The following is a 72089-nucleotide window of genomic DNA, read 5'->3' as shown; positions in this document are numbered from 1 at the left end:
TTGTGATCTGAACATGGTGTTATTCTGAAGATATGTATTTCCCCAATAGCATAAAGGTGTATGCTATTTGTAATCAAGTATTCACAGGAGGAAGCAGTGGTACAATTGCAATTTCAAAATTTAGGTGCAGTTCTGATGGTACACAACATTGGTCCCTTTCCGAAAGTCGCACGAGTTTAACACGTTAAATGAGTTATGGTAACTGGTCGTCCCATAAGTGCTCTCATGTGTTTCGTGAGGTTTGTTAAGCTCTCCGAAAACTCACATTCCGTGAGTTTCGTGCTAGAATGAGATTCATCAGGAAAAGAACAGAAAAGTCTTTTTATTTACTACAGAGCGAGGTTCATCCTTGGGCTGCTCTACCAACCTAACTCTGGCTGGTTTGTTCGGTGAGAATCGTGTGCTGCTTGAAGACAACGTGCGTGCATGATGGCTTTATACTGCACTGTGCTCCTCTGTGCTTAGCACCATGCCATGAAGGCATATAGGGGGTGTTGGGGTAACGCCCTACACTTTCTTGATCCGGTCGTTTATACTACACTAGTACGGAAAATGTATTATAATATTAACAGAGCAATATGAATAAACATGAACAAGATGGGTGTGCCTCAACTCTTTAGAGCATCCCATAAGTCTGTAAAATAACTGGTTTCACCAGACTCAAGAGTCTAATTATCTTCGTTGAATTTGTTCGTTCATTAAGACTTTCGGAACGCACCCATAGATTTAAGGAAAAATATATGACATTAGAATTGTTTAGACATCATATTTACTAATTATTTCTCCTGTAGTCTACAGAAGCATAAAAACAAATTTGTTTGTAACAACTGTACACTACAAGAGAAATAATTCTACAATGCAAGCAATATGTACTTGCAAGGAAAAGCATATTTACTGTTATTATTTGTAACTGTTATTTTGTTTACAGGATATAGTTTATTGTTAAAGCATTAGTGAATTTTAACTGTTTTCGGGAACTATTTTTCTGGGTGGATTAGATCATAGGTCTGTTTGGCAAGGTGGGGGGTGGCTGTATCCTCAGTCTTTGTGCTTGTAACCTTGCCTAGCAATTAGCAAATCATCCTTGTTATATTCCTTACTGTGCAAAGTCACGTCTTAGGGTAGGGTTAAAGAAAACTAAAATATATCAGTTGGATTTTATTGAATGATACCAGTCAATACTTTGATCATTTGCGAAGACTCTGCAGTGACACCTTCGCGGAGTCTAATTATACTGGAAGTTATTCAAAATTCGAAGTTGCCATTGATTTTGCACCAATATTTTGTGCAAAAACTGTATTTTGTAATTACATAATAGGCATTTTAATTTTCTGATGTAATTTTTTAACTGGTAAATTTGTTAACTGGTAAATTGATGTTTATAATTGGAGAGTAATCAATATTTTTGATCAACTTGTAATTTTTGCAATATTTAAGCATCAATATCGGTGGGAATCTCAGACCTATAATTAACAGTACTTATTATTGCGTAGTCATTCATTTTTCATCTTCATTAGTGGTTTAAAAGGAAAGGATTCATGGTTCTGCATCCCACTTTTGCGTAAAATTAGAAAATCTTGTTTTATTATTGACTCAAAATCCAGGATTATCTAAGTTTGAGAGATTGGGTTTAACTAATGAAATATGAATTGATTGTACTTAATTCTGTCTTACTAAGGCTTCTGTAATGTAAGAAATTAATAGGTATTATAGTATTAGCAGTGTATAAAGTGAAACTTTGATTTTTCTTAATTAACAACTATATACTTATATACTCTAGCATGAATACTGGGGTATGGTTTACAGGACTTTAATTGTTTAATACAGTTTAAGAGCACGGTTTTAAACTTATTAATTGTTAATTTATTCTTTCTGTAATTTTGAAATGGAGATGTGCTTTTCCTTCGGTTTTCTAATCTACTCTTCCGACATAAATAATTGTAAAGTAACTACTAAAAAGTATATTTTGTATCAATGAATTTCATTAAGTAAAAATTCTTCTTTATTAAAAAAAAATCATCTGATTATTTTGAATGTTGGTTCTATAATATTGAAACTAAAGTCAGGTGAATTTTTTAATGCAAAAATCAGGTTCTTTCACTTGTATCTTTTTCCATCCCCATGTAGCGACGTGTTCGCTGGGACCTTATGATATAGTGCCAGATGCAGAGTTATACAGCCACCACGAGAAAAATAGCTTTTCCCCAGATCGAAGAACGTGAAGTAAGAAACATATTTTCAATGTTCAGTGACTGCTTCAAGCTAAAAAAAAAAAAAAAGCAAAATTTTAAAAATTAGATCTAGAAAAAAAATCTAACACTGCAGGCAAAAGTCTGTTTTGCAACTAAATGTGATATGAAATTGCTTTACGCTAACTGTGGTGGCGTTGACTAGCATAGCTGCACTTTAGCTGGTAGTGTACTTACACATTAACAAAGCATGGGGAGAATGTATTGTTGACCTACAAGAAATGTTAACATCTACAGAAGGGTGTTGTAAAGGTGTTTTTTTTTCCTGGTGGTGTTCTCATGGACATTTTGGGAATTAATAAAATCAGTGCATAAGGAATATTGGTGTAACTAAGAAGAGCCCACAGATTATTATTTTGAAAAATACATTCAACAAAATATTTAATTTGACTTTTGTAACTTCAATTTTAATTAAGCATAGGACATGAATATAAAATGGCTACAGCACAATGTAAATATAGAAATGGATGTATTTATTAGCTATTAAACTGATTTCTTAAGAGAATTTTCAGATAATGAGACTTTCATTTCATCAAAGTGTGGTACAGGTAGTTGAAAGCCACATAAATAAGACACCATGCATATGTAGCTGGCCTGCACTGGCATTTTCTATTATTGTTCACAACTATCCCACATTATGATGTAATACTGTGCCCAGTTTGTCTAGTAGAAAACTGAAATTTAAATCTTGTTAGGTCCATAATTTTACATCCAAGTTTCATTTATTTCCCACTGTGTGGCAGATGTTTTTGGTCTATGTTAATAGGCTGAGAGTACTTTGTTTCTTTATTCATGTCTTTGCTTCATTACTTTTGTCAGGGCCTCCGCGATGGTGCAGTTGTAGCGTTGTCGCCTTGTAATCAAGGGGTCCCGGGTTCGATACCTGGTGGAGGCACACAGTGGTTCGGATCCCACCTTAAACTGTATGTCCAGTCCCGATTAGCCTTACTGTCCATAAAGTGGACTTAAAACAACAAATCAACCAAATCATTACTTGTGTCATCTTTTTTTGCTTAGAGTCCACATGTGCCAATTAAAAAAAAGAAAGGGGGGAGATAGACATAAACAATATTTTATGTATGTTACTGTAAAAATATAATATCTACTCCTTGTGGGAAATTTTAGGCAGGCAAAGGGGCCTGTCCCGCACTTAAGTCAGTGCCTATATTTTAATTGATCATTTAATCATCATTCATCCTCATCGTGACCAATGTAAAGTAGATAAATTGGTAAACTAAATACAATTTGTAGAAAAGTTGATAAACAAAATACAATTCAACTTAAGTTTAGCAGTTTAATCTTTTTCTTTCCAGTATTATTTTACATGTTAGTGTAAGCAAAATGCCTTTCTGTTTCCAAACTGAGATCTCACTGTGACGCACTAACTGTGCAAGTTAAATATGTTTCAAGCATTTCAATTATAAACCATAATTGAGGAATGCTAACTATAAATTGTGGAGCATAATGGATAATGCACCAATATTATGTGTGTACATAATACATTTCAATTCCATTACATATCTTCGGTCACCATTTTCATTAATATCCCTTATTCCAATGGATAAATCCTATGTAGGGAATGTAAAACAACACATGTGTAAGAAATGAACAGACATTTAATTTTCCTCATTTTGCATGCTGTATTTTGAATTCAGTTTTAATATTTTTGAGCAAATAATGTGCATGCTGAAAATTTACTATATAAATTAGGTACTTTGGTTGCATTATGTCTACTTTTCTGTGATAGCATGCTGTAAATACTTTTTTTTCAATGAAAATGCTTTCTTAGCATTCATGTACTCCAGGAACAGAAAAAGATAGTCAATGTTCAAATTTTGGTGTAAAAATTTCATGCAGTATTTAACAAAATGTGACAGCATTGGTCTATATACGTATAATCAATGTACTATTTTTATTTTACCTTCAATTTTTCATCCAAATATTACGAGAGGAGGCTGATAAGTATTGAGCCTTACCCAGAAAAAATTGAGCTAGGAAACTGTAACTGCCACACTCTTCTACATATTCCCCCAGGAAGTCAGTTCACTTGCGACATCTGTCCTGCAGCTTCTTAAGTCCCTGCAAATAAAATTCTTCCGACTGCTGGTGTTACCATTCATTTGCAGCATTAGTTGCCTCCTGAATACTCCCAAATCGTTGTCCCTTAAGGTTTTTTCAGATGGGAGAACAGATGATAGTCAGGTGGAGCCAGGTCAGGTGAATAGGGTGGATGGGGCAACACTTGAAAGCTTAAGGAGGTCAGTATCGCCATTGTTTCACCTGTAGTGTGTGACGAGGCATTGTCATGCAACAACATGCTCTTCTGCATTGAACTTTTCTGGAAGTACTGCCATTTTCACTTTGGACCAGAAAGACAAAGTAAAGTTAAATTCATAGAAAGTCTATTTTTGCACCATTACATATAGAAGAATTGACCAGTACACCCTGCAAATTTCAGCCTCCTAGCTATTTTTTTTTCTGGGTAAGCCTCAATACTTACCAGCCTCCACTCGTATATAACTGAATACACAAACATGTAAAGATCAACAAAAACTGCATCTGATTATAACAAATGAAATCTTTTTCTGATTTTCTATGTGGCTACAGTCAATGGTAGAATTTTCATCCAATAACTTTGTCGGACATTTCTGTTAATACATAACTTGTCAAAAATATGTATGTGTACATTCAATGTTTTTAGTATGGATAAATTCTAGTAACCATATTACCTAAGCTAATAGATGTATTGCATAAAATTTACATTTCTGCATGTGATAGAGAGGAATGAAAAAGTTAACCACTGACTATATATTTTGAGTGAATCAAGGGGACACTGCAATTGCATCTGGAATATGTGCAATGGTACTTTAAAGATTTCTTCTGTTGTTTTTAATCATAACTTGTTTCAAATTCTTTTCAAGTTTTAGAATTTTCAGGAAAATCATGTAGAAAATGCAAAAAACTACTTTTTTTAATTAAAATTTTAAGTATTACATATTTTCTATTCATGTTCAGGCACATTTAGAATCAAATTCCTTTTGATGTTTGTTTTCTTTTTATCCATAACTCTTTCATCTGATGCACTTATAATCAGTGCAACTTTCTTTACCAGTGTTCATGATATATTTTTATTGTAATACGTGTAAATGAAGTATAATTGTTCATGATTGTCCTGTCTCCAGTTCATTGCTCATCTATGACTTACATTTAACTATGTACGATACATAAATCAGGGTTCTTAAAGGACCAGGAATTTTAAATAAATTGAATTCCGGTCTGAGAGAAAATCAGCTGGAGTAAATAAGTTCTGGATCATAAAGAACCTTTTTATCTGTAAAGTATTTCAGTTCAGTCCAGGAACCTTTTTTCAAGAACAATTTAAATATGGTTCAGGAACCTTTAACAACCCTGACATAATAAATGAGCAATGTAAACATTTATGAAAGCCCCAATTTATTTAATAGTTTTGGCCACCTTTCTCAAAAGTACATTTATTAGCAAACTTCATCTTGGAGCGCACAGCATACGTGAATGTGCTTCTTGTGTGTAAATTACAATTGTCAACTTCGTTCATTATCAATTTACATTTCAGACACCATTTTTTACTAATAATTGTCTTTTTGTGTAGTTTCAGGGTTCAGTGACTCCACGATGCCTCCGCAGAGCAGATTCTGGGATGCCGCATGATGATGTAACTCCCCGATCAGAATCTGTTAGTACAGAGAGCTCGGGATCACCACCAGACCACAGCAACAACAGCGAGACATCCAGTGGTGTGCATTCTAACTCCAGCTCAGAAAACCAACACAATTTGCAACAGCAGCAGCATCAGCAAGATCAACAGTTGACGGTCATAAATGAGCAACTACAAGATCACCAGCAAGCATCACGCCGCTCAACAAGTGTCGATGACCTTACGTTGACCATAGACCAAAATCCCCGTGTTCAGCCACAGTGGAAAAGTTTCTCCCTTCAGAGGAATGTGCAACCTCCTACTTCTGAATCGTTTGCAGATGGTACAAACGGGAATCCTAACGTAGTTGTAGTGACTAATGGGGTGTACGGGTATATGTCCCACCCACAGTATCACCACGTCCCGTCCGCTGCCAGCACGACCGAAGCTGCTTGCTTATACAACCAAGCAGAAGACACTGTAGTAATTCGTAGAAAACAGTCTAGACCCAAAACGACTGACCTGACGCCAGCCGAACCATTCGAACGTTCAACAAACATGAGGATGACTTCTTTCACCGACCAACCGGATTTCTCTACGATACGATCTCAAGCAGGATCGTCTTCGTCGTCAATGTTTTCATCACCAGCCGTTACTGGTATGCATACGATGCCCTGTGTGGGATCGTCGCACACCTCATCACATTCAGGCTTGCTTGCTGGTAGCTGTCATTCGTTCCCCAGGCAGCACTCGACAATACCAACTCATCACAATGGCGTGCGACTGTTCGGAGGACCCCCTTTCAAAAGGTATCCGATGCATAGCAACAATAGTGCACCGAGACCCATTCCGGGTCCTTGTGTTGGAGGAGAAGCAAATCCATGTTGCGGACTAGGTGGTCACCACACTTTCCCACATACGGCGGGTGTAAAATACAATCTAATACAACATCAGCAACATCTTCAAGATAGAGACTCTGCAAACTTCTCCATGGCTTCCAGTGGGGAGTCCGATAATTACCTGACACACACGTAAGGCAGGGGGTAGTGAATTCAATGGTGAATGTAACACACGCGTATATATATATCAGTGGATTATTATAAGACTGATTGTGTTTATGACTTTGTATAAAAACTAAAGATTTTTTATTTGTTTATACTAAAATATTTATGCTGTGACTGATAAGTTGAAATTAATTTTTAAAGACGTTCATAATTGGCTTCATGTAAAAAGTGTAGTTACCAGTATAAAAAAATGTACAAAGAGACTTACATGCACATATGTGTTTGAAATACATGTGTATGTTGTCATATAGATGTTGCAAGCATAGGAGTTAAGGAGTCAATAGTACAATTTAGTCTTGAGCGAGAACATTATTGAAACCATGTGATCAAACATGGAGAGCGCAGTGGCAGTTGTTGCTTTTTTGTTGTGACTGAATGTGAGCCCTTTGAATGGATGATGTGCGTTTGTGTAACAAGCCATTTAGTGGTTTAACATGCCACTTTGTAAATACACCATTTCACTCTTGCTTGTGAAGTTTGTAATTAAGATTCTATAAAGTAATTTCACTCTAATCTCTGTGTGGACAATTCTCTATCACAACTACAATATACATCCTGTCAATGCAGCCACTTTGTATTGTTTATATGTCTACCTATTCTAAATTGTCTTTTACGCACAATTTCTTCTCCTGCTTCTTTAATTGGAAGAGGTAAAGGAGGAAGAAATTGTATATTGTTACAATTTTCAGAGATGTTTGGCAATTTTTTTTTTAAAGTGAAAATGCATTTTGTATAGTCAATATTCATATTCCAGGTATGGTACATGTTAAATTACCAGTATATGCATCAAACTTGACTCTGTGTACGTGAGGCAGTATGGAATGAACTTTTATCAATTTCTGGTGTAATTGTCATGAGCAAATAAGCTTATACTCAATTTTTCTAGTCAAAAAAGATAATTAGTCTATTATTTTAATCAGAAAAATCACTGTGTACTGAGTTTTGAAATTGGGGAATGTGTTAATACTTATATTATTTGTAGATGCATTTTATTGTCCAAAGGTGCCAGTAAGAGAAAATGTCATTGTTTGTGCATGAACAATCATTCATTGTATCTAATGCATACTGACCCATAATTTATGCGTTTGTTCTGCAATTTCCTGTACTAATGAAATTCCACCAAAAATTGTTACTACAGACATAGTTTTTAAAGATGTACAATAATAGTTTCAACTACTTAAATTAATAAGTCACATAATTCTACATTGTAGGTGGCATTATTAACATTAAAACTAATTAACATGGTACTTGTAATATAATTGTATCTTATAATACAGGGTGTCCCACATAAAACAAGTACACATGTAATGAACATATGGTGCATGCCAGTTTTATGTTGGACACCCTATATAAGTTTTAACTACTGCAAATTGGCAAGGTATTATATAAAAAGTTTTTCAAAAGTGAACTACAGCCAGAGTGGCATTTGAAGGGGGCTGGGGGCAGGGAACTTAATATGACTTATGTAATATCTCAATGCTTCAAGAGAGGTTACTGGATTTTCTGGAAATTTTATAACAGGTGCATCATAAACATTAAAACTTTCCCAAGTGCATTTTTTGAAAGATTTGTGTATCATACAACTGAACAAGTTTAACGGTTCTTTGGAAAATGCATTTTGTTTTATATCCATAAGAAATTTATACTCGGAAGTAAACTTTATACTTAGGGAAGCAATGCATTTACTTTTTATATATATATTTACTACATAAGGAAAACCAAACATTTTGATTTTCTAGTTTGTCAAACAAATGTTCCACCTGTATTTGTATGAAAACTTTCAAGGGTTAATTTTGAATGTTAATAATTCTTTTTACAAAAAATCAAAGATTTTGAAAGAAAGACCTGATGAGATCATGAAAAAATCTGTTGTTCAAAACTTATTTTTTAATAGCTGTAACAAATAAATGTAAAAGACATTACATGGTTCGTGTATTTATGTGAAAAGAAATAATTGTACTTTTTGAGATTTAAGTTTCTTCTTAATAATGCAAAGATTAAAAATAAGAAACATAAAAATTTGCAAATACTTCTTTTTCTCAGTGACTGACAATATATGAAGAGCTTGCCTGTGAGTAATTTATAACTATTAAGAGGCACAAACATTAGTGTACCAAAAAAGACTGGCTTAACCATACAGGAATAAGGTAGAATATTTCCTTATGTAGTTAATTCACGTTTAGATAAATTATTTGTAACAAATTTGCTAACAGTTTAATTCAAGGTTCGATTTGAGACAATATTAACCGTAAAATACTATTAGTAATCTTAGGAATCTACCTCTTCAATGTGGGCGAGTGTGTGTGCAAATCATATCATTTGCATTGTACACTTTTACTATTTCATATCAAGTTTTATATACATGTTCAAGATCAATGATCCAAAGAATTATGATCTGAACTTTGGTTTGATTCTTCAAGTGAGACCATTTACTTCAGCCTGTCTTTATGTGTGGTTATTATTCATTGCAATCATTTTTCCCCTCAAATTTGGGAAACTGAATAGATGTAAGTTTCAAGATGCAACAGGTTTGGAACAGATTTCAAAATTCCCTTTTTTTTTAAAAAAAAAGGGGGGAATGTAACTTTCACTACATTGTAATTACAGTAGAACTCTGATTTAAAATTTTCTTGCATTATCAGTGGCGTATTCTGAATATTTGACTTTGTTTACCACAATAATTCTTATTTATTGTATATATATTATACACCCCATCTAGATGAAATAGATAATATAAATAAAACTCCCAAGTAAAACAAAATCAGAAGTCCGACAACTTCAAATTTTCCAGCAATTTCTATATTTTTTCCTAAAATTTCACTTTTTACTTAAAACTGGACCTGGATTCCCCTTTCCCAAGGTTTTCCCTTCTAGAAGCTTGTGGAAAAATATAATGAAAGGGTTTGAGAATACATCAAGTGTATCTTGATGGTCCGAACATAGAAAAATGTACGTTCCTCAATTTTACATTTTCCTGCATTTTAATTTCTTTCACTTTGATCCCCTGAAAAATACTTAAAAATGCCCAATGTGAAAACAGTAGATGCAGTCATCGTGCCTTGCACTTATAAGAGAGAGAGAGTCTATTAATACACGAAGTTCAGATGTAAAATGTTCTTGACACATGACACTAAGTAAACATGAGTTACGTAACATACAGTTAGCAATGTTAGAATGGCATTAAAAAAAGGTAGAAAAATCAATCTTGTTCTGTTAAAAAAATGGTGTTAATATCATAGAATCATAAATCCAAAAAATTATTACAATAGACTTTCTTTTCATATTGACCAGCAAATATGTTCTAAATGTGTTCCTGAATATGGTTGTCAGTCATTTAGGATGCCTACCAGTGCCTGTCTAAATGGAAGACTGCCTTACTAGTGATAGATGAGTACTGTATATTTTGTTAATGAAAATTTTTCATCATTTCTGTACTTGTGAGTTGCATTGATTAGCACATTTCTTCCTTAGAAACTTTTTTCTAATCAGCATCTAATCCAGTGGATAATAATGTCGAGATAATCAGTGTTGGTAAGCAGATTATGGTATATTACATATGTGGGATGGATACTACATATTGTACAATTTAGATTTTTCTTGTTCAACTTGTGGCATTAGATTTAATTGAAAATCCAACTTGAGAAAACCAGTTGGGATATTTCTGAAGGGCACTTCTTTCTAAAATAATGAAAATAATAAGAAATTCAAACAAACATAAGTTTCTTACTTTCGGAACAGGCCTGAAAATGCAGTGTTTTCCCCAGAAGACTGTGATTCCCCATTTTTTCCCCACAAATACATATTATGTTGCATTTTATATACATTTTCTCACATTTATGAATGTTTTTCTGTAACCATTTTTTGAAAGTAAAAGAGAAAATAAACATTGTAATCAAAGTAACTACAAACACATTTCCAACACATAATGTAGAAATAATTAATGAAAAACAACCTAAAAGCTTCTTGGGATTGAAATAGTGTAAAGAATTTGCACAATGTGTGCAATAATGCTATTCTCAAGTGTGTAACCAAAATCGCAAAGTAATTCTACAAGAGTAGAAGTAAAAACCTGCAATGAAGAACTAGCAACATCTAGAGAGAGGTGGTTTAACAACACACATGCACAAGATACGTGGTGTGATAGTCATCATTAGGGCTCGGAAGTTGAGGAAAAATATTTTTTTTTTCCTAGTGTCCGAAGACGAGGCCCAACATAATATATGTTCATTTTGGGTCACTGTAGGCCAGAAAAAGGTGGGTTTAATTGTCCTCTTTTGTCTTTTTTGGCATTTTTTTTAGCCTTTTCGTATGTCTTAACATTTTTTTTTTTTTTTGCAACTTCACCTTCTTTTGACTACGTTTTTACTGCCCATTCTCAATTCGAATCATCATCACTTCATCACCTCTTAAACATCCTTTCTAGAGTAAAGAAATTTTAAAAAAAATGAAATAAATAAATATATTTGAACCATCCCTGAAACGAGAGAAAAACATTTTTGGACGACTCAAGCAGGTACGGTACAAGGTCCTTTAACCGTAACTTGTGTGGAAGGTCACACTGTAAGTGGCAACTTTCTCTTGTTTTGTAACTTTCAGCAGGGCCTGCAAAGATCCCAAGTCAGATAAGGAGGTGCTGCGCAGAGGTAGGGGGCGGGGAAGTTATATAATGTCTGAAGAAGATGCATTTCATTCATACAGTTTTTTCGCACTGTGTTTTCCATACCACCAGAATTTTGTATTTTTTTATTCATTAAATATTTAATTAACTGAAGTTATTAATTAATTTGGATCACATTTATACATCCTTTTTTCAGTTTTTATGTCCTTTTTTGATATTTTTAGGTCTTTTTATAGTTCTTCAACTTCCGAGCCCTAGTCGTCATTCATTCACGATTGACGTGTATAGAGAACAATGAGCTCTGCCCATGTGTGTTAATAAATTTTGTAACTATAATCTGAACTGAACAAAATGTACAAGTGTAAATAAAATATATTTGTGCACAACCTAATCAGTGTTTATTATGCTACTTCACTGCCAACTAAGGATTATACCATGATGCTTATCAACACTGTACAGTGACATTATTTGTAACACACTTAAACCCATATTAAAAATATAGTTTGTAGTCATTAGAGCTAATGGCTTAGTGACATTTTTACTGAAAATGGGGGAAGGGATATGCAGGTATACAATGTGATAAAAATGGGAACCAAGGAAAAGATATCACTATCTTCCCCCCTCACTTTTTAAAGCAGGTAGGCTTTAAACTATGAAAGAATAATAATTGACGTATTTTTGTATTTTTTCACAATGCAGTTGTGCATCAGACAATTCAAATGTGTTTATGGTTAGATAGCTTTGTTTGTTCTAATGCTTTATTTAATAAAAAAGGGATGCATTTTTTATTCTACAAAAAAAATGCAGAGAACTTCAGGCACTAAATTAAATGATGATTTAGAAATGCACAGAATCAAGTAGTGAACAGTTTTCACGTTGTCGGTAGATAGAATTTTCTCACGTATATACTGCCAAATACATGTAAAAAGAAAGCTGTGTGTGTGGTTGTGTGTATGTGTGCGCAAATGTATGATTACACTGTAATTAAACTTGGAAGTTCAAACTTGCCCATTGTACATTACTGTTGTAAATTTAACAAATCTCTCTTTCTCTGCATAAAATCTCATAACATGTGAAATATTCCTACATCTGCCATGTTTTAATTGTATGTATCAATGTTGATGGAGCTTTTGATCAGATTTTTAATAAACATTTCAGCAATGGCCAAGATTATATTCTTATTATATGAAAATAAATAAAAAAAACTTTATAACCTGGTAGCTTAGGACATTCATCGTGTGAGAACCAGATGGACGTAACTCTCTCTTATCAAATTTACGGAACAGGAAATAATGTATTCTTAGGAAAATGTTTAGTAAAGAAAAAGTCCTCAAATTGGAGATGTGTGACTTGTCTGCTCCTCTAATGGAAATGTGATTCCAACTAGAGCTCTTCAGAGGAAATATGTTAAACAAAACTGAAAGCTGCATTTTTGGAGTTATGTTCCTCTGGTTCTTGTATTCATGCTTTACATAAGGATTGTTGAACTCAAGGTTATTAAAAGTATAGAGGTTGGGTAGATGGATTGTTTTCTACATGACTACATAATGACTGTAGGTGAATGTATCCAGCCTGGGCCTGTATCCATGGTAATGCTTCAAGTTTGTCTTGTGCGATGACTTGTAGCGGCAAAATGAACGTATCACTTCAATGATAAGATATTTGAAGCGACTGAATGTCTAGATTAGGATGTGTACTATAGACTGTGGAAAAGCTAATGTGTAAGTCACTACTCGCTAGAGTCATCAAACAGTTCAACGGTAACTGTTAAGTTACAAGACTATGGACAAGTAACAGGCTTTTGCGGTTAGTCCGTGTCTGACATAAAACTTAGTGATTTACTGAACTTCACAAAATTCAAAAAGCAACATAATTCAGTAGGGTTAATATACTGTACAACCAGAAGAATATTGCGATTGTTAAAGGTATTTTTTGTTCTAAAATTATTTTAATATTCCTTATCAGTAGTCTGACCTCAGCAGAGGTCTCATCAGATTACTTGCTACTACCACCAAGATTCCTTATCAGTAGACAATCCAGGTAATGGTAAAAATCAAAATGCAATACTGGATTCAAGTTGTTTTTCAGTATAAAGCATAAGTTTTAAGAATATCAGCCAGTGTTTCATTAATTCCTAACAACAATAATTTACTTCTAACTTACATAGACATGCATCGAAATTGTCAGGTAAAATAGATGTATGTGTATTGAAAATATGATCATGCTGTAATCTAAACTTGGACAAAATTTCGAATTCAAGATTAGTAATTAATATATTGAGGATTATTATATTTTTTGTTGTATCAAGTCCACTTTATGCACATTATAAGCTAATCGGGACTGGATCTGCAGTTGAAAGTTGGATCACCACTAAGCTCCTCCACCGGCTATTAATTCACAGAGTAGATGCAACTTTAAATATAATTTAATAAATATAAATTTTCCTCTCTCTTTGTTACTCTTCCATGTAGAGCATTAATGAAAATAAAACAAATAGGTTACCTTGTCTACAGATTTTCCTTCTTATATTTCCATACACCTTAAATCTAAATGCTACCTTGAGGTACACATTTTTTATATAGTTCATTAACTACATCACAATAATGAAAAGGAATTTGCTGCTTTTGATAGATATATTCTAAAATGGGATAATATAATATCCATTGTTTATATTGAGTAAAAAAGGAACAAAATTATCCACAATATATTTGTGAAATAGGTTATTAACATTTAATGAGGTCTTAAAACTTCATTGTTGGATATTATCAGAGATGGCATGGCGCGATGGGTGGGCGAGGGCGGGCAAGGGCCCACCCAAACAAATTTAGGATATAAGTGTTTAGGAAAATGTGAATGATTCAATAAGAAAAGGGATATTCTTGTCATTACTCCGTGCAAATTTTTTAATGAATATTGTCGATACTACAAAGGCTTGTAAATTATCCTGTAAGAAGTTTCGCTGTTTTTGAATTTGTTGGGAAATCGGTAGAATATTTGTTGATAAATAATACATGTCAAATGTATCTCATAGTATTTAAAACTTGAAACATGATCTAGTTAAACTTCTGTAGCAACAAGTAGTATAATATCTGGCTACAGCCAAACTGCACGTTTTCCAAGGTAGTGAGTACAAAATCATATAAGATAAAACAAATATCTTAAAACAACCAAACATTTCAATAAAAACACCTTATTTGAGTTACTTTCATATGACATGGTATTCTAACGTTTGCGTAATGGATGTCGTATTTCGCTAGTGTGATAAGGGAGCCAAATTCATATAATCATTGCCGGTGGGGGGGGGGGGTTATGTGTAATGTACATATTTCTTGACGAATTGGGGGGGGGAGAAAGTGCCTTGCCCCGTAAATAGATAATTGTCAGCAAGTGAAACTTTTTCCAAGAGGTTTAAAGTCTTATGAACAAGAGAAGAATTACTACATAGCTACCATGATCAATCAAATTTGATTAATATCTTGGTCTAAATTACTTTCCACAATATAGTATGTAAAAGTATTTGTTATTCAAAGAGCTACGAGTATTTCTATTGAATCCTATTGAGCCTATCTTGTTCCTGCCCAGATGAAGATTTACTTCAGTAAGTGAGCCAGACCCGTAGCCAGGCTGGGGTCAGGGGAGGGGGGGGGGGCTGAGCCCTTCCCTGGCAGGGCTGCCAGCCCCCTTGACATTAGGTAAAACTATTTTGTATTCTAATTTGTTTGAGGTGAAGAGTGTAAATGTAGACAGACAGCATATATTATTTTGTTCACAACTTCGTTCATTCTCATTCATCTTGTTTATGAGCAGAAGTCAAAGCAGCGGCAAGTGTTTAGAAGATTGTTGGAGACCTTAGAAAGTTCTTTCATAGGGAGCCGCCTTGATCTGTACCTTCCCTGCTCCTGTTGCAGCCTCTCGTATGACAGAAATCTGCAACTTTGACGTCATCATCCACATTCCTTCCACATCTGCGTCAAATGTCAACAGATCCAAAGTTTTGGGAACGAAGAAGACTTTTATTGTTTCAGCTGGGTACAGTAGTGCATATGATTGAAGTGAATATTGTACATTTTAACTTGTATGATATAAATATCTGTATCATCAAAAATAGTCTGGAGTGTGTATTAAGGGATGGTGTCAGTAGCAGTCGTTAGAACTTCGAGAGATGTTTTAGAAGATATAAAAAAAACTGTAGCATTTGTATATTTCAAAATTTTATGTTTGAAATTAACTTAATGACAGGGACGTCGTTAGGGGGGCCCGAGGGGGCACTGGCCCACGCAAATGTCCACGTGGACCCGCAAATGTGTCTGTACTTTACTGGAAATTTTAATTTGATGGCAAATATTGCAAAATTGTTCTTCAGTAAAACGCCAAAGCTCATTTTTCTACTGCTTGCCTGTCCCGTTAAAGGAATTCGGAGGTCTTTTGAAAATACTTTTTCTCCCTGCCAGGTCAAAATTCGGGCAGATTGACTGGTAAGCGGTAACAGCTGTCCCTCGGGATCGACGTTACTCCTTCTGGAGTTCTTTGGAAACAATTTTCATTCCTGTCTCAGATTACGGAGACAGTCATAGTGTGGTGTGTCCGTGTGTGTGATAGAAGTTGCAAGATAAAACTTCAGGGGGAGAGGGATTGCCGCTAACACATGGCTATAATTAAGAATAAGCTACCCCTCATTTATGGAAGATAACGAGGTATGTACTAAATTATTAATACGAGGGTCACTATTTATATTTTGAGCCTTGGCAACACTGATTGAAGTTAGGCGCGATTTGACGTTTGCACGAAATCGTCTGGTATTATTGACCATAACGTACTTCAAATGTTTTGTCAATAGCTTCATTTGTGTTATGTTGCCTTGGAGATTGCGCGACAACAATAAAATGGAATTAACTCGTGAACATTTTCGTGCGATGATTTTTTACGATTTTCGACGTGGATTATCAAGACAAGAGTGCATCGATCAACTTACTTCCACATTTGGCGATGAAGCCCCATCCTTTGCCACTGTGAAACGCTGGTATAACGAATTTAATCGTGGCCGCCATTCACTCACTGATGAGATTCGCGAAGGTCGTCCAAAATCAGTTGTTGTTCAAGAAAACATTGATGCTGTGCAAAACCTAATACTGCAAGATCGTCATGTGACATACTGTGAGATTAAGGCAACCATAGGCATTAGTTCCACCAGCATATATAAAATATTACATGATCATTTAGCTGTGAGAAAGGTATGTTCTCGTTGGATCCCACACAATTTGACAAAAACTCCAAAAGACGCTCTTGTCAATTGGTGCAAACAAATGCTCAATAAATACAATCGTGGTGCTTCAAAAGACGTATATAAGATTGTAACGGGTGACGAATCATGGATATATGCATATGAGCCGGAACGTAAACAGCAGTCGAATAAATTGCGTGGACAAAGATTTTCGTCGGCGGAAGACGCCGTTGATGCGTTCAAAAACGATATTATGGAGGTATCTCAAGAAGATTGGAAAAACTGCTTTGACAAATGGTTCGAACGAATGCAAAAGTGTATTGACCATACAGGAGAATACAGTAGAGCGTCGATTATCCGAACGTCGGTCAACCGAACGACCGCTTAACCGAACTGTGTACTCGCTCGCACCTGTTACTCTCCCACCCTACCGTCCATCATCCCCCTCACTCCCAAACCAAGTTTCCCACAGTAGTCGCCGCACTGAGCCACCGCTGGCGGAACATTGCTTTAATAAACTGTACCACATACTATATATTCCTACTAAAGTTGCCTTTGTACGTTACGTACTTTGTAATACTTAAAGAGATGCCTGTTTTTATGAATAAATTTACTGTACAGTACTTCTTTTTGGCAAATAAACATGTACAGTTCGATTATCCGAACAAACCAGTTTTCCGAACACCCATGTCCCCCAATTACTTCGGATAATCGACGCTCTACTGTACTTCGAAAAACAATAAAGCAGTTTTCAATGTCAAATTCCTGTTTTTTCATTGTTAGGCTCAAAATATAAATAGTGACCCTCGTAATGATCTGCACGTTTTAGATACATTAGCTTTTCAAATTCTAAAGCTCTTTCTGTTATCATTTGTATAATTACTCAAGGAAGAGTGGTTAGCACATCGTGCTATGAAGCCAGGGGTCCTGCGTTCGAATCCTGGCCTGAGCATGGATGTTTGTGACTGTCCATTCATCAATTTCATCATATCATCACTCATCCTCATCTTCGCAAATTAGCCAAAAGTGGCACAAAAAGCGAAGTAAAATAAAGTAAACATTCAATCCTTACTCATAGAAGCGGAAATCTTCTTCCCATGGGGTAATGTACTCAACTTGTGCAATTTGGAGATAACGTTTTCTAATTCCATTTCTGGGTTGGTTATTTTTCGTTGATTTTTGTTAATCGCGTTGGTGAGGATGAATGATAAACTGAAGAAATGGTGATGGGACAAGCATAGTACACCCATGCCTGACCAGAGTTAGAGCCTGGGGCATCTGGTTTCTTAGCGTATTACACTTACACGTTGGAAGCGGAATTTTGTAAAAACTGTAAAAGTGGGCTGAAGGAAAGTAGCATTGCTGGGTGCATAAAAAGCCACGTTCGGCTAATGCATAAAAGTAAAATTAGCCAATAACTGTGCGAAATTTGTTATATCCAGTGCCATCAAATATTTAGTTCTCCACTCACAAACAAGATTATCTTTTAAGAAATTATACCGTAAACGTATTTAAAATTTGTTATCCAGCGTCATCATTCTTGAAGTTCACAACCAGTTGGGAAACAGACAGGGACCTTCCCTAAGGATAGTGGGTAACACGATCACCTCGAAAAAAAAAAGGTGCTAGGTTCGATTCTGATATAAACTATATACATACATGAGATGCCCAGCTAAGGATTTATTGGAGTTATATTCCCATATTAAAGATCCATCACCGCATTTGGAACCCTAGCATACAAGTGCCAGGGTGAAAGAAAGAGAAAGGGAAGTCTGTAGTTCTGATGTTTCAGTTATCTTGGCGCAAGTACACACCGCTCAAGGCTTATGTCGGCATCTATGTTACATTATGAAAACTGAAATAACAAACAAGACAACATCCATTTCTATAAAATTCCTCTCAAAACCAACGTGGTTATTAATATTGCGTAATGATTATTTTTTGTTACACACACACGTGCGCTTGCGGTATCCCAGTAAACCACCAATATTATTTATAATAGGGAATGGTGTTTACGGAGGGCGCTCAAGTATCAACCTTTCTTCCACGTAGTATAGGCTACCGTGGACTACATTGCTGCAGATTAATGACGCTCCGGTATGTGGACTCGCAGCCAGTGTAATCCTATGACGGGTTCTGTTTTGTCTTGCCAATGTTCCTTCGTGATTGTCCTTTCATCTTATCATTCGTCCTCACAATAAAGCAAAAGCAGTAAATATATGCACAATTTCCAAGTTCTTCCCTGCAATATGTTCAAATTCACATTTCTTCTTCTTATTATTTTCTTTGAATAAAGCATTTTCCATATCATCAATTTCATCTAGCTACTATTCATCATATTCGTTGCGATTAATCGAATATAAATAAAGTGACGCAAATATAAGAAAAATACAATAAAATACCAAAACAATCAAGTCAACACTTGTACCATCAAGTGCATACGTGTATTTTCAACATGTTGGGTGCCTATTTGCCTGTCGTTTTAAAAGTTTTTAGCGTCTATAAATCTACACCCCTGCTCATTACTCTAAGAAACAACAGCACTACGTGCTTTGTAGTACTGAAGTATGAGATACTCGAAAGGCCGTCACAGAAACCCTCCCGCGGATGAAAACACAAGAGGGTGGAGATGAAGAGCCCAGAGGACCTTCTGGCTTCTGGCAGTGGCTCTGTATCCCATTCTCTTTGGCCGACAGTCTGTCCGTTTCTTTTCCCTAAATGCACATATGCGGGGCGGCACACCCTCAAAGTTGTCTCTGTCAGCTTGAACACAATAGAATCACGAATGTACTCTTTCCAGTAATAGTTTATGATGAGAAATCAGTAGAAACTTTGTTTTACAAATAACATAAATATGCCGCTGTTCGGTGTCGGTCTGTCAGTGAATTTGGACTGATTACCTAAGAAAGAACAAAGTGGCAAATGCAAACCCCCATTAAAATGCTTCCGCCCAAAGAATGGACTTGGAAATTCTATTTTTGTATTTTCTGTCGAAAGTTAGGGAGGGTCACGTGAACCGCTGAACCAATCGGCTTTGATCAGTTGCCTTCATGAGGTGAAATTCTCGTGGTATTCTGCGTTGCCAAGTGTATGCCTGACAGCTATAACCCTCTGCCCACAAATGTACTAAATGTGCCGGTATCATTGTATGAAGTCTTGCCTAATTTTGATTGGCTAGCATGCTCAGAGCCATGAGGAAGAATCAAGCCTGCTCAGTCGGGAAGCATCCGTTAAGGGGGGAAGAGTGGAGTGACTGTTACTGTACACGTGAATGGTGAGTGTGGCTATCCGATGGGGGATGTAAGTAAATTGGGGTTCCTTCTAATTATTTAGGTAGATATTTATTTATTTGTTCAATATTAGGTTTGTTATTTTTAATTGATAATTAGATTATTATTAGTTTCAGTATCCAGGAACCTAATCTATAATTCTCGGTCGTATGGCCGCGGGCACTACTCACGTATTGTCCCCCAATTATTAATCAATTAAGTTGTAGGATATAAATTTATTTGAATTTGCTATAAAAGGAAAGGGAAATATTAATTAGTTGTCTATTAGAATTCTATATTGTGGCATTGTTAAAAATAAAATTGAAAAGATCTAAGTTCTGGTTTTGAATTCGTAACTAATTTCCTAGAATAATGGACGCTGATAACAGCTTGCTTTCACTGTCCCTCTGTATGGTAGATCCTGCTTTATGCAGTTGAGGTTGAGCGTGTCGAATATGAGTAAATGGGCCTTTTTTACAGCTTAGTTACACAGCTAAAGTTCGGGGTTATTGTATGGTGTGTTTGTGCTTTCTTTTTGTATCTGTGATTTTTATACTGAATTATAATGGATGAGCCTAACGCGAATACACCGGCGAAATCGGAAGAAAAAAAGTTGTCGGGCTTGGTATTCCTCTGCGTGGCCAGACTCGTGAATTAGTATGTGCAGTGCGAGATTATTTTGAAAAAGAAAGAGATAATAATGGCCCTTTGCTTCCGTTTAAAAAAGTGATTGGGAGAACAGCAACGACTCTGGGAATTATCAGAACGTCCGTGATGTCCATCGGGAAGGAAAAGTCCCGCTTAATGGAGACAGACGCATCATAACATGCTATAGTACAATCAACGGCAAATGAATTAGGGGAAAAAATATTTTCTCGGCGAAAAATGAGTTGGCAATGCTGCGAACACCGAGGCAATCTTGATAAGACGCTTGAGGAGCGTCGAGCAAACTTCCCTGAAAAGCAGAACTCAACCCCAGTATCGAAGGTCATGTTTCACGTGGATTGGCAACGTTCGGGAGCATGCTGTCTGTCTACACAATTCTCCCCTGTTTGAAGATGAACCTTCTGCTCGCATTTTATTTTTCAAATGTAGTTCTGACGTTGTAGTCATTTTACAATTATTTGTATTTGTTCTTATTTTTCTTTGCTTTTATGTCACCTTTACAATTAATAGAAACTATGAAGATGGATGATAATGAGATTAAATTGATGAAGAGACACTTAAAAAAGGGATTATCAGACCAGGACCCGAACCCGGAACCTAAAGCGGATAAGGTGGGGAGACCGTCAATATCTCCCGGCCATGAACTGGAGTATAAAATTTGTAATTGCTCAGGAGTATGTTTTGTTCTGTTCATGACTAATACCTGCCTTCGTTCGGTGGGGACAAGCCACGTATTGTTTGAGAGGAGGGACACATCTCGTTCATATACTAGATACAATCATGGACTATACTTGAAATGTGACGTGCTAAACAATACTTTCGGAAATCAGTTGGACATAGCAATTTTGATATACAAGTTGCATTTTCTTTACTTATTCATTATGCCTCATAGATAATCTCGCAACAACGCAAAATGTTTTAATTGACTCGAATTGACTAATATATACTGGACCTACATATTTTAAATGCAAAATCTAGGTGACGAAAATATGCCTCAACCCGAAATGAAAATGCAATATTCATTCAATACACTAAAAAAAGCTAACCAAGCAGACTTTTAACAACACTACCCACGTAACGTTTCCATCCTCTAGCAGGGTTTTTGTTGGAGTAAGATTCACATGGCGTAATAGGATTATCATTCACTACAAAGCAATAGCTATAAACATGAGATAAACCTGAAATGAGGGGTTAGAATTCACCATAAGAGAAGTGCAGCAGGTAAAACGAAATTAATATGTAAGGAAGAGGTGTCTAAGTGTAAGTTTCTATGTGAAAATTGACTGAGTGGTAGCACTAGGCGCTTTTACGTCAGGGATCCTAGGTTCGAATACCGGTCTGGGCATTGGTGTTGTTTCTGAATGTTCTATTTATTTTATATTCACTCATCTTCGTCGTCGCGATTGCCCAAAAGTGGAAGAAAAGCGACGCTAAATAAAAATAGAAAACATATGTGAAAATTAGAAGGTTAATTAAGAGCTGATAGGTAAAATATACTCCATGAGCGATGTTCGGTAGAAGTTCTGTTAAGATGTCAAACCTGTAAGAAGTAAATAGCGAAGTTGTGTGAAGGATTGAAGATAAGCTTCGATGGTCCCCTGGATTGTCTCGAGCTGAACCAGTAAATAGGCGATGTTTGATCCCCAAGGCCATACTGCAAAACGAATGCCAAAAGAGGTTCGTGTGTGGATTTGGTCAGCATGAAATTGTTGGGTGATGATAAGTGAATGGTATTTTTTCTGTTTTCGTTATTTTGCGTTGCTTTTCTACCTCTGAATCTTGAATGACGAATAAATTAATTTGGTGAACTGACAAACACAAAAAAGCCAACCCCGTGGCTAATTGGTTAGCGCACGCGCTTCGAAGTAAGGTGAGGATGTGTCATTGTCTGCATCCCACTTCCATCTATCACATTTTCAACCTTCATCATTGCGATTATCCGAGAGTGGTATAACAGTGACCTGAAATAACAAAAATATCACCCTCGGTGTCTATTTCAAAGTTTGAAGTATTGCTGTTTCTGCATTCAATAGCGGCTCTAGATTGTGACAGTGATATGAAATGCTTCTGATTTTATGAGAAATAGTAAAACGAGAAGAGCGATAGATATTCCTCTATTTTCAATTTTCTCTGAAACTATTTTCCCCGACTGTGGTGATAATGAATTCTATGTAGTATGAGAAATATACTTTAAATTAATTTATACTAATTTATGCATATGCAACTGATTAAGAGAGCCTCCACGATGGCGCAAGGAAACTGTCGCCGCATTGTAATCAAGGAGTTCTCGGTTCGATGCCCGGTGGAGGCACATAGTGATTCGGCTAGTTTAAACTGTAGATCTCGTCCCGTTTTGCCTATTTGTGCATAAAACTCGGACTCAGAATAATTAAGGACTTTTCGAAATATTCTGTCTGTATCGGAATGACAACTTTCTTCAGAACGAAAATGAATTCGTAAAGCAAGAATAAGCACAGCAGCTCTAATTACACACTGCCATTAAACACGCTACTATTCGTAAATTCAGAATTATTATTTTAGGGTTCAAATTCTGGCATCTGAAAGAGGGACACTTGGCCCCAAAAGTTTCAGGTTTGTTAACATTTACTAGTTAATGATATTTTTGTTAAGCTCCTGGGACCTGAGGAACAAAAATATAGATCTTTTAAAATTATTTCTCAAATTAAATGTAGAAATTATGCAGCACACTATTCCAGGGACTCTATAGCTTATTCATGGGATGGAAAAATTGTCATTTCCACCCCCCTCGCCAAGCTGTATATTCGATTGACTTAGATTCGAGTGTTAATATTGGTTATGATTATTGGTAAGGTGACAAGGGATTACATCATTCATTGAAACTTACGTAACTATGCTATTGGTTATACAGTATAAACAATAATAATGACAATTATCGTGCCTAGCACTCTGATTACTCTACTGGGAAGATAATTTACACCTGTACGTTTTCCGAAACAAATACACATTTCACTTCGTATGACAAAAATCGGCGATGAAATTTCGTAAGTAGAAATTCAGTAGCATTAGTTTACCTTAACTTTAACCAAGATATGAAAAATTCCGTTCTTGAATTGTTTGATCGTAATGTCGTGACCATCCCTGATATTTTCCTTGCATATCAACGATATTTTTTTGAAAATAGGGTTAGCAACCCTTAATTGAAGACCAAGTGAATGACTTGCGATGTGGTAGTCTGAAACCTGGCCAGGACGAGCAATCGTTCATTGGAGCTAAGAAGTCAAGCTGCCATACACGTCTGAAGCTAGTCGTGGCCGTATAATTGGCATGTTCGAATGTGGCCGCACAATTTCCGAAATCGCAATAGCCATTGGAAGGAATGAAAATGTTGTTCGTCATTGGATAGAGCTTTCTCAACATGAAGGAGAAGAGGGCCTGAAAACAAGAAGGAAAACAGGGCGCCGCAGAGTGACATCGGGAGAGCAAGATGCTGCTATTGTGGAACACATTGCAAATCATCCATTTTCTCCATCCAGTATTGTTGCCAGACAATTACAACTGCAGTGTTCAAGTGATACAATACGAAGGCGTCTACAAGCTGCGGGGATACGGCACAGAACACCAGCGAAGGAAGTGCAACTCACAGCGCAACACGTAAATGCTCGTCTTGGGTTTGCTTTACAATATCTACCCATGACAAATGACTTTTGGGAAACAGTAATTTGGACTGACGAGAAAGTGCTTTGTTCGGATGAAGATGGCCAAATTAATTTGTGGCAACCGGACAGCATTCGTTATGATTCAAGATATGTTCGTAACAATCGAAGAAGTGGAAGAATTTCAGTGGCATTTTGGGCGTCCATCAGTGCAGCTGGTGCAGGAGATATCGAAGAAATATCCACGAGGATGGATTCCGAAGAATATATTAAAGTGCTTGAAGAACATATGCTACCGACAGTTGCGTTATTTATCCTTGGGAGGAAATGCCCATCATCAACTTCGTTCATGATAATTGCAGTATCCATACGTCCAGAAGAACGAAGCAATGGCTTGCACATCACCCTGACATTCAGCCAATCGAATGGCCAGCAAAATCACCAGACCTCAATCCAATTGAAAACGTATGGTTCATTATGGTGAGAGAATGGGAACCTGGCTATGAAAGAACAAGAGAACAATTACGTGTCCATGTGTATGACGCATGGAAAACTATACAGAACAGGCCACGTATTTGTCATAGACTTGTTGAATCTATGCCCAGAAGATTTAGATTACGTAAGGTAATCGACAACAATGGCTGGTGGACTCATTACTGCACACACGTCAACATTATTTGAAACATTGAAAATCAAGTTTATTTTTTGTTTGTTTGAATGAGTGTGTCCTTTCTTTCTTTCTGTTTCCCTACAGATAATATATTTATTTTCCTTGAAACATTTTGAACTCTGATTTTTACAAGGCGGCATTAATTTAGCATGTGACACAATGGTTTCAAAATATGGCATTTCAGTTTGGAACAGGCAAACTAAAGTCAAGTTTGCAAAAGCAAATACATTTTTTTCGCCCTTGTAACTCATTGTTTCTTCCAATTATCGAATGCTTTCTTTCCTTTTCGTTGCTCTAGGTCACTCAGTCGCCATTTTTGTTTGTGAGCATATACTAAGTTAGATTGAAGCTTATCCTCTTTCCTTTCATCATACAACTTGACTATGGGCTTCAGGTTTGACATCTTAATAGAATTTCTATCAAACAAAAATCATCAACTTGAAATATATTTCACTTGCTAGCTCCTACTTTCCAAAATTTGGTATGTTTGGTTTTCTGATGATACACGTGATATCGTAAAATTTGAATATGATAGATTTGTATTTTATACCTATGGAGATTACTTACTTACTTTTGTATCTCAGATCTCTTGTAATTACCTACAAATTATGCGAAAAAATTCACTAATGATCCCCTCCCCCCGACCTGTTTTGAAGGATTGATCCAGCATCCACCTTACAGAAATTTCCATCTCGATCACTGCATATCAAGTGAGTGTGGGTCTTCGTGAATCTTCCCTGTAATGCAGATCCATAATTTGCTCCAGAGCATGTGAAGATAACTTAAAGCAATACTTGTGTATATAATTTTAATTTTGAACTATTTACTCATCTATTTACTTCTTTCATTGTGGGAGGGAGACTGGCAGCCGGGAGATAGGCCAAGGCCCTTCCAGGGCTGTAGAGCCACGTTTTTTTTATTTACTTCTTTCGGTCTGGGGTTCCATACCCGGTGGAAGCACATAGTGGTTCGGATCTCACTTTACAACGTATAAGTCCCGATTAGCTTTTCTATGGAAAACGTGGATTGAAAAACTTACTGAGTCAAAATTTGTGACAGTTAGTTACTGATCGCAAGTTGCATTGTTGCAGAATATGCGGATACTAGACGTGTTGAAAGCAGAGGTGTTCATTTGGAATCAAACTCCCTCACCCTCCGAGATCACAGTAGCCCTCACCCTCCACCGCCCTCACCCTCACAAGTCTTCCGGAGGGTGAGGGTGAGGTCTGCCCTCACGAGGGTGAACACATCTGGTTAAAGAATCACGACGATGAGGATGAGTCATGATATGATAAAAGCACACAAAAAACAATGCCTAGGCCAGTATTTTTTTTTAAAAAAAGGAATACACCTATTCGGTAGTATCCCCCGTCATTCACACATTTCTTAAACTTTCACACATGTCACTTTTTACTCTAATTGTTTCTCGGATATGAACGAGATGTGCCTCCCCAAATGCTTCGTCAAACAAAAAACGGATTCTCCCCTACGAACACATTTTGGATCTTATAGCACTCATAAATTAAGTGTCCAGAAACAGATATTAGGTATAAGTAGTATGAAATACTCCTTAGCAATTACAAATAATTATAAGCTAACTCGTGGCCGAGAGTTAGAACGATGTGACTAAACTTCCCCGCTCTTGCTTCCGAGTTCGAGGCCTGGTCTCAGCATGCAGTGTTTCCTAATCAATTTAATGTAATTATCATCCATCCTCATAGTTGCGACAAATTATAAAAGTGTCATGGTAAAAACACAGCAAAATAAGAAAAAAATATTGTAACATTACTGCAATGTCAGAACTACGTTGGCAAAAGAAAGTAAACACCAGATCATTTTCAAACAGGCATTCGGGGAGAACTGTGTAGAGGTAGACAGACAACATGCTCCCGAAAGTTTTCAATCGACAAGGCCTTCGGTACTGAAGTTGTGCGTTGAGAAAACTTTGCTTGAGGCTCCTCAAGCGTCTTATCACAAATGCCTCGGTGTTCGCAGCATTGCCAACTCATTTTTCGTCGAGAAAATCTTTTTTCTCCTAATTCATTTGCTGTTCATTGTACCACTGGAGTAAGCAGGATTTTATTTCGGATGGCTGGAATTGTAAATGTGGATGTAACAAAGCTGCATTTTTTTCCGTGGGGTGGAATAAGTAATAAAACATTTCATAATTATTAGAGTTGAACGGATATCCACACCCATGCTGATTCTCTTACCTATCTCACCGATACCCTTGTTTGAAAATGACGCGTATTAATTAAAAGCTGGGTTTTTTTAGCCGCCTCGTGACTGAGTGGTTAGCACATCGAATTCCGGTCTGAGCATAGGTGTTTGTTGAGTGTCCATTCATCAATTTCATCATACCACCACTCATCCTAATCTTCGCAATTAGCCAAAAGTGGCAGAAAAGCGAAGTAAAATAAATCAAATCAATCAATCAAGCAAACCCCCATTACTGGCCTCCCCGATGGCGCAGTGGTTGCGTCGCCGATTGTAATCAAGGGTTCCGGGTTTCGGATCCCAGCGGATGCACACAGTGGTTCGGATCCCAGTCCAGTCTCGATTAACCTTCCTGTGCATAAAGTGGGCTTAAAACGCCAACTCAATCAAGCAAACCCTAATTAAAATTAACCACGATTATTATTTTTTCTGAGTACAATTTTAACCCCCTAGAGTGTATTATCCACTTTTACAATTCTACCCCCTCCCGCCAGAAAAAAACATCCTGCGTACGATGGCGAGTGGCGTGCGTGTGTATATGAGAGTTGATTTTAATTTAAAACGTCTGTCTGTCTCTCATTCTCTCTATCTCACTCTCCATACATACATACATATATACCCACATACATACATAATGTTGGTTGTTGTTAAAATTCTTAATGATTTGATCGAGAAATTTCTGACATTTGCCCCTCCCCCCCAACCTGATCAACCTAGCTACGTCCCTGAGGATCAAGGAATTGACAGGGTAAAAAACGTATTTAAAACGACTGAACAAAAATTCGCAACGGGCAGTAAAACGTGTGTCTAAACCAACATGCAAAATTGTATGCAGGTCCTCACACTACACTAATGTCTTCGTTCTTTATAAATATATACAATTTCAACAAGAACAGATTATGAAGATGAAGCACACACAGGAGATGTACTTCGTAGAAATTTCAGCGAAAAATACAGGCTCGACCAGGACTCGAACCCGGGTACCGTGCCATTTCTCTACCACTTTTTTAAAAAAAGGAATGCCCCTTTGCGGTAGTATCCCCCAACAAGCACAAAGATCCATGTCCTAACCGGGATTCGAACCCGGGACCCCTGGCGTCGTACCGCGCTGAGCTAACCACTCTGCCACGGAGGCCGACACCACTGAGCTACCGAACCTGCCTGCTTCACCCAATTTCCCGCTGCCACTGTTTAACCTGTGTGGAATCGTCTCTGCTAGTGTTACTGCAACGAGATCTGTTGCCTTTGAAACACTGTAGACTTCGACGTTGCCTGGTTACCTCCAGTAATAGCGCAAACTGACACAGGTGAAAGTACACGATAATAGAAGCAAAAAAGTCTCAGTAAACATGGGTCTGCAAACGAACCGTGTGTTACAAGATTCCTTTCACCTTAACATCCAGAGAAGATACACAGTTGAAAACAGATTTGCCAAATTAATTTTGAAAGTTAACAATTGTAAAGTTAACCAAAGCTAACTCTAGATAACGCTACTTTTATTGTAAAGAAGTAATCTGTTAGAGTTACAGCTACTAACTTTTAAAAGTAGCTAGTTATGGTTAGAATTCCTAAAAAAGTAAATCTGTTACTTGTAAATGCGTTCATTATTATTATTATTATTATTTATTTGTTCAGCACAGGATACATTTCCCAATTATGTCGAACATAATACACTGTGAATAAATAACAAGATAGAATAGAGAAAAAAAAGAATACATGAAAGTATGAACGTCTATGTACACAATATTTACATCAATTTATGAACTTATTGTTGTCATTATCTTTTTTTTCAGCACCCTACGTGAGTCTGTGAACATATCAAAGTCTACAGTTTTTAATAGTTCATTCACCGTGTCCTGCATGCGCACTGCAGGTGAAAACCTATGCGTGTTCACCCTTGACCTCTCCGTGTAGAATAATTATCGGTTTCTTGCACTGTGTCGGTCTACATTAAAGTTTATACTTTCTAACAGTGCAGAACACTCACAGCCGTGATTAATCAGTTTCTGTAAAAAAATGACATCACTGACGACTCTTCTGTTGATCAAAGTTTCCAGACCGAAATGCTTGCATAGAGATGTATAGTTCTTTTTGTGATATTCAATGTTCACCTTGAAGCACAGCCATTTCACAAATAACTAAGTTACTTCCAAACGCTGCTGTAGCAAGCACATTCAAACTGAATGCATACAAAAAAGAAGCGTGGGTAATTACAAAGAAGCATGGGGGACAGCTGTTTGCATCATCTAATCTTACAACGTCTGCGCTCTGTAAGAACAATTTAGAGCAAAGTCCTTGAGATAAGTAGGTTAGAGGTTGCCTTAAGTTCTCGGATCTCAGTCTCTTACGAAGTTTCGACTCGGAGGAAGATAGAGATCGTAAGTCAGCATTTTCTTCATACTTATCTATTTCGGTGTTTATCATTATGATTGTTATTATTATTATTTAGCCGCAGTAGGACGTCTGGCTGCTACGAAACAAACTCAGAGTTTGTTTGGTAGATTCATTGAAGGTTTATTGACAATTTGTTTCTGCTAATTGGCCGTTTATTGTTAGATATCGGGGGTTTGGTGAACTTTTGAAACGGCAAGCTATTTTACTGATAGCTACTCAAAATTATCTACAATTACATTACTGAAATGTAATTTCAAGCAAGGAACTAAACTAAAACAAACACTTCGATGACAATCGAAAACAGCTTTCATGTTCGCTTCGTAGAAAGGTACGATGATACATGTAGGCCAGATGGCGCAGTGGTAACGTCGTCATTTTGGAATCAGTGGATCCCGTGTTCGATACCCAATGGGGGCACATAGTGGTTCGGGCCCCACTTTAAACTGTAGGTGCAGTCCCGAGTAGCACATCTGCGCATAAAGTTGACTCACTCATACATATTCATTTTGTACTTTCTTGTTTTCTAACAAAAAATAAATATATTGACATTTTGAAACAAAGCTCTTTTTTAAGCATGTTGTTTCGAAGGTCGTAAATATTGCTATGTCACTGCTAGCCACAATATGTAGGTGGAAAGTCATTCCGCACATGAGGTGTGTCAAAACTTGGTTACGTGGAACGATGTGTAATGACTAGGACTCGAAAGTTGAAGACCTATAAATTGCCAAAAATATACCTATAAAAAGACCTAAAAACGGGAAAAAAGGACGTATAAACGTGATCCAAATTAATTAATAACTTCAGTTCTAATTACATATTTAATGAATATACGCGGCACCTCCTTATCTGACTTTGAGATCTTTTCAGGCGCGTGCTGTCTGGTCGTATACACCGTGCTGAAACTTCAAAACAAGATAAAGTTGCCACTTACAGCGCGACCTTCCAGACAAGTTACTGTTAAAGGACCTTGTACCGTACTTGCTTCAGTCGTCCAAAAATGTTTTTCTCTCGTTTCAGGGATGGTTCAAATATATTTATTTATTATTTCTTTACTACAGAAAGGATGTTTAAGAGGTGATGAACTGATGATGATTCGAATTGAGAATGGGCAGTAAAAACGTAGTCGAAAGAAGGTGAAGTTGCAAAAAAAAAAAAAAAAAAAAAAAAAAAAAAAAAAAAAAAAGCCGTTAAGGCCTAAGGACCAATAAGCCAAAAAACGCCGAAAAAGGCAAAAAAGGACAAATAAAACCCACCTTTTTCTGGCCTACAATGACCCAAAATGAACATATATTATGTTGGGCCTAGTCTTCGGACACTAGGAAAAACAATGATTTTTTCTCAACTTCCGAGCCCTCTTTGTTACAACCTGTCTCGGTTCCCACGCTAGCTGATCGCTGGCTTTTCTCCGTGCTGGGGAAAGTCAAAGCCAGGCAGCCAATTAAAATACGCAACGTCGCAACAGCGTCTACGTAAGCGCCTCTCTTCTGGCTTCCATTCGCTCCTCGCTGCCCAGCAGACGATTTTTTCCTCGTTTCTCATTGGCACCGAAACTGTCGAGCGATCCCTAGCGCGGGAAACGGGACAGATTCTAACAAACGCGGTATATATGACGACGTAGGAAGGCACAAAATGAAAAGGATGCATATGCAAATGTACTAATAACAGCATTTGCTAGGGAATAATTACGGAGATTGCGGTTCCTCCCTTTTCAAGACTAGGGTAAGAATATTACACATTTTAATATCTTTATCGAAATAGAAATGTTTAGCTATCATTACCTTCACTTTCAATACTATTGAACTAACGATCCCTTGACCATAAACTCAACCCTTTGCTCAGGCTGACGTTCAAAACACGAATCGAACGATTAATTGATTCATTTGTTTTACTTCCCTTTTCTGCCGCTTTGGGCTAATCGCGAAGAAGAGCATGAGTGATGAAATGATGAAGTGACACTCACAAAGAACACTTACACCCAGGCCGGTATTTGAACCCGGGACCCCTGCAGGCCCGGATTAAGGTGGGTGCTATTGATGCTGCAGCATTAGGCCCATTCCTGAAATAGGCCCAGATGAAAACAGACGAGAATTTTCCGAAAGCTGAACAGTTTTCTTTTGCTATATTAACCTGAAAATAAATCTTAGAATGAAATTTGGAGCCCCAATTTCGGACGCCTAGACACAGCGTTACTTATTATACAGTTTCTATTATTCTTTGCGCTATGACGTAACTATAACGTCGTTGTGTTTATTGTTCACCGAAGATTTCAAGCATCGGGCCCAATTAATCGGGCCCTGGGCCCCTGGCGTCGTAGCGCGTGAGATAACCACTTTCCCATTGAGGTCAGCTACGCTACGAAACGAACGAAAAACAGAAATGAATATACAGAGGACGAAAAATTTGGGTCATAAACAGTTTTCCCGCCACTTGTTAAGCATTTTCTGGGGCAAGTAACTGGTAGCGTGTCTTTCGATTTAACAATATCAAATCTCCCAGCGCTGCCCCTCCTCCCCCCGCCCCGTTGTGGACGCCCATGGTAGGAATATATTACATATGGTAAAGCTGCTACTCATGTACACTCACCGGCAATAAGAATGGTACACCTACACCCTGAAACGCATCCCTGCAAGGCGTTATGTGGGTTGTATAACTCTATGGCGGTGATAGAAGTTGCCATTGGAAATTTTCTGTTAAAATTCATTCATAGCCGTTCAGTTATGCAACACACACAACACCTTGCAGGGAAGCGAGTGTTTCAGTGTCTAGGTGTCCCATTTTTATTGCCGCTGACTGTACCTGCTATAACGAAGTTGTGGAACCTTCTATTGAGCTTATGACTGTACAGCTATATTCAAGGTGAAGATAAGATCCAAACTACGGCATTGGAAAGCAACTACAAATCTAAAAAAAGCCACTTCATCTTGTTCGCATTAACTTAGTTCTTATATAGTCGATGGAGATATACAGGATGTCCACAAGTTCTCTTTACAACTTTGCACATTAATTTCGAACACCCTATATTATGCACGTTCATGGTACTTGCTGTATAATATACTGTACATAACAAAGTTTTAATTGCCGTTGCTTGTTTCGGGTGCCTCACTGACGTATAGTCGACGCGCTAGCATTATTAACAACCGGCTGGCTTTGGAGTCCACAGAGCGCGCCCACCAGCTGCAACAATCACATTCAACGCACAGTGTTACCACACATCTACTCTAGCACCTTCCCAGGATCTCCACATTGAAGTTGCAAACTACGGCAACAGCGTATCCGCAGTCACGTGACTGAGACTCCACGTGGAGTAGATGAACAGAATGACAGCTGCGCCCATTGGCTGAAGGTTGAGTGTGTTTGGACGAAAACAACCCGCTGTTGAACCCCACCCACGTTCGTGGCGGCGGCTTCCTTCAGTTCTTGGATGTTTACGAAGTGAACACGTGGACTATATCAGGCTGTATTGTATGAAAAAATTGTACCCGAAGAAAAGAAAGAAAAAAGACAGTTCGTTTATTGGTTCATCTGACACGCAAAAGCGTGACATTTCTTGAGGTTGGAGAGGATATTTCTGGTTCTACTGGCAGGGTTTTCCCGTACAAAGTCTGTAAATGTCGCTGCGTTTGCGAGTCAGATGATCCAATTGACGAATTGCGTTTTTTTTCTTCTTCTTTTGCGGGGACCACTTTTTCATACAACACAGCCTGATACAAGCAACGGTAATGTCAATTAAAGCTTTGTTACTTACAGTATATTATATATTATACAGCAAATACCATGAACATGCATAATATAGGGTGTTCAAAATTGCTGTGCAAAGCTGTAAGGAGAATTTGTGAACACCCTGTATATGTTCATATATGGGGGGAACAGTGGCGGCGATGCCAAAACTGAGGTACAAGGACAGTGACGTCGCGTGCGGTTCGCATACGAGTGTTCACAATAATGTTTTTGTACTGAATGAAGATTTACTCCTCTCCCTTGTTAACTTCATCTCAATTGAAAAAGTGAGAATAACAGTTCAATTTATTTTCAACAATTTTCCACCAAAATCATGCTATACTCGAAGTAATACAAGACGGACCTAGGGGAAATTGTCCCTCTTCCCCTTAAAATCCGCCAGGTTTAGCGAATTGTCGCTAAAGTTTGCAACTATGTAGAACAGACCTTTTCGAGTCCCCCTAGACATGCCTTGTATATGCTGCACTCTGGTGCCGAATGTAAGAAGTATTGTCGCTTGCATCAGTGTTCGCACAGCGAAGTGAACATCTTCGGGGTATAGTGGCCAACAGCCTCTTAGCTGTCAGCTCTATGCAACACGCACAGCAATTGTGTTCAACGTCCTCCGTGGAACACTGTAGGAGTCAGTGTTACCAACTATCTAAAAAAGTTATCAGACATGAAATAAGTCGTATCAGAGTAAATTGTGTGTATATACTCGTACATCAAACATAGTAATTTTTCGAATAAATATACGTGTGTGTGTGTGTGTGCGCGTGCGTGTGTGTGTGTGTGTGTGCATTTAATATGTACGTAATTTAAGACATATACATGAGTGTTCACGTGCTCATGCGAACATTATCAGGCGACGCGCCTGGACAAGGACAGTTTACTTTCGCTCGGTAGACAAAGCTTAGTATTAAGACGCTATGGTGTGAAGCAAAATGTGGGGGACAACTGCCCCCACGGCCCCTTCATCGACGCCACCGAAGAGAAATGTTTAACGGGTCCAAACCAAATCCTTTCCTTAGTTTTAATAAACATTTTACGTGAATTGCATGAATTCCATGACCTTAGTTAAAGGAACCAACCCAGCATTCGCTTAGAACGACGTGAAAAAAGGGGGCTGGACACGGAAATAGAAGATAGCTGGCTATATATGATTTTGTTTTTGTTATTTAGTGTCGCTTTTATGCCACTTTTGGCTACTCGCGACGACGAGGATGAGTGATGATATAAAATTCAAGCTGGGACCCCTGGTGTGAGAGCACTGTGCTAACCATTCCCCTACTGAGGTCGGCAGGTGGCTGGATATAGAAGCAGGAATTGTAAACTTCACATTACACTGACCTTGTGACTAGTGTTTGTTAAGTTAGGCTAATCTTTATCAGCTGAAAGAAGGCAAACATGGCAAGGCAACCGTCCTATCTTGGACTTCACTTACAACAGGAAATTCGTTTATCTTCCAGCTTTTCTTGTAAAACCAGTTTAGGGATGTCCTAATGCGAGCAGTGGTTAGGTAGGTTAGTCGTTTTAAATATATTTCAACTATAAGATGTATTTTGTTCAGGACCATGAGCGTCACCAGAAATTTTTACAGGGGTGTCAGACCAGTGATAAAAGTTGAATAAGTAGAAATAATAACAATAATTATTATTGTCATGATTATAAATGTTATAAAATAATAAATATTACAAACTGATAAAATAAATTAAACTTTATTCTAAATTTAATATTATTACTATTTATTAATTATACAGGGGGAGACTTTGCTACTTGTTCCACCAGAAGAACTATTTTTCATTATTTTCTTTATCTTTCATACAGTTACCGTGAGGAAATTCAGAGTTATTGCATTTTATTATTAACATTTACACGTCTCTCATTCAAGAAAAGGCTTTAAAAACGTTTACGTTGCGTTACCTCTCATGTTTTTGGTATTTTGAAAAATGTTGAATCATTTATTGCTTGGATGAAATGGTAGAATATGAAAATATAACCTAGTTTCTGTTTTCACGGATTTTTTTAGTTATATTGTTCTAATACTAACTAAATTAACTTTATTTGTGTTATTAACAATAAAAATCACCAAGTTTCTACTATTTTTGTAACTTGAAATGAACGATAACGATTTCCAGGGGTAGCTACGCTGATGCACTTGAGGGGGGCCGCCGCGGGGGCTGGAACCTGTTTAATAATATTGTACAGATTGCACAACAAATGATCACACCAATGGAAATAAATCTAATGTCGGGCAAGTCAAGATCCATTTTTCATTAATTTTATTTTTAAAAATAAATTTGTTTTGTCATTCTCAGAGTTTTCTTTCTACGATAGTCGGGGCCTCCCCGATGGCCTAGTGGTAGCGTCGTCGCCTTGTAATCAAGGGGTCCCGGGTTCGATACCCGGCGGAGGCACATAGTGGTTCGGATCCCACATTAAACTGTAAGTCCAGTCCTGATTAGTGGACTTAAAACACCAAATCAACCAATGAATCAAATCACTCTTTCTACGATAGAGAATGAGAAGAGGCCAGAGGGTTTAGACAGCTAGTGAAGTGGATCTACATGTAAATTATGGATAAGGAAAGAATAGCAACTACATTCCCACGGACATTGGTGCAAGCCATTCGCGTACGCAGAGGGAGCTACTAGGGCTACAAAAGCAGTAAATGCAAAAAAGCTAAAAATGACCCCGATCACCATTTTTGTCTTTCAACAACTTTTAAAACGAAGGTTACAAATGGAAATTTCGAAATATTTTATAGTGTACAACGCCCATTCCCTACACCGCAGCTGTCTTTACAATTCCAGCCCCCTCCGAAAAAAGAACAATGCGTACGCCAGTGATGGAAGCTCTACATATTCACAACTAAGTTCTAATAAAATGTTAGTGTCTTCCCAAGATATTAGAATTTTAACCCAGACACGAAAATGATTCCCATTTTATGTTACAATAAATACTAAGGGCGGTCAAAAAGTAACGCACAATCCACTGTAGCTCGGGAATGGTAAGGACTAGGGAAATGAAATTTTGTAGGTAAAAGCAGTGGTCCTTTACCACCTAACCAACAACTAATTCCATGTCGAGAAGAATCCAACAAATCGGGATATACAAGTTGCATCACAATAACGCACGACCGCATGCTGCAATCATGACAGTTCAGAAGATTGGTCATCTGGGACGCGGTGCCACAACCCCCATACAGTCCTGACCTAGCGCCATCAGATTTGTATCTGTTTGGACGACTGAAGGCTCGTCTGCGTGGAAAACAGTTTGGAGATGACAACGAGCTCATTGAGTGTGTGAAAAAGCTGTGTAAAGACCAACCTCAAGAGTGTTACGAACGTGCACTCGTGTTATGGAAACAAAGATGGATGCAGTGCAGTGAAGCACATGGATCATACATTGAGTGACATTTCCAAAGAACCAATGCTTCTACCTACAAAATTTCATTTCTCTAGTCCTTACCATTCCCGAGCTACAGTTACTTTTTAACCGACCTTTGTACATAGATTCACAAACATTTGTAATCCCTCCTTTATTTGCAGGAAAACTACATAATGGCTGCACCTCGGAAGTTCACAAAACGCGAAGTTCGTATATGTTATAATTCTCCACCAGCAGCTACTGTTGACAGACAACTGTATGATAAACTACGAGAAGAGGCATTGCAGAATCTCATAGATGACTTCATAGTACCTAAAAAATCAGCAAAAACATGGACAATGAAACAGGGTGATCTGTGCAGGATTACTGTAATTGAAGGTTCACAGGTACATTTTTTCCGATGTTTTTTGCCTTGTGGGTATAAGAATTTATGAAACAATTTGATTGTATTGATTTTTTTTATTATTTTACTTTGCTTTTCTTTAGCTTTTGGCTAATCGCGAATTATGAAGCAAACAACATAACACAGGGGACGGAACCATTGGCATGCCCAGGGGGGCGGGGGTTATTCCAGTATTCCTAAAAAAAAAAAAAAAGAACGTCAAAGATAGGAAAAGGGGAAAAGATGGCGAAATATGGGCTACCAGAAAAAGTGTACATAACCAGTGCTCGAAAAATCTTCATCAGAGCTAGGCGCCAGCTCCGAAATTCAGGCGCCAAGAAACCACCTACTGGCAATTGTGCATGCTATAAGAAGTTGAGCATCACCGTATTCAAAACATTGCTAAATCATGTGAAAAAGCAGAAAATTAGGGGTTGGGGGACAAAACAGTAAGGAATAGTTACTGATTCTATGAAATGTTCACAACGTTGATAAAAAAAAATCACCATTAACCCTCGTTTCCATGATATGAAAAACTCAATATGCTGACCAAGGTAGAAATTTATTTTATTTTAAAACGTAAACTAAACGTAACGTTTCAACCTTCTAGCAAGGTCTTTTGTACACCCAACGGCGAAAGAAATAGTAGGCGAATTGTCCACCACCATTTTCATTCGGTCTGAATTGCACGATATGATGACACTGAATTGAAATAATGACGTCAATAAGCAGAGAACAATGCCTGCTTCGAACCAACATAGTTTCATTCCTTAAAACAGCACAGCAGGGACGGCGACAGGGGTGGGCACGGGTGGGCAAGCGCCCACCCAAAATTTCCTGTGCCCACCCGATTGCCCACCCAATCAAATTCAATAAGTAAGTACATACTATACTTGGGGATATATGAATGATTCAATAAATGAGTGTATTCTGGTGTTCATAACATGTATATTTTACTTGTGAATATTATCTATGCTGAAATGTTCACATAATATCAACCTATAAAAATTAAATTTTGTCATTAGAAAGTGAAAGTAATTACTAGAGCTATTGAAACAAAAACTGTGATCAAATGAATACTTCCATGATTAAAAGCAGCTAGTATGCTGCAACGTCCTCCGGCTGTAACCGTAGACGACGTAGACACGCACCTTAGCTCGGCGAGCGCGTTGCGGAGGACAATATTTCGTAATGTGCATAAATCTACCCATAATGCTAACTGTCTCTTCAGCGGAGAGATGAGACTGCTTAGTTCTCAGGGATCGGGTGTTAAAAGAGCTTCTCCAAAGATTTCAGATGAAATGGGACCAATAGCTTTTACCTCAACAGAACAACAGGTGATGAAAGTTTATATGCCAGTTTATTTTCTTAACAAAATAATATATATATATATATATATATATATATATATATATATATATATATATATATATATATATGGGGTGTAAGGGGTGACCTTTCACGTAGTACACCCAAATGTCAACCTCACTTCCACGTTAGTACACCCTGGACTGAAGACTAACGAGGCTCTGGCGACTGGCCCCATGGCCAGTATAATTTTGTTTGTGTTGTCCTGTGTTTTGTCCTTATTTGTGCTGAGTGTTCTTTGCAGCCTCGGCTTTTAACGAAAGTCAGAACATTTTAATATTTTATGATTTTAATTAAGCAACGTTAGAGTTGTTATGTGTAAAGGTAAGGGGCTGGACTCCGTATAGTGTGACGGGTGCAAAATAGCCTTAGTGCTGACGCACCCAAAATTTTAAAATCAAAATCAAATCAAAATATATATATATATATCACATATACATATACACAAGTAGGGAAAACGGAAAAACAGATTTCTTACTTCAAGGCGGTTTCTTACTATTGGGAGGGAGTAAGCCGAAACTAAATATTAAAACGGCCTTTCATCTCTTTCACCAGCAGGTGGAGTTGAACTTCTCTATGGTGCTTGGACTCTCGCTTTAGCGGAGAGCACCTTCTCTCGCCCGAAAGCGGAGTGGGGGTTCCTCTATTTGTGCTGGGACTCTCGCATAAGCGGAGGGCACCTTCTCTCATCCGAAGATGGAGCGGAACTTCCTTCTTGGTGTTTGGTCTCTCGCCGTAGCGGAGCACACCTTCTCTCGCCCGCAGGCGGAGTCTAACTAACTTGCCACCCAGGCCTACGCCTTTATATAAGGTCGGCGATGCTAGCGTAAGCGAGCGGAAAAATATTGAACTACATATATATTAACATTAAATAGTTATAAAAGTTGATCATAGAAGCTAACAAACTTAGAGGTGGATCCTTCTTTACTTGTGACGATCCGGGGTCGTTACAAGGCTTAGGAGGCTCAAAATTATGCAGGGTATGATCAAGATTAGATCAGAATTTAGGGTGAACTTGAGGACTGCAGCTCCGGGCCTCCACATACGTATATAAATCCCGGCCTAGGTATGGTTAATATATCTCCAAATAAACAAATAAAAACATCTTCTTAGCGTTACTTCCTCCGGAACACAATAAATTATTTCGACTTTTTAATTATTATTAGAATAATTTAATCAAGAAGACTTAGATGGGCAGGCCATGTGACGTGAATGACAGAGGAGAGAATAGTTTACAGGATTGTTGTTGGGAAACTTGATGGTACGAGACCAGTAGGAAGGCCAAGACGAGGATGGAAGGATAACGTTGAGATGGACCTAAAAAAAATAGGTAAGGATGGTAAGGATTATATTGATGTTGCCCCGGATAGGAACAGATGGAAGGTTTGTGTTGTTGCAGCCATAAACCTTCGGGTTTAAGTATGCTAGAGAGTATAATAAAAAACATTAATGTAAGGTGCTCCCTTGTGCTTTGCACCACGCCATGAAGGCGTATAGGAGGTGTAGAGTTAGGGCCCCATACTTTCTTGATTTCGGCCGAAGCTGGAGGTGATGTGATCAGAGTATAATATAGTTTTAATTAGCTCTGCACTGAAATTCCAGAAGTGTCCCTTTTTTATTTCATTACAATTTTTATATACCTGTCATCTTCAAATATTAATATGGTATGCGAAATATCAATTTTATATTCGTTCTACTAATAAGTAGGAATCACAATAATCACTACAATACCAAAGAAAATAAATTTTAATAAACCAGTTATGTATGGAAAAAGCTACAGAATTATTCAATTGCTAATGAGTGGCTTATCCTATTTAGAAATCCTCATTCCACACATAAATTTTGCCACATGAATCAGCCGAAAATGTCAACAGAGTCTCTAGATGCAGCTGAAGTAAATAAAAAAAAAAGTTATGTCACGAAGCATCCAGAAGACGACTTTGTTAAGTTTGTTTTTAAGCCCACTTTTATGCTCAGATAGGCTAATCGGGACTAAGCCTACAGTTTAACGTGTAGTCCGAACCAATGTGCATTGTGCCTCCACCAGAGAAGGGGGGAGTCGAACACAGGACCTCTTCATTTTTAATGCGACAGCGTTATGCCATTGGGGAATAAATATACAGAAAGAACTCGCACCAAACGTGGCATTTTATCACCACAGAAGATGCGTCCATTTTAAGAGGGTGATTGCCTGAGACAAATATTTGAGACTTTCGAAAAACAATGTCATTGTTCACGTAATTAGCTGCCTTGATCCACTAATGAAACGCTGTGCGATTGAAACTACCACCTCAACTTTCTAAGAGGTATGAACTAATGAAACTCCAATTTTGCAAGAGTAAGTTGGGGTTGATTTGTTTTATTTTAAGTCATTTTTCTGCTAATTTTGATAATAACGACGATAAGGTTCAATGGTGATTAGATGAAAGTAACGAAGGAAGAAAACAAACACATGCTGACACTCAAAATACAAACCCTCATAAATTATTACTTGACAGTGGTTCCAGGTGGCAGGGACTCGTTGCCCTGCAAGAATAAAGTTTCCAGGGTATGCTGCACAGGATAGAGGTTGACATTCTAATGTGTTCGAAATGGTCACACCATGCAACCCAAGTCATCTATGAAAATAGATGAATTATTACTGGTACGGTGATCAACTTTGATGAATTCCTTGTGTCCTAAATCATTTTGTTACCTCAAAAAATATGTTCATGTAACCATACGTGTATTCAGGCACGTATCCAGAGGGGGGGCTTAGGGGGCTCGAGCCCCCCCCGAAAGTTTTAGGTTTACACTAGATAAAATGAGGTTTTTGGTTTCTTGTGGTGTGAAATAAAATAATGTGACAATAATTTAAGGAAATAAATAATTATCGAGGCAAGACGGAGAATGTTCCGTAACCATGTTATTTATAATAGCACGTATCCAAGATGGAGCACAGGGGGCTCGACCCTCTCCCCAGGAAATTTTTCAGTTTACGTTAGATAAAATTAGGTTTTTGGCTCCTTGAATAATGTGAAAATAATGTAAGGAGAGAAATAATTATCGAGGCAAGACGGATCATGTTTACACCCCTGTTATTGTTAATAGCACGTATCCAAGGTGGGGATGAAGTGGCTCGAGCCCCCTCTCAGGATTTCTTTTCAATTTACACTAGATAAAATTAGATTCTTGGCGTCTTGAATAATGTAAAGATAATAAATTTATAAATCTGAGAGAAATAATTATCGAGACAAGACGGAGAGCGTTCTATAACCTTATTATTGTCAATAGCACGTATCCAAGGTGGAAATCAGGAGGCTCGAGCCCCCTTCAGGAATATTTTCTGTTTACACTAGATAAAATTAGGATTTTGGCTTCTTGAATAATGTGATGATAATTTGGGAGAAATAATTATCGAGACAAGATGGAGAATGTTATATAACCCTGTTATTGTTAAGAGCACGTATCCAAGGTGGGGTTGAGGTTACTCGACCCCCCCCCCCCCCCAGGAAATTTTATATTTTACACTAGATAAAATTAGGTTTTTGGATTTTTGAATAATGTGACGATGATTTAAGGAGATAGAAAACTATCGAGGCAAGACGGAGAATGTTCTATAACCCTGTTGTTGATAATATTGCACGTGAACTTTTCTTACGCTTTCGGTGTTGTCGCAGCGCACTTGAGCACTATGTAGAGACTTGTCAGCATTTGGAAGGTGCACAACAAAGGTAGCGCCACACGTAGGGCGATTCGTTGTAATTTCTAATCTCTGGAAGGCGGGAGAGGGTACGTTCTTGAATGAGAGAAGGAGTCAACTACTGGCAATATTAACGAATCGTTTTATCTGTGGAACGTTCTAGAATATAGCGAGGATATAAATACACGGATTCAATTTTTCGGTTGATCTGTACAAAGAATCGGTTAATGAGATTTCAGAGGTAAGACAATTCATACAGTCGATTGGTGATCATATCAGTCAGCGTCCTCTGGTTGCTTTAAAAGATATAGTGATTCGAAAATGAAGACATTGACGACAGCAGAACTTCCGGGGCCTCAGAGTAGTGCTAGCTCGGTTCGAGGGCCGAAGAGATCAAGGCCTCTCTCTCTCTAAAGTGAATATTTCAGCAGTACCGGACATTGGAGTGCTTTATTAAAACAGAAATAAGCTGCGTAGATCAACTGAAAATCAAAGTTTTGAGTGATGATTTAGTTTTGCCAGAACTAAATTTCGTATATGCAGTCCGAGAATTTCATGGTAAAAAAACAACTTTTTTTTAAGCCTACTGGGTTCGAAACACATTCAAACACTTAATTACCATAAAGAGACAGCCGAAAATTTTATGAATGTCGAGAAGAGAAAGGAAGATGTTGCATATGTAGACATTTTAGGCGGAAATTGCAGGCTCTACCAGGACCCAATTCAGGGCTCTACCAACTGAGCCACCTAGCCATCCTGACTTCAACCGATTTTTCGTTAAAATGTCTACATAGTACATGTCCTGTGTATATCAAATCGTAAGGTGTTGCCTGTATAGTGAACAAGTACAGAAAATATAGGAGAGAGAAGAAAACTGAGGAGCATTCCCACCGGTTGATGAGAATTTTTTTCTGTGGTCAACAAGAGCTACTACTTCGAGGTGACAATGACAGTGGCCTAATAAGGGAGATTTCACACCGTGTCGCCTGAGGATTTCACAAGTCGAAATTAGGTTTATACGGCCTTTTGTGTCGCTACGGTGTGAAACGTTGCTGTTGATTGGCCCATTCCAATTGACATGTATTGCGTGTCCCTTCAGTCTGAAACCTTACTAAGTCTTGAAAATCCAAGTCACAAGAATGGAAAATTAGGGCCTTGTTAAGGTTAGGCGTGAAGGCAGGCAGACGACAGCACCCTAAAGGATCATATCCAAACCTGCAGGAAGAACGCTTCTTACTTCAATCTCCAATACGGAATGATAAAAACGTCTGGTGAGTTGATTTTTAAAAAAATTGTGTCCGAGATAAAGAGAAGCGTGCCCAGGATTTTCGGAAGGGAGAGGGGTTACGCATACTATTTTTGGTGGTCAGTCCTGATTTTGTCATTTTTTTCCTGTCTTTGACGTTCCTCTTTTTTTTTTCTTTTTTTTTTAAAAAAAAGGAATACTGGGTCAAATGGGGTTATGACCTCACCAACCCTCCCTTGGGCACGTCACTGGAGATAAATGAGTAAGCATTTGATCATACTGAGAAACGAAACATTAGATGTGTTGGGAACGGAAGGGTTTTCACTGTGCATTAATTGTTTCGTGATCCACCTGTACTCGAGTAGACTTCCTTTGTTTCGTGCCGATATATGACAAGACAGCGGAAGCTGTGACAGGCATTTTTGAACACTTGTGAGTGCTAAGGCCTCAATCTGAACAATTTGGTAGGTTTTGGCTTTTATACGAGCTGCAAACATGGGAGGACAAGACAAGTTAGTGGTGTTCAGGCTCGAATCAGAGAGAAATACTCGAGAACTGTCTGCGTCCAGTTCGCAACCCACAGTTTGAATCTCGCGTTGTCGAGTGGATTGTCCATCCCGTGCATGTGTAACAGCTTCGTAAAAACTCTCAAAGACACCATAGATGTTTTTATGCCAGATGAGAAGAAATGGACAAACACACATACCGAGATGGTTCCGGCACATAATGTTAATGCATGGAAACAGAGGAGTCGAGTGGTAAAAAATGTTCCGATTTCACGTTCTGATTAAAATGACAGCCTTAGAGTGGCGACGATTTAAGGGATAGTTGCTGCCCATTTTTTATTTTCTTGCCTCAACATTATGGCCTCTTAATGTTAAGCCTTGGCTGCCCCCGCATTTTGGAACCCAATTGCCACCACTGGTCTTAAACACACAATTGTGAGGTTCTTACTATACACCTTAAAAAAATTGTGTTGAGCCCCCCCCGAAAGGAATTCCTGGATACGTGCCTGCGTGTATTGTTTCTCCCGCATTAGTAACGTGACTGTTCAAAAAACTAATAGCAACTTAGCTAATAATCTCTTCAATTCTGAACAGATTTTTCAATCTTACTTGTTTATTACTTATGACTGATATTTTGTCAAAATAGCCTTTCATTAGCCTATAAATACTTCATGGACAAGGAACAAAGAATTGGTTTTCCGCGTGTGTTTTAAATCATTCCTAATAAGACGTTTATTTTAATCCAAACATTCAGTGGCGGTGATTAGGAGGAGCGGGAAGTAGGGGATGCAGTTCCCCCCGCCACTTTTTGCCCCCCCACTATGGCCTCTTTATGCTAAGCCTTTTCTACCAAGAAAAAGTATATTGTCCCTGCCCCTCAAATGTTGGCACCCCATCGCCGGTACTACAAACATTCAGATAGATTTGTCAAACCTTGAATGCTAAGAAATGTGACCCCCAAGGAGTAAGAAAACTCTTTCAGTCAAAAACTCATACGATGAAAATACTATGCTCAGGAACATGCATTTAAATTACGAAGAAATTCACGATTGTATACCATCGCACTTTCTATCACTGTCGCCGAATACATAAAATCAAGAATGTGCCTTGTATTTGCAACACAAGCTTAAACCTAATTCACATTTATTTCACTGTATTAATATCCATGAAGGAATGTGATTAGAATGTATGGCTGCGCATGGGTAAACACCCTTGAAATAATTGTGTCCATCAGAGACAAAGCGAAAGGAAATGGAACAAGATGCGAGAATAGATTAGAGAAGAATAAAAAGGAAAACAAGAAAAGGAAAGGAAAAAGAAGTAAGAGGATCGGGAGTGTAAGAGAGAGAGGAGATACATACATACGTCTTACATACACATACGTAACGTATATACTATATATGGTCTTACATTTATACTGCCCACCCTAATCTATCAATATGGAGCTTCTGCCTACCCGGTCGAAAATTTCTGGCGCCGCCCCTGCAGCACAGGATGTCGAATAAAAAAGTAATGAAAATAGCGGTGCACAGTTTGCTTACCATTATCTTTGCCGTTGACTTTACTTGGTGCAGAGTCTGAAGAAGGCCTTGCTAGACGGTTGAAACGTTACGTTTAGTTTATGTTTTAAAATAAAAAATTCTGCCTTGGTCAGCATATTGAGTTTTTCAAAAAAAATATTTGCTAACTTGCTATACTGCAATTTGAACTTAGAATCTTCAAAATTTCGTACATGAAAAATTAAAAGAACGGCAACATTACACCAAAAGATCACAGTCACCAGGCTGCAATTTTTAGACGCCATAGCGACCTGGCGACCGGGATTTTTCGAGCCACTCCCTTTCGAAAATCCTGGGCACGCCATTGGACGGAACAGTACGTATACAGTTACAGAATGTGCAAGTAAAATGTAACTTGTAACACAATACAATATACGTTTATTAAATAAGGATTGCATGTAGATTATCAATGGCATCAACTTATATCATAGAAAAGTTAGCTTATATGCTTATATGGCCCTGTGGGACTGGAGCACACTCAATAATTTGTCTCGTTATTGTAGTTGAGAAATAAGGTCCCCGCGTTTTTCAAAACAAACTGTTTCATATATACAGGGTTTGGCATTTAACGTTTCCCATTTTCAAAATACCGTAACTGATTTATTAAAAGTAATGACTACAGTATAAGAACTTATGAGATGTGTTGTGTGTTGTATAAATGTATGCAACAAATCTTTGAGTTCAGCCCACAGTGTTCAAAAGTTACTGTAAAAAAATAAATGTTTGCGTGTTCAAATTGTTTACCTTCAGCATTAACACACTCTTGCAGTGTACAAGTAATAACTGTGTACTTTAACAACCCCTGTATAAGAATAAATACCATATTATTTGTTATATTATGGTCAAACAGTAGACTACGAATGAATTGGATTCTTTTTCAAGTATTAACCTGTTTCTGATTTAATATTTGGCAAAGCTGACGTTAAATTCATAATGAAAGTACATAATTTACAACTAAAATGATTTCAACTTTACCTTTCCTTTACTACAGGTAGGAGATGTCAATTTCTGGAATCTACGGAATCCAAAGGAGAGATTTTATTCTGGTAAGTGCTATACAGAGTGCTTTAAACTTTCTTTACTTTATCAAAGTTTGTTCTAAATTAACTTTATGCTCAGATAGGCTAATCGGGATTGTTCCTGCAGTTTAAGGTGAGGTCTGAACCACTGTGCACACAGTGTTTCAAAAGTCGCACATCCCTAACTATGATTCATTATAATATGGAAGTTGGGAGAAGTATTCACGTTTTGTGGATTATGAATCCTCACTCATTGAGATGTTTGTTAATACTAGTGTGTTGCAGGGAGAGGATTTCACTTTAGCACCAAATAGTTCACAATGACGACACTAGATAGCGCATGGAATTGGGTGCTTCTTCACTTGAGCGAATAATGCTCAAACACGCAAAACGAGCGGTATACAGTGAAGCCCAGTAGTACACATATAACTGTAACTTGGTAGTGGACCCGGTGGAGGCACACAGTGGTCGGATCCCACTTTAAAGTGTAGATCCAGTCCCGATTAGCCTTACTGTGCATAAAGTGGACTTAAACACCAATTCAATCAATAAAAAATTGGTAGTGGACCCTCAAATGTGGATCATAAAGTGAAAGTTGCAGTGAAATTGAAATCGTCATCATCTTCATGATAATATGAAATTTAGTCCATCTTACCAATACGCAGGGATATATGAAAATGATACAGATGAATGTGGGCTGAAACAACCAAGGTGGATGTGATTAAGATTATTGTCACATTAAAATAATATTTGAATGTATACGCTCGAGTGTAGCATGCTTGAGGGTTGGAGACTCGAATGAACTCTAGTATTTAATACCTTTGGTTACCAGTTTACCCCCTATAGAAAGTTTTAGAAATTAATCAGTGACTCAAGGCAGATTGATTTTTTCCCCAAAATGCCAATTTCGGCCGAGGAAAATGGCTAAGGAACTATCGTGCAGTAATAATTCGATTTTTGTGGGGCACCTCTTTGTATTCTGATGGATTTAGTAATAGCGATTCTATGGGGAAAATGAAAAAGTGGCATTTTAGTCTAACTTAATCTCAGTTAGCAACAATGGTAGTCCAGAATTTCTGACTATAAACAGGAAAAATCACAAACCATAACTGAAGGGATGGAGAGGGGAGATAGTGTCAAACCACATTTTAGTACATATGAGAAACATATAAAAAATCCACAAATCTAGCCCATTGGCAAAAATCTGTCTTCGTAATGTCTGTAACGGATTATCATGTCATTTCGATTCAAAATTTGGTAACTGTTAGATATAGTGAAAACACATTTCTTCAAATTCACAGGAGAAATGACGGGAAAGTACTTACGGAATTGAGTTCCTGTGGACTTTTGGAAGCTGGGAATAGTGTTTTTTCCATTCGTGCAACTTATTCGGCCGGTAAATAATGTCATTTTCGACATTAATGTATCTCCGTTGCACAATAGCTCGTGCCACCATTACCATCGACTACGTGAATCAAATGTTCCGTGCGTTCAAATATGTAACCCCCTGTCAGTGTAGCAACCACGCGGTAGCTTTACCAGATGACGTGTGAGCATTAATTTTCTGTTTGCCTAACCTAACTGAACCTAACCAAACTTCCGTGAATGGTTTGTGGATCAATTTTTGCTTAAAAACCTTTTGTGAATAGTTTATGCGGCATTTTTCGGTTCATAAGTTTGGAAACACTGCATATCAGCTGACGATAGACAACGTGAGTCAAGATTTGCCCGCCATATAGCAACGACCAATAAATACTTGTAATGTGAAAAATTACGCCTTTTTCAGTGAAGAAGACATAATCCCAAGTTAAAAAATGTTCCGCTATGCATATATGGCAAGTACAAATGTAAATAATTCGGAAATAAATGAGTTAAATGTGTTTTCACTATATCTAACTGGTACCCAAAATGTTTGCCAAGGCATGGTGAAAATAAATGTAATTTGCACTATCTTCCCCCAATCCCTTAAATTACCTATATATATTGCTGTGCCCTTTAAAAATCTTCAGTTCTTGTAACATGTATATTCTTTGTTTTAAGTCCACTTTATGTACCCTTTTAATCCTAATCATGATTAAACCTTCAGTTTAAATTATATTCCAAACCACTATGTGCCGGCACTGGGTATCGAACTTGGGACCTCTTGATTACACTTTACCACTATAAGATGCACGAGAATACATCTAGCTTTTTCTGCCATTCTGGCATCTACTATTACGAGGTATAAGTAACATTTACTTCTATGTTTATTTATACTGTGGTAACTTGTATCCATCTCTCACACAGCTAAAACAAAACAGTTTCACTCAACTCATCTAACAGTGTATGACCGATTATGGAGCAACTTGCCCTATTTGCGTCCAATGGCTACTGTTGTAGGCGACACGATACGATATGGGATAGATGAAGATGGTGCCGGTGTCCATGATGTTATTGGTAAGTGTTCTGCATTTACAGAGGTTGTTCGCTTTATATCCGACCATTGTCGATTCAGTGCTGCCACCTGGTGTATCATGCTGGAACTATGGGTCTGCTGGCGGGAGCAGTGTTGTGTGTGACCTTGTAGGTGCGTGAGTGTTGGTAGTGAATGTTATCAAATGGTGCCGAAAATCAACCGGTATTGGGAGGGTTACGTAATGGCCCTTTTCCATGCTAAGTTTTCATACGTACGCATTGTGAAACAGTGTCGGGAGAATGGGTTAACACTCGGGGTGACTACTGCGAAAGCTATTGTGGCCCGTTACACACAACAGGCTCTCCTTGCGAAACATTCACCCACGAAAACCACCAGGAGAAGGGCTGCAAGCAAAGTGTCATCTGTAGTGCTAAGGAGGATCAGTCGATTGGCGTGCCAAGAAAATCCCCCGACTCAACGTGATATGGCCCACAGATTTCACCTCGCACCGTCAACTGTGAACAAAACAATTCGCAAGCGCCTCAGGTTGAAGTGTGTGCGGAAGGCCCATGTACACCACCTTCTACCGTGTCACATTGCTGAACGTAAGACGAACTGCAGAAACTGTATTAAAAGTACCTGGCGGGTTCCAAATGGAAGAAAGTTGTCACAATGGATGAATCATATGTCCATCTCACTGCTGGTGGTCACATTCGGGCGATCACATACCGTGACATTGACGGCAAGGGGCGCAGTAGCTTTGTTCGTCAGTACAGGGAAAGTTTCCCTCGTGGCTTTATGGTTGTGACGGGATTCGGATATGAGGGTAAGTTGATGATACGCAAGGTGGACAAAAACGTGAAGGTGAATGCCAGATACTTCCAAGACTCCATTCTGACACCTATCTTTCGGAGAGACATCCCACAATTGTATGGAATGGACGCGAATCAGGTGATGATCCATATGGACAAGGCTTCGAGTCATAGCGCCAGAACATCACTACGTTTTTATCAGGAAATGGCAGAGGAATTAGGAATTCGTGTCATTCCGTTTGAAGACATTCCTGTGAAAAGCCCAGATGCCAGTCTAATGGATTTTTGCCCATTTGGACTGTTGAAACGTGTTCAACATCGCTGCCCGTGGACCCTGGATGGTCTATGGAATGCTTGCAGGGAGGAGTGGGACAGAATTCCCATGTCTGTCCTGCGCCGGAGCTTGCTGCAATGGAAACTGCAATGCCGGGCGATGGTCCACAATGCTGGGGGTCCAATAGAACATGATCGGTGGTGGCGGTGCGGTATCTCTTAAGGTGAGTACCCGTCAAAAATGGTTGGATATAAAGCGAACAACCTCTGTATTTGGTGGTGCTTATGTTTCGAATACAAAAGAACCCATTGAATCGAAGACAAATATAGATTACTTGTAGACAGAAACGCAACAAAAGATCCGGTGACCAGAAGGCCATTCTATGTGGAGATGCACCTTAACTCCTTATATTCTTTACCATAATTTAATTATTTATTTAGCCATTTTACATTGGAGGAATGTAATAACAATAGAAAATAACAATAAAAAAATAACAACATAAACTAAAATTACATGTGATAAAGTGACTTTCATATTTTTTTACAATAGCCTTCCAAAACGTACCTGGTTTTCAAAAACGTCTATTCAGTTTGCTATTGTTGTATTGGCTTAGTCTGTGGAAGAGAGAATGCTGGATGAGGCATAATCTTAGTTTCTGACATGCAAAAAGTTGAGTGCTTCTTGTGGTGCAAGATGGCACTCGAAAGTGAATTTTCTGGAGAAGGTGGTCACTTCTGATGTTCCCATTTGCTATTTTATGGAGGAATATATTGTCTGCCAGTCTGTCTCTCTCATGTGGAGTATCGATATTTAACATTTTCAGAAGGATGGGCTTTTGCAAGTGTTTTGTGGATGGAATTTGGTGAAGAACAATGGCCAAGAAGAAATTTAGAATGCAATTTAGTCTATCTAAATTTCAGAGACATGCCATAGAACAGTATTCAATTTTAGATGAAACAAAGGATTTGTAAAATGGGGTGCGAGCGCTAGAGTAATGACCCAGCATATGCATTGAACCCCTTAGTGACTGCAGAAATGTGCTCAGAAAAGGAGAGTTTCTCATCAAATATGATGCCTACTTTGTCATGTTTACATGTTGTCACAAGGTATAAACTACGTTTCAATATTTTTTTTGTCTTTTAATCAATAATTTTCCATTTTATGGCCATATGATTATTAACCAAGATTGCAATCTTCTCCGTAGGAACTCGATGCGATGATTACACATACAAACTCATAACAGGAAAAGAGAGAGCCAATTCTTGCCACACTTACCTAACAGAAGTAGCGAAGAAGGTTGGCCTCGCGGAAGAGGATGTTCATGATGTCTGGAATATCTTCATGTGCACAGGCTTTACTAGGGTATGGTTCTGTTTTTTTTTATTTCTGTGAAGTAGGTAAAAAGGAAGCAATGTAAAGGTAAATTATTTGGTAGTTTACTATTGCGAAGTACAAACATATGGTAAAACTCATCCTTCTCTTTCTCCTCTAGTGTTCTATGTAAAGACTTAGAATGGTTTTCAGAATTATGATACAACTTTGAAGAATACTTTGCAAACCAGAATTCCGAATTCCATCCAAAACAAAACAACAAAAAATCCATGCAGTAATGTGAAGAACAGACTAAAAGATAAAATATGCTGACAACAAAAATAAAAATAAAAATCATGGCAATGATAATACTATAGTGAGATGTCACTGAAATGTTCCTTAATGTCTGCGTGTGTGGAGGATCGGGAAATGCAAATGACTGCTACAATATGGGTATAACAAATTATTCAAAGAAAGTTATTCTTATATTTTAAAAAGACAAGCTTTGTGCATAAATAATGACATGCATGCGAAATGTATTAGCTTTCTTTTCTTTCCCTTCAGGATACTAATCAATATTTTGTAAAAGGCAGCCCAGCAGTTCAAGGAGATTACATAGAGTTTATAGCTGACATGGATCTTCTTGTAGGATTGTGCGCCTGTCCACATGGTAAGTACTTCTATATTTTCTGGGTTCCTGTTTATATCATGAAATCAGCGGAAACAGATAAGACTTATTACTGTGTTTATGTTGTAATTGCTTATCTTATTGAATTACTGTACCATTTCAAGCCGTATGCAATAGAATCTCGAATTTAAGTCCCAAGATTTTACATTTTTGCATATTAACATTCCTAGCTACATACCCTAGAGAACGTACAATTGAGGTTCCACTGTATTCCTAAATAAACACACAATTATGATAAAATAGCAGAAATGAGAAAATCGATCCATATCATTACTTCTATATCTATTTTGATGATTTTACGTCGGTTTCCTACCTCTTGGATTAATCGCTACAATAAGAATGAATGTTCATGACTTGATATTATTAGAATAATTAAATCAAGAAGACTTAGGTGGCCAGCCCATATGGCACGAATGGGAGAGGATAGAAGAGTTTACAGGATTCTTGTTGGGAAACCTGATGGTAAGAGACCTGTAGGAAGGCCAAGACGAAGATGGAGGGATAATGTTGAGATGGATCTCAAGGAAATTGGTAGGGATGGAAAAGATTGGCTTGATCTTGCTGAGGATAGGGACAGATGGAAGGCTTGTGTTGCTGCAGCCATAAAACTTTTGGTTTAACAAGGCGAGAGAGTGAGTTATAGATCCACCAACTTATTTGAAACCCTGGCCAGAAACAAGGGGCGCTAGTGTCGAATGTTTAGGAGGGGAGCTCGGGAACTCTGGGGCAAGGGAAGGGATGGCAGAAACACGTGTTTCCCCCCCCTGTGTTGCCAAATCTAGAAGTGGGCGTGTGCCGTGAAAGGTTTGCAAGTAAACAAATATGCAGGCCGAATATTAAGTTTCGTTTCTAGATGTGGTAATTCAAATAACATAGCATAAGAGAGAGGAGGGAGGGGGACACTAAAGTTAAAAACGCCAGCTGTTTCGCAAAAGGATATCAACAATTTAAACACATAAGATTAATATTCTAAATTATGTAAACTATAAAAAAAAATAAGGAAAAAAAAAGCAACTTACTTTTGGGTTCTTGCCTCCGGTTGGCCTGGAGGCAGATTATAAGGTGTCTATGCCGGAGAGGTCCGAATTCGAACTTTCGCTGTCACTGTCACTATTTACATCGCTACTTTCGGAACCCGATTCCAGGTTTATAATCAACGTGTGAACTTCATCTTCGAGAATTCCACCATTCCTCTGGTATTCTTTTTCCAAACGGATGGCATGTTGGCACATACATTCCCATTCCTGCACTGTGACACTGTCAATTGCACTTTCGGTAGGAGCCCTTATTTCTCTCAAATTTGAACTCACGTTTCGTGAGGCAACTCTACGCTTTATGGTACTCCATGTGTACTCGATCGGGTTCAAGTCGCAGTGATACGGTGAAAGTCGAAGGATGTGGTGGCCGTGGGTTTTCAAAATTGTATCAGCTCGATATACCGGATCGGGAAGATTATTTTTTACTTTCAGCAACAATTCTGGCTTTGTTTGCTCGATATCGAAACTGATGTTATTTTTTAATAGCCATTATTGAATCTCTAGTTTCTTACTTTTTGTGTTCGGGGCTTTACTGGTTTAAATTGAGTGGTAGGAGGCATTATCCATAACAATGACAGATCTAGGTGGGAGATTCGGAATAAGTTTCTGTTCCAACCACTTCTCGAAGTTTTCGGAATTCATTTCGTTATGGTAATTGCCAGAAGTTGTTTTGGCCTGAAATATATTAAGTGCGTTTGGAACAAACCCCATGGAACCCCCGGCGTGACTTATGATAAGTCTCTGCCCCGGACTGTCATTTGTGAAGACACCTGACACATCTTCACTATGCCAACATTTTTTTACTTTGTAATTAGGATGAATCCAAGTTTCATCAATGTAAAAAACAGGCCTCCCTTCGTTGCGGAATCTGTTGATCGCACGAAGATATCTTGCTCTCCAAACCACAATGTTGCTTCGTTCAACCAGAGCTAAGCGAGAGTTTCTAAATTTTTAAAATTTAAAGCCTATTTGTTTCATAATTTTCCGTAATGTTTCTCGCCCCCCTGATAATTAATTTCTTCCTTAGCAATAGCTAAAAGTTTCAATATTGTAGGAACTTCTCTTTTCACTACGTACATTTCATGGATTTTCCTTCGCAGTATACACTTATCCATGTCGTCAATGACAATCTTATTCTGTCGAGCACGTCTCCGTTTACCAGGAGTTGACAATTTCTGGTCAGGGGTTTGTAAATCTCTTTTCTCTCTTTTCAGTTTTTTAAGCAATGACTCCGACCGTCCCGTTAGATATACTGCTCTCTTTAGGGGTTGATCACGAGGATAATTCCACCCTTCTCTTTTCTCTTCTTCACACTTCTCGATGATTCGTAGTAGCAAATTTCACTTACTGTTGTGCACAACTTTCGACATTTTACACTTACTCAAAAACACATCTTCGCACATCAACAACACTCCTCGAATTCTTGAAGAGAGTAAAATTAGCAACACTGTGTCAGCGGAAGTGGGAAGGTCCTTGACCGACCAGCGCCAGAGCAAACACCGGGGGTGAAAGAAGGGGGTGGGGGAGGATGGTTAGTTCACATATTTTCCGAGGTTTCAGAAAGCTTGGTGGATCTATAGTTAGTGATGGAAATACCAAGTTGTAGTACGATGGAATATTTAATACCTCCACTGATCTGCCTGTCTGTCTTCCAATGAAAGTCAAATAATTAAAGCAAAAATCAATATTTTAGTGACAAATATAGAATTATTATTTTGCAGAGTAAAGTACCGACAAAAGAATAATTTAAGACATTAATTATCCTGGTTGTCCATTAAAAAAGCAACGAGAAATACAAATATGCTATTCCATATGCCCTAATGAAATCTGATTAAAATGTTAAAAGTATTACGATATGTTACAAAGTATGTCAAACTCATTGCTACTTTCTACATGTATCAAAATATGTAGTAAAAGATATGAAGTCTTGGATATTGTATTTAAAAAACAAGTTTCTATATTCACAAGCTGTTGAATTAGACGATGGTTAATTGGCAAGTCAATTGGAAGTGTGATCTGAAATTTTCGTGTGATATAGGTTGGATTTGTACAAAGTGACAATGGATGATATTCAGAGAACAACTTCCCCACAATTTATTACTCCATATTTCAGGCAAGCAGATCAGATCCTGCATTGAAAACATGCCTGGTAAGCATTGGGCGCGTGGTCTTTGCCGAAGTAATTCAAGGTATGATTATCGTGATCATGTAAGGAATGTGTACTTTTTACCTTTTCTGAAACCCTACATAACCGTAAAAGGTAGTGAAACGCAAATTTTCTCGCTGTAAGAAGGCTTCTCACATGCTTTCCTTAACACTGCGCCATCGGGAAGGCCAAGTTTTAAAAGAAGGGAAAGAGTCGTTGGCGAAAGGTGAGCTGAATTTCTGTACTCTGACAGGTAGAAAACAGCCTAGGAAAAAACGAATACAAATTTCGTTGAAAATCCTTGGACCATTCCGCTCCCTCCAGGTTGCAACACTGCGAACCAACGTCGCTGCAGAGAATGGAGAGGGGAAATGTTGTGCTGCGCAACAGCTATTTGCAGCATCTTGTTTTTAAACTTGTCAAGTTATAGTGTCTGTTGACATGGAGAGGTCATTCTCCACATACAAACACTTCCTGACAGATAAACGATTAAGCTTTGAGTAAACCAACATAGAAAGGTACAACAAAATTCAGTACAACTTATTCCTTTTGTATTTATAAACCAGTGCCAGGGATGAGTGAAGGTAAAGACTCAAGGATTCTCTACTAGTGAGTGTATATGTAATCAAAGTATATCTTCATTTTTCACAAAACTTTATTTGTAATGTTTAAAATGAAAAATTACATGATACGCCTGAATATACTTAAGGTTTTTTTGCACCTAAACATGCACCTTCCCCCCCCCCCACAGATGGTCAAAGTATGGAATCTAAAGATCCGGGCTCTAGTTATTATGTTCGTAATTAAATTAAATTTTGCATTCTATGACATGAAGTCTTGGATATTGTATTTAAAAAAACAATTATAATTTTCTTAATTATAACAACATTCCTACTTTCTTGACATACAGTATAATATTTTCTTTCTCTTTATTTAAGGAGATGTCTCTATCCCGGTTGGAGAAGAAGTACCTGATGAGATGTGCCACCCGCTTGGCGTTCAAGTGTATCGTGCAATAAATCCATCAGTGAAATTACCTGAAATTTAAGCTTCAGGCACGCCCTTCCAGATATTAAGGAACAGAGAATATAAATAACAATTTGGGAAACAGTGTGTGGAGAGCGTAATTTAAATAATGATTGAGGCAAACAAGATAACCTAATGATCAATTTAATTAATAGGGAACAGATTATGAAATGAAGAAATACAAGGGGTTACGGTAAGAGCCTGACTCGTATTAATCTACAAATTGTCCTGCATCAGGTTTTCCATTATTGAAATGTAAACACAGTTGTAGAAAACTGTGTTTAATAAATATTCTTAAAAATCAAGGTATTTATTTCAATATTCTTTTCGATTTTGTGTATTTCACGTCTATACATACAGGGTGATTCAGTAAATGTGTGCAAAAAGGAAACTAAACAATTGGAGATATGGAACGTAGGGTCAGAGATGCCACGATATGAAGCACAGCTTCATTTCAGAGTAGATATCCTAAACCATGTGGATGTTAGGAAACCCTATTCTCTGAACACACTTGATTTTGGTCTGGGGATATCAAAAAGAACGTGTTTATGAGACCCCAGTGGACACGGGCATGGAATTAATAGCCAGGATTGTAGGTGCCTGTGATGTGATTCGCAACATGCCAGGGAAAGGGTGTGTAATCTAGTACACTGTTGCTATCCTGCTTGCATTCTGGTTGGTCGTCGTCATTTTGAACAACTGCTGAGGTACCTAACTGTGCATTGTTAATACCTGTTATGACACTAGTTTCCAAATGTCAAGCATGCAGCTCACGTGTGCAAATCAATCTAAATGAATGTTGTTACTAATTTTACGTCAGCAGTGTCACTACCTGTCCATACACGTCACTTATTTGCCACATGTATGGCTAGAGCTCAACATGTTTCACTCAATATCTCGTTATGCCATCTTCTATGACCCTAGATTACCTATTTATAAATGTTCAGTGGTGCATCACCCTTTCCTGTTTTCTTTTTGTACGTTTTTACTCACTTTGTAGAAGATACGTACAGTCACAGGAATAAAAATGAAGAAACCTCTGAAATACTCACTTCTGTGTATGGTGTTATTGTTATGTGTGTTCTATAGCAAAGCTTGGCCATGGCCGAAGAATTAGACAACACCAACAACATGCATTCTTATTGCTGACGGCTGCATACTTTCATTCTATATGCCAGTATACAATAATATATCCACCCTCATTACATCTATAAATGTCCTCATGATGCTGATGCCAAAATCTGCAAATCAATCCACAGATATATCTTACAGCATAACTTCAAAGGAGTCCAAGTTCATCCATGAAGATGGAAGATAGATATATCTATCACATTGTCAAAGAGATATTTAAAGAAAAACTGGAGGAAGGCAAAGACTTAGACTACTCAACAATGTGGAGATGGAGTTATGATTGATTTGCTTTATTTTACTTCGCCTTTTGTGCCACTTTTGACTAATTTGAGAAGATGGGGATGATTGATGACATGATGAAATTGATGAATGGACACTCACAAACATCCATGCCCAGGACGGGATTAGAACCTGGGACACTTAGCATTGTAGCTCGATGTGCTAACCACTCCGCCATGGGGGCCGGCAGAGATGGAGCTATGAAAGCTAGACATCAAAAGATGGAGGTTAGAGGCAGAAGACACAAATAAATTCACGGACATCAATAGGGAGACAAAGGTTGTATGGAAAGTAAGTATGGCATTATCCCCTACACTACTCGGATGTTGCTGAGTCAATACTAAAATCCTTGGACCTCGCCATGAACCAAACCTGCATCCATTCATACCAGAGGCAAGAACAAAATCCACAAAAACTCTTTGATGATTCATATTTGAGCCATATACCCGATGCATGCATATTTACTAATAAAAAAAAATCGAAAAATTTAAATGAATTCCTTACTGGACCTTGAGCCAGTGGCAGCAAAGCAGTTTTCAAAATTTCTTCTCCATTCGAAAACAGCTTTGATATTCCAAAATCTAAAAAATTACATCTGCTTACAATTCCTCCAAAGCATTACTTTTGATGTTGGGCCTCCCTGATGGCGCAGTGGTAGTGTCGTCACATTATAATCAAGGGGTCCCGGATTGGATACCCAGAGGAGGCACATAGTGGTTCGGATTCCACTTTAAACTGTAGGTCCAGTCCAGATTAGCCTTTCTATGCATAAACTAAACTTAAAACAAAAACTTTTGATGTTGTCTAGATATTCACAATAGTTTCATGGATACGTAAGTGCATTAAACTATTGAGAATATCTAAATAACAAGAAAACCAAACCAAAGGAAGATCCACTCTAGAAGCAGAATTCTAAACATTAATTTTTCAGATTTTGAAATATCAAAGTTGTTTTTCGAAAGGAGATGAAATTTCCAAAATGGCTTCACTGGTAGCTGAAGGTCCAGTTCAGCCTTAATCTTTTCATCTTCTAATACACTGCTAACAATTGGCACACTTCTTTCATTAAGTTGCTGCATGTTCGTATAACAAATACACAATGTCTTACAGAAGTTCCAAACATTATTTATTTTTCTTAACATAGAATTCAAATCGTATAACTTCTACAGATAAAATTCCACATCCTCTTTTTTTTAATGTGCATTTAGATAACACTGATTGCATTGAATGTCATGGAATAGAGATTAGGCAGTTCATAATAAATTATAACAATGATAGTTTACTTTGAAGGGCTGACATTTTCTTCTGTTTTAACAAACTTTATACAAGTCTTTGGCAGTAAAAAACAGAGAGAATGAACAAAATATAGAGTCTATAAACATATGAAGCATTTGTGCTATTGTAGTTAATCATACTATGCCTGTGAGTATCACACAATCTGCAAAGATTTTAATGCAACATCTCTCTTCATAAGCATTTGAATGGCACAAGATAGAAAAATATACAAAATATTTGTAAAATAGTAGTGTTTGTGTCTATTCATGGTATTCACAATATTGATCACTACAAACTTGTTTAGCTTCATGTATTTCACAATAAGTATTCCAACAACTTGAGTACAAAAGATAAATTGGTGGTGGTGAAAGCTATGGTCACGGTTTTGTGCAAATGTAAATAAAAGCTCAATAGGATTTACGGACATGATACAAAGTGCTATAATGTACATGTAATTGCTATGCTACAAGAAACATCAAAGGAAGCTTGAACAAGAAGACAAGAAACTGGAAGGAAGCAATGAAGACAGGAGAGCACAGTTTGAATGGATTATCCACCAACTTAACCAAGCTGGATGCTTTCACTAATGATCATATTCTTATAAAGTAATTAAAAACAAACAAAAAAAAAAGTGTAGGAGCACACACTAAGTAACTAGCTTCTCAACCCCAATTTCAATTTTATAAAGCCACTCTCACAGCTAAAATAGTCACAATTCTATTACCGTTGAGAAATCTTCTACCTTCTGAAACTTATCTACTCATAGATACTGCTTCCGGATAACAATTTACCAGAAAAATTGTGAATTTCAATATTAATTATAATAACAGTAGAATAGATAACAATTCCAAAAGTTATGGAAGCAAAAAGTGATACTGATTTCACAAAACAAAACGAAGAGAAGTTGAACACAAAATCCTTGAATATGATTTCTCATTACACAATTAACCAGACATTTAGTACCATGTTAGAATAATGCATGTGTATACATTCTGCAATTCTGTGAATACCATGCACCAACATACATGCACAAAGACTATAATAAACCATGAAACAATGCTTTATTGGCAAACAGTTCTTATCAAGACTGATAAGGACAACATTAGAAAAACTATACAATTATCTACAAACAATATATACATACAATGAATAATAATTCTTTAACACTCATTTTGCTACATCCATTCTCAGAACACTACACAAAGCACAAAAATTCTTCAGATCTCCTGTGCAATCAACTACATCTACTATGTGACGTGAAAGAAATATTAACACACAAAATATTTATTTCACACTTAACAGGATACTTTTCTCAAAGATACAATACTTAACTGCAAATATAAAATATTTAGCAATTGACAGTTACACATATGAAATGCAACATGAACATGAAAACTATGATATGTAACTTTTGCAAAACAATATCGTCATGCATAGTAGTTGAGCACACGAAAAAACATGTGCTGAAATATTTACGTTAAGAAATGGCCAACAACTCCCAGAATTTCAAAAAAATATATATATGTGAAAGCTTGAAAAGGTACATTTATATCTATAAGAAGAAGACAAACGTGCATTGTTATTTGCAGGGATAATAAACAATTTATACTAAAACCAACATAAAATAAATACGCTTCCTTGTGAGTGGAGATTCCACTTCGATCACGGACAAGCAAACTGACAAAAAATGAAGGCTCAACATGAAAAAATGGAATTTTTCATTACAACAGCACTTCAAAAATTCAAGTTTACCACAAAACAGAAGGGTAATAAAAATGCATTCTAATTTACAGTCTGAATGTCTTGTGTACTGTTTCCCTACTTTTTCTGATGTAATATGAACTGCCAAAAAATGGCAGAACAAAGTAAAATAAAAAAAAATGCAGTTTGATATATCAAATAGTTTGTAAATCTAGTGTTGTACAAGTACTTAAAAACCTTGCTGGATCTTGGGATCATTGTAGCAATGACTTATTTTTTTTAAAATCTGAAAATGGCATCATACCTGGCAGGATTGAAAATTACCCTTTTTTTTGTCGGTACTACAAAACTATTACGGATATCTAGAACACAGCTAATGGATTGCAAAAGAAGATTTTTCTAAGTGTTCTAAAAGGAATTCCAAGCAGACATAATTTTATCAGAACTTAGATCATCAGCATAGTTCCAAAAATCATCGCAAGGCCTAGAACAACTAAAAGCAATAGATCTTAAGCTCCAGAATATGAAAAATTAGAAAAATACAAACCTAAATAAGAGGTAGTCATTGTACAAGTACAATCTCTAAACTCAACTTTATCTATTATATGACATTTCTAATGTTGGCACAAATTTTGAACTTTCCGTACATTTATTAAAAGTTAATTTTCTAATTTTGCTCTTAGATATTTTTAATTAATGTTTGCACTAAAATCTACTACAAGCATATGTGTTATGAAAATATTTTCTAATAAAAGGTAACTATTTTCATAGTGTTTACCACTAAATCTTTCTACTGCATCTTTTAATTGAGAAATATTTACAATACTATTATATTACTCAATTGTACTGTATCAGAACCAAATATAATTTACAAAGGAACTTCACATATATCTGCAGTCAAATAAAATTTGACCATTAAGCATAAAATAGGACACCAATGTCCTTAAATATCCTTATAGGCAAAGAGATATACACACACAAGAAGAGTTTATATACTTGAGATTAGGAATACATGATATATTATAATAGATAAATATTTAAAATTAAGTTTGGTGATGTCCTGCCTTATTATTATACTTAAATATTTATAAAATTGTTAAAAATCTGTGAATCGAAAGCCATGCTGCTATTCTTCATATGTAAAGTTTTCCACGACTAGTAAATAAATTGACCAATTTAACAATGGTAAAAGTATCAATATAATTATTAAAAAAACAAAACAGAAATAGATCAGACAATACTTGAAGCGAACAAAGGTCACTTACCCACATCATCATTTTCTAACAGTAATATTTAAAAACATAACCCATAGTGCAACAGTTCTTGAGAGTCAAGTCCTACCAATCGACTACCAGCCTCACGCCCACATGCCTCAGCAGAGGTGGGCGATCCTCCAACCAGTTACAGGGTTGCATGTGGTCAGTTCGACGAACCCCCAGTCGTTGTAGGTCCCCATGGCCGAGTTACACTACTCATTCATAGCTCCACAATTTCCTCATGACAGCGGGTGGCCACCAATCAAATTCACTGGCTTCCGAAGCCCTGACAGCTTAGACTGAATAGTCACTTTGTGGTACAACAGTAATATTATGAGGAAAACAAAAACATTTTACACAGAAGAGAAGCTAGTTTAAGAAAAAAGTGGATTTTCATTCCTAAATCCTGGGAAGTACAAAAAACATTAGATTTTCCCCCAACTTTTCCAGATTTTCCGGTCATACAAACCCTACATATGAATGAATCCACTACCATATATTTGTAACAAAGTCACGCACAATAAACAGCTAATTTACAAACAAAATCACAAACTCTCCCAACCTCTCTTCAGGTACACATTTCTGAAGATAAATCAAATGTATAATTTGTGACCTCCGTACCCTTTACATCTTAACAACATTTATAAATATATCATAAAAGACCACCAATAAAGACATTCACTGCTATAGATACATTTTTCACATATATGTACTCTTTTCCAATACATAATTACTCTAGGCTATTTTAACATTGTAGGCTATAAGGATACATGAACCATCTTGCTAAACTCCCATTTAAAAATCTGATTATAAAAGAACTATTTATTATACAGTCATCGACACTTCTGAGTTGTAAGTCAATGAATTTGTTACAACCCACAACTGTCCATGACTGTACAGAGTGTTTGATTATATATATCGCACCTTTGTTATATTTAGGATGGCTGTAATATCATCTGGCTTATATGTAAATACATTTTGGATCAATTAGCAGTACATAAAAATCTTTCACGTTATCTATCAGTCTCAGTAGATAGAGTGGTGTTCAAATGAAATTGTTTACACAAATGAAAAATATTTTAACACACAATTAGCAATATACTCCATGAGGCCTTAAAAAGATCGCTTTGCGGCTTGCAGCAGACGACAATATGGGGGTGTGTCTGCAAGAACCAATCAGGTCCGCGAACGAACGAGCCTGGTTGCCACAGCTAGCTTGCTGCACCCTTCTGGAAGGGTGAGTGATCTCTGCCTCTTGCTACCTCGGCCTGTTTGTTTGTCTGAGGAGCAGACGACACGAGAGTATCAGCAACAGTGTGCGAGCGACGTCTGCTGTTAGCCCACGATGCTCTCTTTCTAAGGCCTCCTGCAGTATAGTAGTAGTATAAATGTTTGAGCTAGTTAGCCCTGAAAAGGGTCAAAAATGGTCCTGCAGATACATGTTCTCCTAATTTTTATTCAATTTGAACTATAAAATACAAAACAAACAAGGTTAATAAACATCAGCGTAAAGTAGAAGGAACAAAGGACATGTTCCGAAAGTCGCACAAGTTAAATGCGTTAAACAAGTTCTGACAACTAGCCATTCTTAAGGACTTTTGTGAGTATTGTGAAGTTCATTTCAGCATCCTTAAAGGTAGTTTTCATGTGATGTGTGAAGTTCTTGCACACAAGTTAAGATGTTTGGCGGCAATCATCTGCACGCATAGTGGATTCAAACTACACTAGTTCAGAAAATACAATATAAATTGAACACAAAACTGCATGAAGCAACATGAACAAGATGAGTGTGCCTTTTAACCTTTCTTAAAATGGACATCTGCAATAGAGTTTGTCTCTGCCAGAAGGTATTATCTACCATTGGAAGCATAGTGGAAATTTCCTGCAAACAAAACTTTCGCCTAGTGTATTCCTAAAGTAGACGAATAATAACTGGTTTCACAAGGTCAGTTATTTTCTTTCAATTCGTGCATTTCATTATGACTTAAAGAACATGCCCAAAGACTGACAGTATTAATATGGACTCATGGGCATCACCAGAAATTTTTGCAGGAAGGGGTCGGGCAAATGATAAAAGTTTAATAGTAGATAAATAATAACTATTTTTACCACGGTTATAAATGTTATTATATAATAATAAATATTATAAACTAACAAAAATAAATTTTATTCGAAATAATTATAGAAATGGAGGCTCGATCCACCAAATGAGTGAACACCAGTACAACTATTTTCCATTATTTCTTTTGCATTTTATGCAGTTAGTATCTGAATGCATTTTGTATTAACCTTTGCACGTATCGTTCAAGAAATGGCTTTAAATGTTAGGAGGATTATTATTTTTATAGAGTGTGTTGTGTGACCTCTCACCTACAACTGCAATTATTATAATTTTGAAATCTGTGAAACCATTTGTTCTTTGGATGAAATGGTAAACTATAACGGTGTTCCTGTATTTTTCACTAAATGTTTTTGATCCAATGCATTTTTACTTTGATTATCTGTTCGAATACTAACTAAATGAACTTTATTTCTGTTCTTAACAAAAAGAGTAACAAACTTTCGGCTTTCTTGTATCTTTAAATGAACAATGTAAATTTCCAGGGGGGTCCACCAACCCGTTCGGCCCCCTCCCGACGCCCATCTATGGACTTACTTAGTTTAAGGCTCGGCTGGACCTTTGGCCGATGTCAGTGAAGCCATTTTCAAAATTTCATCCCATTTTGAAAAACCGCTACGATATTACAAAATCTGCAAATTACATCTGCTTACAATTCCTTCTATATTTGTGTGGTTCGATTTTGCTGTTGTCATAGTTATAATAGTCTCATGGCTACATAAGCTTATTGAACAATTGATAATATCTAGATGACAGTGGAAGCAAGCCACATGGAAATTCATAGCAGCTTTTCAAAAGAAGAGGATATTTCGAAAATGATTTTGCTAGTATTGCCAAAGATTGAGCTGAGCCTTAACAAGTGAGCTTGATATAATAGGAACATGACTGAAGTTTTAAAGTTGTGTTTTATTTTCTTCTGTGCTCCATAGTTAAGCATCATCATGATAGCCATAAACCTTTTTTCAGTAGCTTCAGGCTAATCAAATAATTGAGCATTGTATCAAATATGCATCGCTATATTTGAGTTTGGGTAAGACATATATTGGCCAGTAAAACATAAATATCAAATATTATATTAACATTACAAACGCAGAAACATATTCAATTAAAATTTGTAAATTTCCTTCAAACTTTTCCAGCTACAATGAATCATTCACCAATGATTCATCTTCTAAAGAAGACTGCTGGCAACTTGAGTGCAAAGATGGAAAAATCTGAGTTGTGAAGAGTACTTGTATTGTGAGTAAGTTTCAGTGGAACTACACTAATATTTTTTTTATGCTGATCTTGTGGAAATACCTGCCTTTTGTTTGCAATTAAAAATTCATGACATCAACAAATAACGCAATGGAGAATTACTTCTTATGTGCACTCATCCTGAGGTAACAGAAATGCACAAATTTCAGCATCCACAACCAGGAAGATTGGACCAGAATTTATTTATTTCTTACCAGTTAACTATCCTAAAACTTTCTTCCCATTGTACCTAATTAGGCCACTATAGGAATAGACAGTCTTGTTCATTCTTCTTGTTGCGGGTCTGTTATTGCTTGTAATGGAATGTAATGAAATGGAGAGGACATTAATGAATATGCATATGTTACATGATTGTCCTGAGTATATATATTTAAAATGCTTGTTACATGGATTTCTTTTATCCTGGAAATGCAAATGATACCAAGAAATGTATTTAAACAATGAACTCTGATAAGAAACTGGTGTCAATAAATTGTAAATATGGGACTAGGTAATAGAAGAATAAAATTATAATATAGCAGGGAGGGAGAGGGAGGGAGGGAGGGAGAGAGAGAGAGAGAGAGAGAGAGAGAGAGAGAGAGAGAGAGAGAGAGAGAGAGAGAGAGAGAGAGCGGGAGGGAGAGAGAGAGAGAGAGAGAGAGAGGGAGAGAGAGAGAGAGAGAGACAGAGAGAGAGAGAGAGAGAGAGGGAGGGAGAGAGAGGGAGGGAGGGAGAGAGAGAGAGAGAGAGAGAGAGAGAGAGAGAGAGACACACACTGACTTTTAAATCCATAAAAGTTGTAGTAAAATACAAGACAGATACATAACAAATTAAATCTCCATTTTATTGGCTTAAAATGTTGACTCATCACGGAAGTGATGTGTTATAAGAAGGATAATAGCACTCGCACTGTTAAACAGCTTTGTCACAACAAGAAACCGTCACCAGAGGATGTATGTGATCTTGCTGTGGTGTTCATTACTTATAGTTAGGGACGTGAAGTTTTCATCGTAACGATAACACCGAAAAGTTGAGGAAAGCAAAATAAAGTGTTTACAATGTATTTGGGTAGGTAAAGGAGGCAAGTTTTTGGTGTCTGAGAAACGCGAATTATGCAATTTTTCAGAATAACACCAAATCTTGCACTTTTAACGCGAAAAACATCGCGAAATATGCAAAATATACTGGGGACAACACTTCTTCTGTTCAAAAAGTACTGCCTGAAGTTTAGCCTCGTCCTGAAATAGAATTCGCTCGATCTTCCTAAAAGGAAATTTCATAGGAATAGAAAATTTTTCATGGAGAAGCACCTGTTGTGTATGTGTGTACACAAAACTGTATTTTAAGGTCTCAGAGGGATTTTTTGACGTTGTTAGGGTAATGTGATGTGTATGATTGTGTTCAAAGATTTGGGTGTTATCATTCAGAAAACATTTCATATTTTGTGGCTGGTGAGATGAAATAGTTTTCAAATTTGAAGAAATTAGGTAATTTCTTACAAAGGTAAACCATATATTTTTTTGTCATTAAAACTAAAATTTGTCTGAATTTTTCAGAACTAAAACAATGTGAAAATCTTAAGCATAGAAGGAACAGATAAAATGCATGTAAAAATAACACCAATTTTAAATTAATAACACCGAATTTTGCCCTAAACAGCGAAAAATAATACCGAATTGCAGTAATAAATAACATTGAAATTTAGGGAAAAATAAAACAAAAACTTCACATCCCTACTTATAGTGTACCTGCAGAATCAAAAGTACAGAGGCCTCCCTGATCACATAGCCATAATGCCATCACCTTGTAATCAAGGGGTCTTGGATTTGATACCCAGTGGAGGCAGTAGTTTGGATTGCACTTTGAATTGTAGGTCCAATCCTGATTAGCCTATCTGTGCATAAAGTGGACTTAAAATAAAATTCAAACTCAAAAGTTCAAGTCTGCATCTGCATCCCTGTGTAATTTGTTTCATAAAATCAAATTCCCCTGGTTTTGTCAGTAACGTTTGGTTTCTCATTGTGGCAAAGAATATTATACCAAGATAAATTCAGAACTTGAAGCCTATTATGGAATCTCTTACTTTGCTGAATATAGGTGTATGATGTAGAACACTGAAAAAGTTCAGCACTGCTATAGCAAAAATGCATCATAATTACAAAATGTAAAAGGGACAGAAGGCTGCATTGCTTACATTTACTGAGATCAAATTGTCTATTCGAAACATTAAGATATTCAACAATTGCAAATTGAAAGTATAAATGCTCTATGTGAACTTGATGGTTAGTGGGTGCAAGTTCAATTACGCTGACAATATGCACCTCAATGATATCATCTACGGAATGCTCATGGATATCGTGGTATCAAAGATGAAATACCTAGAAGCAGCATATTTACAGATATTACTGGACTGTATGTACACAAAACTGAAAATATTAAAATTCATAGTAAAGAGGTTTTTGTGGAGGAATATAGATTCTTAAATCAATTTGATACAAGTCTATAACCCTCAACAGTGTTTGTTTCAACTCCAAGGCTGTATTTTGTGCATATGAAATTAACTACTACATTTTATTTTTTTTTAAAATCTATCTCTGAAACTATTAATGGTAGAATTACAAATCACACCTCATTTTATTCAGTATAGAGGTACAGGTAAAGTTTCCCGTGAACTTTGCCATGCTGTGAGGCATATATAGGCGGATGCACATTCTTCGATCTTGGCCATTTTTGAGATGATGTGATCAGCAAAATGCTCAGCTGCCTTTAACCCCCCCCCCCCCCCCCCCATCCAGGTACCATTGTTTGATGGTAGATGGGGACAAGGTTGGAAAATGTCCAACCTTAGATCACCCACCCCAGGAATCGAAGCCTGGTCTCCCACGCGGCAGTCAGATGCCTTACCAACTAGAACACCATGGCTCAATTTTATTCAGTATAGATCTGGCTAAACTACTTTTCTCAAGAAAATACGATTTTGTATGTGCAATTTGAAATTTTTCACTTTCTAAAGTTAATATGCATATATATATATCCACGATTGTTATGAAACAATATATAAATAACTTCTATTACATTTTGGCTATGAATCTTTGAAGCATTATCTTAACTGCAGTATGTTCCCAAAGTCATATCACATAGGCATTTACGGGTTAAACAGTGTCTTAAATCCTAAATTGGGGTGTTTTGAAAACAATGTAAGGTGTTTAGTGGTCATTAATAACGATAACTGTGGATAAGTTATCTGTATTTCTGAATACGTCAAGCCAACGAAGAGAGTTGGCGTTCCACTTTCTATGTAATTGTTCTGTAATTTTCTTCAACTCTCAAGCATTTTAAAGATAGAAGCATGTAAGAGGTCATATTTTATTTTGTTTACTAAAGGCTGTCTCCAAAGATATCTCACAATGATAAGAATGATTGACGATGAGAACAGAACCCAGAACCGGATTTGATTTTTTCTACCATTTTAACCTTGCAGAAATGGATTTTATATATTAAGCATCACAAGAAGATATTTGGAGTACAATCTCACCTAAGCTTCACGAGATGCAAACTTAATTCATAAGTTTTGTGTGACATGACTTCACAAAAGTGGCAGTAACATAATGCTTTCACAAAATTTGATTTTCTTTGTATCTTTTTGCATTAATAAATGCTCTACTGAAAGACTAATGTTACACACCAGTAGGGTGTACAAAAACAACAAGAATAAACATTTAAAAATAGAACAAATCAGGTACACCACAAATTTATAACACTGAACTGTAGTTTTAAAAATATGCATCAATATTGAACAAACTTCTATTAAGACTTTGTACTTTCTAATGTAAACAACAGCCAGACTAGGATTAATAACAATAATACACTGACAAGAATTTTTATATGCACATGTGAGTACATAAAGGGAACATATCCATAAAATTTTAATGCATGACAAATAACATCAGCAACAATACAGTATGTGCATAAACTTGCATAAAACTTAGAACGGTTTGACAAAACCGAATCTCAGAAACAGTGGCGGAGAATTGGATGCCAAAACTGTAGGGGGCAAGGACAGTTTATTTTATCTTGGTAGACAAAGCCATAGTGCAGGGGGCAAAGAGTGCAAATGTGGGGGGGCAACTGTCTGCATGTTCTCCTAATCGTCGCCAACTGCTCAGGAATCATGCATGCACATATAATTAATTGAGAATTCCATAAATACGAATATAAGAATGTCCTGGCTTTTATTTACATGCAACAGAGATTCACATTATAATGAATGCTCTCCAAACATTTAATAAGATTCAACACAGTACACATTTATATAAATATGCACGTGTCACCAATGAGCAAAATTGTACAAAGCATGTAAAAGTATTTCAGAAGTAAAGACCAATACAATACAAATAGAAAAAGCAGGAAAAGTTGAAGTTTTTTGAGATTGAAAAACATTTACAAAAGAACATGTATCACCACGAATGCCTACAACAGAATAATTGGAAATCTCAATATGAACACATGTATGGCACACACTTACTCACAGCTAAATAACAGCAAATGGAATAAAATAAAAGCAATAAATTGTGCTTTATGCAACTTCGAGTAATTCAGGATCTGGTGGAAGTATAGTAATATCTTGCTTCGGGGGATTAGGTACCACGTTGTTGGCCTTCATGTAACCCAAGAACTGTGCTGGTATCTCTAAAAGGACTTCCCTAGCCAGCCGCAGGTTTGCCGCTTGAGGTTCATCCCTCTGAAAGAACTTGCGGAATGGGACAAACTGCACGATGTCTCTGGCTGCTTGGACACCACGCGAGCGCAAAGCCACAGTGTCCGCATCCAAAGTCTCCATTGCATCAAAGTCGGCATTTCCAATTCCAACTATTATAATGGACATTGGCAACCCTGAAGCAGCAACTATTGCCTATGAAAGAACATTTCGAGTTTCAAAAATTATACGCAAAACCTCAGAATATATTAAACTGGGGTGGAACTTCAGTGCTTGACAATTAAGGCCAAGGCTCAACCAATGACTTGGCATGGCAACCTCTGACCTCACTGCAAATTGCCCTCTAAGGGCAGGCCTGACAGAGTGGCCTTTTCACTGGGTAACGATTGGTTAGTGTATCGAGTCCCATCACCACTGTTTTCTGGGTTTCAAAACCAGAGCCCCCAATTTTCCTCACAACACTGGATCAACGTCAAAATTTTGGGGTCTCCCACCAGGAATTGAACCCAGGACTGCACACACCAAAGGCAAAAGTTCTAACCAAAGCATGGACCCTCAATAAGTCAATATTTGTTCATAATTGAGGATTTTTCAGTATTATATTTTCATGCAAAACATAAGAGAACATAATGTTTCAGTACATAATATAACCAAATGTTGACAAACTTGTCATTCAAGCAGAAATTATATAGTAACACTCAAGAAGCAATCAGGGATGGTCAAATTTGGATATTTTTCTAAAAGATTTCAAATATCCGGACATCGGATATTCTGATATCTGGATTATTATTCTCCAGATTATCTGGATATTTGGATTATCCAAAATGTCAGGATATCTGAATGTGTCCATTATCCGGACAGTTTTACCATTTATCCATTTTACGGGCTATCCACATGTTATTTTATATGTGATTTTTGTATTTCACTGTACATATTTTCCACAAATCCTTCACAAAATCTGTTCTATCCGGAATATCAATATATCCAAATTATCCATTGCATCCAAAATGGATATCGGATAATTTGAAATCCGGATATCAGTTATCTGGCTTTTGTGGTCATCCTTAGTAGCAATACAATCTCCAGGGAATAAACCTTACAATTCGATTTATTTTGTTCATATGGGTATCAGTATTTTTTCTTATTGGTACTTTATGATTATAAGCATATATTACAAGGATTCCCACTCATGCTGGAAAAACAAATTCCTCAACTTTTTACTGGTTCTCCAGGCAGTTTTAAAATAAATTTTGAGATTATTCAGTGTGCTAAGTTTTCAATGTTAAACTGCACTTGCTACTCAAGAGAAATAAAGTTTCTTCTATGTAACTCAAAATAATTTAATAAAAATAAACTATAAAAACATTTTTATATACCTAGTCTGGCCATAAATACTGTTACACACTATTTTGTGATTAAATTGAATATGGTTTCAGATTTTTAAATGTTCTTTTAGTATGTTACACTTACATATATTACACGCAGATAACACCAATCAGTTTTCAAAATGTACACTTTTCACCCTCACACAGGCTCGAAGTCTCCCTGGCCAGTAATCTATTTCAGCACGGATGGTCTTGATGGGAAAGTCCGCCCCTGCTGCTATCAAGGAGCACTTTTAACTTTCAGTTATAGGGTGCCTCTTCTTGCAGACAATCCCCTCTGGCTCTTGGCACAGTTTGTAGTCCAAGGTACTGAGATCATGGCTATCAGATGGCTAATCAAAAGTGGAAATGAAATCGAGTACATTTGTCTCCAGTCACCGTCGCGTCATCCTTGCTATATGAGCTGGGGCAGAATATTTCTCGAACATCCAGGATTCATTGTGAAACATTGTTTGGTTCAACAGTGTCACGAGAGGGTCCAGGAAAACTTTCCACATACACTTTCACACGGCTTTTAAGCCCTTTTCTCAAAAATGAGGCCTGGTGGAACTCTCATAGCTCACCCCCCACCAAACCATGACTGAGGGGGGCTGATTTTTGGGAACTCTCTCACAAACTTCTCGAGAGTTGAAGCATACACCCTTTCATTTTGGCGGTTAAAACTTCATTCAGTGGTGAACAATTTCTTATCAGTGAAGAGAATCCTGCAATGCCCATTGGCAACGTACTGCTGCAGGAGCAGTCTAGATTTCAGTT

The 72089-nt window shown here is 37.3% G+C and overlaps 3 protein-coding genes across 5 annotated transcripts in view; 2 read left to right on the top strand and 1 right to left on the bottom strand.

The window, feature by feature from the left end:
• Nucleotides 1-9365, top strand: part of tinc (transmembrane protein tincar) — a 444623-nt gene extending 435258 nt beyond the window's left edge. For all 3 annotated transcript variants that reach the window (XM_083143184.1, XM_083143185.1, XM_083143183.1), the window contains one exon: nucleotides 5878-9365. In XM_083143184.1, coding sequence (XP_082999310.1) covers nucleotides 5878-6957 — 1080 coding nt within the window. In that variant the 3' untranslated portion in view covers nucleotides 6958-9365. The remainder of the gene's footprint in view (nucleotides 1-5877) is intronic.
• Nucleotides 9366-29574: 20209 nt separating this feature from the next.
• LOC146003978 (uncharacterized) lies at nucleotides 29575-56596 on the top strand. Its single transcript, XM_083142510.1, has 7 exons — nucleotides 29575-29660; nucleotides 36945-37169; nucleotides 46518-46572; nucleotides 48832-48981; nucleotides 51231-51388; nucleotides 51902-52007; nucleotides 56147-56596. Exons 2-7 carry the CDS (start codon nucleotides 36957-36959, stop codon nucleotides 56254-56256), a joined length of 792 nt encoding a protein of 263 aa, XP_082998636.1. The 5' UTR covers nucleotides 29575-29660; nucleotides 36945-36956; the 3' UTR covers nucleotides 56257-56596.
• Nucleotides 56597-68014: 11418 nt separating this feature from the next.
• The window catches only part of LOC146004012 (copine-8-like), a 25405-nt gene continuing 21330 nt past the window's right edge, over nucleotides 68015-72089 (bottom strand). The window contains exon 6 of the mRNA XM_083142568.1: nucleotides 68015-70143. Coding sequence (XP_082998694.1) covers nucleotides 69808-70143 — 336 coding nt within the window. The 3' untranslated portion in view covers nucleotides 68015-69807. The remainder of the gene's footprint in view (nucleotides 70144-72089) is intronic.

This window comes from Lepisma saccharinum, chromosome 21 (assembly GCF_977018435.1).
Source record: "Lepisma saccharinum chromosome 21, izLepSacc3.1, whole genome shotgun sequence".
Classification (NCBI taxonomy): Eukaryota; Metazoa; Arthropoda; class Insecta; order Zygentoma; family Lepismatidae; genus Lepisma; species Lepisma saccharinum.
Note: the sequence above shows the minus strand (reverse complement) of the source record. Positions and strands in the feature narration are given on the sequence as shown.

Bases quoted from the DNA above. Each gene is read 5' to 3' on its own strand.
- LOC146003978 (XM_083142510.1), top strand. From the start codon at position 36,957: ATGGCTGCACCTCGGAAGTTCACAAAACGCGAAGTTCGTATATGTTAT. The intron at 37,170-46,517 runs GTACATTTTTTC...CCTTTACTACAG, and splicing joins CTGTAATTGAAGGTTCACAG to GTAGGAGATGTCAATTTCTG. The intron at 51,389-51,901 runs GTATGGTTCTGT...CTTTCCCTTCAG, and splicing joins TGTGCACAGGCTTTACTAGG to GATACTAATCAATATTTTGT.